The sequence below is a fragment of the Nicotiana tabacum genome, chromosome 14 (assembly GCF_000715075.1).
Source record: "Nicotiana tabacum cultivar K326 chromosome 14, ASM71507v2, whole genome shotgun sequence".
NCBI classification, from domain to species: Eukaryota; Viridiplantae; Streptophyta; class Magnoliopsida; order Solanales; family Solanaceae; genus Nicotiana; species Nicotiana tabacum.
Window position 1 is genome coordinate 25,278,715 of NC_134093.1, and position 72,089 is coordinate 25,350,803.

Consider the following 72,089-nt stretch of genomic DNA (forward strand, 5'->3'; position numbering starts at 1 on the left):
TTGGCCGGATATTTAGTTTGTCGGATTTTCGGAATGAAATTGACATCAATAGGTAGGTCTTGATGAGCTCTATCCGTTGATATAGGTATTGTGGGGTGGTAGTGGCCGGAACTTCAATAATTTGGGAAAAAAAGTGGCGGCTAAAGTTTCCTAGATCTAAATTTTAAGGCGTTTGAGAGGGTTTTGAAGGATTTGGTTTGGAGATATGAAAAAAGGAGGTTGTAGAGATTACATGGTGTGAATTTGGGGGTGTTTGGAGGTTGGACGCCACCGGTGGGTGATTTCCGGCGACGGCGACGACGACGGCGACGGCGGAGAGAAGAGAGAGAAGAGAGAAAGAGTTATGGAGGAAATGAGGGAATTTTTCAGATTTTTGAGGCTTTAAATACCTCTTGAGAGATCAAATATGGACCATTAGATCAAGGGGTGATCAATGGGTGAGATTTGATCTTGGGTCAATTAATGAAACGACGTAGTTTTGAGGCAAAACTACGTCGTTTCGGACCCTTTCAAGGGCAGCCCCCTTATCTTGCACTTTTGGCCACTTTCTCTTTCAAATTTGGCCCAATTTCTTTCTTAATCCTACTTATTAAACTAAATTTACACAAACAAATAAATTAATTAAGTAACTTATTCAAATGATCAATTAACTATATTAATTCACCAATTGAATAGTTAGTTATTTCCTAAAATGCACAAATAAAGAAAGAACTATTTTTTGGTATTTTTATGATAGGAAATATGCAATCAAAGACACAAAAATTGGGAAATATAATTAAAGTAACAAAACACTAATGACTTTAGGAGGTGTTAAAACAGTACAAAAATTAGGTATTCACAGCTGCCTATCTTTGCTCGAGAACATGAAGAGTTTTCGTGCAAAGAAAAGTGAATGCCATGGCTAATATTTGCTCACATATCACTCCAATGAAAGCATTTTTTTTAAAAAAAAAATGGTGACCGAACCCTGCTTCCGAGGTAGCCTACATATCCTTGTTAAGAAAAATCAGGTTAGTGTATTTCTGGGAAAATTTGGTAGCTGGGACTACCAGACACTTAGATTTAAGACTGTTGTTACTGTTATTGTTGCTGTTACTGTTACTTGCTGCTTGCATCAAAAGGAAAAGAGAAAGAACTACATATGTCTGGAAACTCAGAGTTACAAAATTCCTAATCTATGTGTCTTGTGGAGTCAAATCTTGATTCTTGACCTTCTTGCTTGTGTTGACCTTAGATTGGATCTTGATGCTCTTTGAAGAAAAAGATCAGGGCTCATTCTCAATTGCTTGCTTTTCGGATCAGAATTCGAGAAAATGAAACTCGAGAAGCTTGGCTGTTAACACATTATCCAAGCTAACTCCAACTATCTTGTGACCGAAAAACTTCTTTATTCTGATGAGAAAGCTGAAACTGCAAGCTTTAATCATCACTTGTGCTATGCGGCGGGGCCTGCAAAGCCATCAAAGACGAACAAAACAAACAAAATTTTTCTGCCCCAGTTTGGCACTGGAAAAATTTTGTAAGTTAGAGAAAGCTATAAAGTATCAAATTTGTTGAAATGAAGACAACAGGAGTAGTATAAACTATGTGAGGATATGCAACCACGAGGGGAAGTAACTTATGTTACCAAAGGAAATGGAATTAGAGGATGGTACCCTGTATTACCGAAAGGAAATGTAACCAGGGGTTAGTACCCTGTATTACCGAAAGGAAATATGTCCAGGGGTTGGTACCCTATATTACCGAAATGAGTGTAACCAGGGGTTGGTACCTTGTATTACCGAAAAGAATGTATCCAGGGGTTGGTACCCTGTATTACTGAAAGGAATGTAACCAGGGGTTGGCACCCTGTATTACTGGGAAGGAATATAACCAGGGGTTGGTACCCTATATTACTGAAAGAAGTGTAACCAGGGGTTGGCACCCTGTATTACTGAGAAGGAAGGTAACCAGGGGTTGGTACCCTGTATTACCGAAAGGAGTGTAGCCAGAGGTTGGTACCCTGTATTACAAAAAGGAGTGTAACCAGGGGCTGGCACTCTGTATTACTGAAAGGATATTGAATCCCCTGGGCGAAAAGGTTCTACCTAGGTTAAACTACGAAAAGCAAACCTGGGCGAAGAGTACTTCTACTCGAAAATATGAGTTGGAACCCCCTAGGCAAAATGATTCTACCTGGGTTAAGCTACGTATAACAGCCTGAGCGAAGAGTACTTCTACCCAAAACTATGAGCTGAATCCCCCTAGGCAAAAAGGTTCTACCTGGGTTAAGCTACGAAAAATAGCCTGAGCGAAGAGTACTTCTACCCGGAAACTATGAGTTGGATCTCCCTAGGCGAAAATGTTCTACCTGGGTTAAGCTATGAAAAACAAGCATGGGCGAAGAGTACTTCTATCCGAAAATATGAGCTGGATCCCCCTAGGCGAAAAAGGTTCTACCTGGGTTAAGCTATTGTAAAACATCTGAGCGAAGAGTACTTCTACCCGGAACTATGAGCTGGATCCCCCTAGGTGAAAAGGTTCTACCTGGGTTAAGCTACAAAAAACAGTCTGAGCGAAGAGTACTTCTACCTGGAACTATGTGCTGGATCCCCCTAGGTGAAAAAGTTCTACCTGGGTTAAGCGACGAAAAGCAAGCCTCGGCAAAGAGTACTTCTACCCGGAAATATAAGCTGGATCCCCTTAGGCTAAAAGGTTCTACCTAGGTTAAGCTACGAAAAGCAACCTGAGCGAATAGTACTTCTACCCGGAACTATGAGCTGGATCCCCCTAGGCGAAAAGGTTCTACCTGGGTTAAGCTATGAAAAGCAAGCTTAGGCGAAGAGTACTTCTACCCGGAAATATGAGCTGGATCCCCCTAAGTGAAAAGGTTCTACCTGGGTTAAGCTACATAAAACATCCTGAGCGAAAAGTACTTCTACCCGGAACTATGAGCTGGATCCCCCTAGGCGAAAAGGTTCTACCTGGGTTAAGCTACGTAAAACATCCTGAGCAAAGAGTACTTCTACCCGGACCTATGAGCTGGATCCCCCTAGGCGAAAAAGTTCTACTTGTTAAGCTACGTAAAACAACCTGAGCGAAGAGTACTTCTACTCGGAACTATGAGTTGGATCCCCCTAGGCGAAAATGTTCTACCTGGGTTAGGCTACGAAAAACAAGCTTGGGCGAAGAGTACTTCTACCCGGAACTATGATCTGGATCCCCCTAGGCGAAAAAACTCTACCTGGGTTAAGCTATAAAAAATGACCTGGGCGAAGAGTACTTCTACTCGGAAATATGAGCTGGATCCCCCTAAGCGAAAAGGTTCTACCTGGGTTAAGCTACATAAAACATCCTGACCGAAAAGTACTTCTACCCGGAACTATGAGTTGGATCCCCATAGGCAAAAAGGTTCTACCTGGGTTAAGCTACGTAAAACAACCTGAGCGAAGAGTACTTCTACCCGGAACCATGAGCTGGATCCCCCTAGGCGAAAAAGTTCTACCTGGGTTAAGCTACGTAAAACATCCTAAGCGAAGAGTACTTCTACCCGGAACTATGAGCTGGATCCCCCTAGGCGAAAAGGTTCTACCTGGGTTAAGCTACGTAAAATATCCTGAGCGAAGAGTACTTCTACTCGGAACCATGAGCTGGATCCCCCTAGGCAAAAAGGTTCTACCTGGGTTAAGCTACAAAAAAATAACCTGGGCGAAAAGTACTTCTACCCGGAACTGTGAGTTGGATCCCCCTAGGCGAAAAGGTTCTACCTGGATTAAGCTACGTAAAACAACCTGAGCGAAGAGTACTTCTACCCGGAACTATGAGCTGGATCCCCCTAGGTGAAAAGGTTCTACCCGGGTTAAGCTACGAAAATCAACCTGAGCGAAGAGTACTTCTACCCGGAACCATGAGCTGGATCTCCTAGGCAAAAAGGTTCTACCTGGGTTAAGCTACGAAAAAATAACCTGGGCAAAGAGTACTTCTACCCGGAACTGTGAACTGGATCCCCCTAGGCGAAAATATTCTACCTGGGTTAAATTACGAAAAACAAGCCTGAGCGAAGAGTACTTCTACCCGAAACTATGAGCTGGATCCCTCTAGGTAAAAAGGCTCTACCTGGGTTAAGCTACGAAAAATAACTTGGGCGAAGAGTACTTCTACCCGGAACTGTGAGATGGATCCCCCAAGGCGAAAAGGTTCTACCTGGGTTAAGCTACTAAAATGATCTGTATGAACAATAGTGATGCATGCTGAAAATAAAAGAAAATGGAGATTTTGCGAAAACTTACCTTTGGTGACATTCGTCCTTTAGGAATCGACATTATGCACTGCTTTGTTCCTGCTGCAAACAAAGAAAAAATGTGAGTTTTAAAAAGTGGTGGTCGATTTGTGGCCTTGATGTCTTTGGCAGCTTGGCTTTGTGCCCATCTTTTTTATGATGACTTCCTGAATACCACGGTTGGCCGCGTGGGACTTAACCTTCTCAACTTTATTTTCACTTTGTGGCATTTCACTTTTGACTTCTTTCCTCAACACTTTCAATTTCAGAGCATTGGGGGAACCTTTGGCTTTTCAAATTTTGCCTAAACGGTTAGCCACTTGAGACTTAACCTTTTCAACTTCATTTTGCCCTTGTAGGCACTTTCAATTTGATTTCATCCTTACAAGAGTTTTTGATTTCGAAGCATCGGCCGCCATGGCCAGTCGGGGTCAACTTGATGCCCATGCCGAGTCTGGGTGCCTTTTTTGCATATTAGCTTGTATCAAACCGGAGTCCTGTAAATCAGTCTTGTTATCCCTTCTTTGACTTAGTTTCAAAACAGTGTTAGACTAAAAGGGATTCAAGGAAAAACAAATAGTAGAATGTAGAATGAATTTAGACAAGAGGTATCCCTTTCGAGGAAAGGAAAGAAGGACTTATCTGGAGTACATGCAGATTTCAATGAACATGACATACTTTTTGGACTGGATGCATGATCTGTGTAAACTGTCTGACTCTCAGAAATTCATCAAAACTTTTGCCTCGAAACCGAGAAAAAATGCCCAAGACTGTCAATACCAATGGCTGTGAAGATCCTCTTTTCGATCAGTAGTGCCCTTTGCGGGTTTTCACCAGCTAATCTCTCTCATTTCTCTTCTCACCATCGCCTTATAGTGCCCTTTGCGGGTTTTCACTAACAAGACTCTCTTATTTTCATTTTCTCTGCTCTGCAATGCCCTACGATGGCCGTGAGGATTTTCACCAATAAGACTCTCTTATTTTATTTCTCTCATTTGGTTGTATTAGATCCAAGTAATTGTATCCTCCAATTCTTGAACATTCTCGTTGATTGATCGGAAGGACTTGAAAAGGATTTGGATAAAAAAGATTTGGATTGAATTACAACTTTGGAACCTTTAAAGCGAAACCATCTTCGACCATCTGTAACAACTGCCCTAGTTTCATTTTCTTTTCTTTTTTTCTTTTTTCTTTTTTTTTTTGAAAATGTTGATTTTTATTTTGGTGTGACTGAACCCCAGAGAGAGGCTGCCTACATAACTTTTCGGAATCAAGTCGAACGTAGTTCAATTCACTTTATTTTGATTTTCTTTTGTTGTTGTTTTTTTTTCATTTTCTTTTCTCTTTTTTTTTCCATAAAAACTTCTAGGATCCAAAGAGGGTAATCAAAGAAAAGTAACCAGCTCAAGAGGGTTTTCAAAGGGTTGATAGAGTTTGGGTAGCGAGAATAAAAGCATTCGACATCCCAATCAGAGAACATTAAAGATGCGTAAAAAGGGTCAAACATAATACCTTTTGGCAGTGTCTGTATAGACAGTTGTCTTGGAGACATTTCCTTCAATATCTCCCAAATACAATGCTCCCTTTTGGCAGTAATCTTGTTACAATGTATGAACCATTCCAATCTGGAGCCAATTTTTCTTTGACTTCTTCATGATGCTAGAGGATACGTCTTAGGACGAGTTGCCCCACTTCGAACTTTCCGGGCCGCACTTTCTTGTTGTAGGCACGGGTCATTCTTTGTTGGTACAACTGCCTATGGTAAACTGCGGCCATACATTTTTCATCAATCATAGTCAATTGTTCCAAGCCGGTTCTTGACCCAATCTTTATCCTTAATCTCGGTTTCAATAATGATCCGAAGAGAGGGAATTTCAACTTCTTCCGATTTCATTTGGACTTGGCTTAGGCCTAGTGTTCCAATTCTTTGTTTATTTTCTCACAAGCTTTATCTTTAACACATTCTGCTTCTTGATTCATTATTTCGAGGTCTGACGGCGTTTTAAGATCTGGGCATGAAGTCCGCAAGCATGTCATGTTATTAAAATCTGCATTAACAGAACTTCAAAAAGAGAATAAGAAAGGTGACAAGATTAAGAAAAGAGAACATTCCTAGACAATGAAATATTAATTTCATTTAATTGATTTTTTTTTTTTTACTTTGAATTTTTTTTATTTTGAATTTAAAAGATAGAAGGGTTTTCATCGGAAAGTAAGACAATAATGTAAAATATCCGGATTACACCCTGAAATAATCTGGATGCAGAAAGGATAACAAGACTGGCTACCGAGTCTCCCGTCTGATGGGGGACTTTCAGGTTTGGCGACCATTTTTTGCTTTTCTTCTGTCTCGGCAATGGATGCAATGGCTTTCAATGCCGGATCAAATTCCTCATCTTCACAGATCATTCCAACTACTGGCTCATTGGTGTGAACATGCAAAGGATTGTTCATCATATTAAAGGCATCTTCATCCCTAAGCATTATTGCCTTGACCTCGATGAGGTCTTCCACTGCTCTCTTATGATTCCAACAGTCTTCCGTATCATGTCACACTGCTCTAGAGTGGTATTCACATCTAGCATTAGCCCGGTACGAGGGGGACTCTGGGCTTGGCCGGTTCGGGGCCACTGGCTGCAACAGACCTAGCCTGACTAGCTTTTGGAACAAGCTCGAGTATGATTCACCAATAGGGGTGAACTGATTCTTTCTGAAAGGCTCTCTTGGGCAAGGATTATACTGGGGATCATTTGGTTGGGGGATTATATGGAACTTGGTAAGAACGGGCATTTCTGGAAAGTGGATCTCAGTTTTGTGTATAATGCAGTGGTCGTATGTAAGGTTGCGCGTTCATCACTGCATAGGGAGGCGGTGCAACGACCTGTGATGTGGCTTTAAAGGCAGTATAACTCAAGATTTGACCTGTTTTTTTAACCATTTTCGATCATCTCCCCAATTTTGATAGCCTCGGCAAACGGATTACCCATAGCGGACATCGTGTTCTGGAAGTAGTCCGCCTCTTGGGCCTATTGGAAGACCGTAACCATTAATGCTTCGTCCATATGAGTCTTTACGATGGCGGCTTGTTCGCGCCATTTGACAGCATATTCACAAAAACTTTTCGCCGTTTTCTTTGTCAAACTAGACACATAGTTCTCTTTTTTGGATTTTTACTCTTGTTTTCTTTTTTTCTTTTCTTTTCTTTTTTTCATTTTTTTTTTGCCTTTTGTTTTCTTTGTTATTTTTGTCACTCTATTTTTTCTTCCTTTCTTCTCTCTTTTTTTTCAGTTTATTTGATGCAATGATCGAATCTGATGGGGATTGCCTACGTATCATGACGCCGCATGAATCAGATCTTGCGTAGTTCAGGAAGATTGGGAATAGATTGGCCCATTTTTCATTTTTTTTCTTTTTTTTATTTATAAATATTTTTAAATATATATTTTGAGTTTGTTTTTTCTTTTTATGGAATTTTGAAATTTATTTCTTTTTTTAAAAAAAAGAATTCTAAAGAAGGAAGAAAATATTTTGGATTTTGATTTGAAGATTCTTTTTGTTCTTTTTTTTTTTGAATGAAAGGCTTCGGAAAAGAAGGAAAATATTTTTGGATTTTTTTTTTGGATTTTCTAAGGAAAGAATTCTAGAGAGGGAATCAAGTAAAGGGAAACTATTTTTGAATTTTTCTTTTTTTAAAAAAAAACTTGGGGCCGGAACCGATGAGATTTGCCTACGTATCTCACATCCGGTGAGAATTAGACCTGCGTAGTTCGGTCAAAACCGACTTTTTTTATTTTTTTTATTTTTATGAAAATTAATCTTTAAAAACCATATGCACTAGACCACATCATTTTTTCTCTGTTCATTCAACTGATTTATGCTGAAGTCGGTCGAAATGCAAGCCTCCCAAATAATGCAACAAGTAGCACATAACATGACATAATGGTCTCAACAAGGTACATGTCCTAAAACAGAACTCGGCCTCTGCGTCGAGCGATGCTAAGTCAAATGCACATGATGCAAATAAAGTGTAGCTTACTAGGGATATTCATTGCTTGTGGCTTGTTCTTCTAAGTTTGTAAATCCTAAAGGAGATGGTATCTAGAGCTGGCTTACCCAGGCGGACAACCCGAGCCGAGGAGCGTCAAGCGTCACCAGTAGTAGAACAGCACTGGCTAGCTAACGGCTCTCCCGCCTAAAGACGTGTGACTAAATCCTTCACCAGAAGCTGGTAGACTAACTGGCTTTATCTCAAGACAGAAATTTTGTGATGCTCGTAGGCAAACACAACATAACTAATTATCAGAAGACTTAGAGGGATGCAAGAGAAGATACAATTTATATGTACAGTTCAACAATATCAAAACGGTAAAAACTCGACAAGTAACACATTAGGCCCAAATAAATCACAATATATACAAAAATTAATAAAGCCAATCTTTACTTGGATCTGTTTTTATGCTATTAGCTATTCTGTTGATTCTTCTCCAAACAGGAACAACCGATTTACAAATCTCATTAACCACAGAATTTAGTGAGCGGCGCCAAATCTTTCTATGGATTGCTTCTTTCGCCTCTTTCGCCGTCAAAGTGCCTATGGTACCAGTTCATATTTGGTTACCCGAAGCTCATGTATAAAGTCAATGTACAAGCTCGAATTCTTGAAGTCCCCAGTAGAGTCGCCAGAGCTGTCACACCCCTTTTTCTACCCGCAAAATAATAATGTGTGGATTAAAGGATTTTTCCAATTAAAGTGACAAAATTTAGTAGGGATTATTTTATTTACAGAGTCGTCACTTGGAATTGATTTTGTTGGTGTTCCAAGTCACCTTTTATTTGAATCCCTAATCAAAGGAAGATTTGACTTTATTATTATTGGTCTGCGAAAACAAAGTCCGGGCAAGGAATTCTGTTAACTGGGGAGAAGGTGTAAGGATTCCCCAAATCCCGTGGTTCTAGCACGGTCGCTTTTATTGACTAAAATTTGGCTTGAATTATTTTTGGATAAAGTGTGTATTATTTGCCTTAAGTTACTATTGTCTAGTATTGCTTAATAATTAATAATTTTGGCCTAGGAGCGTGCAAGCACACAAAGTCCTTATTTGATTATATGTATTAAAATAAAAAACGTGTCGGTACACATGATTTAAATACAATTAATATTGAAAAGTCAAGGAGCGGGAATGCACACATGACTACTTTATTTAAAAAAATATCGATCAAAGACCGTGTATGAACACATGGTCTACATCTCAAACGTGCCTAAAATTGCCTATCGCTTAAATTAATTAAAAAGCGCTTCTTTTTTATTTATTACTTGTTCGACTGAAAAAAATATTATTATTAAAAATAATTTTCACTAATGCAAGACATTAAACCCGGGTAAGCTTATGTTAAACTTTTATGGTATTGGGCCACTTATTTTATTTAACAAAAGATAATTTATTGGTTTTAAAGAAAATGCCCATCTTACTTTCTATTGTCATTGGGCCTACAAATTTTAGCTTATTTGGCCCATGTTGCTTAAGAGCCTCGATGACCAAGACAACACAAAATAACAAGTATTCTTCTAAGCCCAAATTGCTTCTTACATTGATGTCCAAACTAAAAATTATTTTTTTCATAAAAGAAACTTACATGCTAATTATTATCTTTTATCTTCTTAACCAACTATTTCTTAAGGACTAACATAATATTTCTACTCATCTACACCAATCATGGCACTAATCAAACTACACTCATTAACAACATAAAAATCACGACTAAATATAAAAACTACAAAAAACGGTAATACTTCAATGCTAAAGAGAAGAACTATATTAAGTATAACATTATGTTGACTATAATTCAAAGCATCAAAACATTTCAAGCTAGAAGTCTTTCTTAGATAATTATACATGAAATATGAAAGTAACTCACGGAAAAGAGCCCAAACTAAACAAACATGGTTAATAGTGGGGTCTTTATCTTTTTCTTAAACTAAGTAATCTTAACAGAATGCGATTTCAATCACATATATATAGAAGAAAACGACAATTTAACTAATTTTTAACAGATTTACATGATGATAACACTAATATAACATTCATCTTGAAACAAAATCATATCTAATATGTTCCATCAATCAAACCGGGATCAAATCCTTCTTATTATCATCAAGAATCTGCAATATAAGAATTTGAAAGTTACCTGATTTGTAGAATAATAAAATATAGTAGTGCAGCAATAAAAAACTAGCAAATACAGTAGAAACAGCAGCAACTCAAGTGTTAAGACAACCCAGAAAACTCAACAAAGATGCTTGAAACTGGTAGCTATCAACTTCACAAATTGCCTAAGGGATCTTTCTATTTTTCTCAAGGTTTTTGCACTCAAATAATCCTCACAAAACTCTGAAATTTCAGCTTGTTATTTGTATTAAGCTGCTGATTTTTCTCAAAGATATATGTCTTTAAGCAACTCTCCAAGATGTGTCTCAATATAAGATAGAGTGTGTAATAGAGTGTCTGTTCCTTTTTAGTGAGTAAGGACCCTTTAAATAGGCAAATAAATAGGATTTTTTGGACAGATTTTGGTTCACCAAAAGTCTATCCAAAAGACTGACTTTGTGTGCTAAACACTGTTCAAAAACTGTCAAAAAATATTGTACTTGTCACCACACAATGACTTTTGAGTTTTGCACTCCAAAGTCTTTGCACAGTAAAAACAACCAAACTTGTACAATTCCTTCTTTAATTTCAGCTTTTATCAACACAAAAATTCAAATACTCAAATCCAATAAAAAGAAATTCACTAAGCACTTGAATCTTCTATCATAAACTATCATGACTAAGCAAATAGCTATTTCAAAACTAATGAATAACTAATTATCAGTGATTAATAACTATGAACGACTAAGCTAATATAGATTAAACACAACTAATAATAAAAATATAAATAATAATAATAAAAATAAAAATAAAAAAAACAAAAATTATGCTAGACATAAACTAAATACAATACCATTAGAAAAAATAGACAAAGGAAATGAGAATAGGGGTATACCAAACGAGAGTGTTCGGGGTGGTCGCCAGAATTTGGCCGGATTTTTAGTTTGCCGGATTTTCGGGATGGAATTGACATCAATAGGTAGGTCTTGATGAGCTCTATCCGTTGATGTAGGTATTGTGGGGTGGTAGTGGCCGGAACTTCAATATTTTGGGCAAAAAAGTGGCGGCTAAAGTTTTCTAGATCTAAAAATCAAGGCGTTTGAGGGGGTTTTGAAGGATTTGGTTTGGAGATATGGAAAGAGGAGGTTGTAGAGATTACATGGTGTGAATTTGGGGGTGTTTGGAGGTTGGCCGCCGCCGGTGGGTGATTTCCGGCGACGGCGACGGAGAGAAGAGAGAGAAGAGAGAGAAGAGAGAAAGAGTTATGGAGGAAATGAGGGAATTTTTCAGATTTTTGAGGTTTTAAATGCCTCTTGAGAGATCAAATATGGACCATTAGATCAAGAGGTGATCAATGGGTGAGATTTGATCAATTAATGAAACGACGTAGTTTTGAGGCAAAACTACGTCGTTTCGGACCCTTTCAAGGGCAGCCCCCTTATCTTGCACTTTTGGTCACTTTCTCTTTCAAATTTGGCCCAATTTCTTTCTTAATCCTACTTATTAAACTAAATGTATACAAACAAATAAATTAATTAAGTAACTTATTCAAATGATCAATTAACTATATTAATTCACCAATTGAATAGTTAGTTAATTCATAAAATGCACAAATAAAGAAAGAACTATTTTTTGGTATTTTTATGATAGGAAATATGCAATCAAAGACACAAAAATTGGGAAATATAATTAAAGCAACAAAACACTAATGACTTTAGGAGATGTTAAAACAGTACAAAAATTAGGTATTCACACTTGGAACATAATGCAAAATGGTTTATATCTCTTCTTCAGAAATTCAATCAATCGAGTTTATAATTGGTCTATGGAGAGACTTGTTTAATTCATAAAAGAGATGATATTTTGCTATCAAAGGATATGTTAAGTCAGTTGAATATTTTTTATGTGAAAGCCTAAATGATTTGGGGTTCCCTATACTCTTCATATTCTTCTGTTGTATTACAATTTTTCTTTTAATAATTTGCTTTTGTTATGAGTTTAAGTTTTATACACTAACATAATAAAAAGTATTCATACAATCAGATAATTTACAAAATAGTTACATGTAATCTCTATCATAACTCATAAGGGTTAATTGAAGTCTACTTACCACATGTGAATGCAATGTATGCACAAGCAGTTATGCAGCCTCATCACTTAATATATTTTGTTACACAAACCCAACAAACCAGGAAAGTGGAAGTCAACATTTTACGTTACATGAGACGTGTCACCCATATTGGTCAATCCTGAAAAATAAAATAAAATAGAACATAATAGGAGAAAAAAACAGTCAGTAAATGTCGTATTTGAATTACAGAGACAGAATACAATATACAATTGTTTTAATTCTTCACAAGAATCATCAACACAAGTTCTTCGGATAGGTTCACGGTAAACTACATAAAAACAATTGTGTCTTTTTTGAGGAAAAATTACACAGTATAGCATTAGCCGCTGTCAAAAATAAAGCTTTCAAAATCTATTGTATAATATACAAAAAATATATATACTTAATGTTTTTATTTACCCTCAAAATCGGATAACAAGTAAATTTGTAAGGGATTTTAAGGATATGCAGATTAATTTGATACAAAACGATAGATTGAATTAAAACGGACAAGTAAAGATACAGTAAATTCAAACCACGCGAGGAGAATGATTCCAACCTTAGTGAAGTATTCACCCTCGATCCGGGCTCACAGTAGAAAATTTTGATGAACGAGAGAAAAGCTTACAATAACAGTGAAAATAGTAGTATATTATTTTGAAATGCGTGTTACAATGTATCTAATGAATTATCAAACCCCTATTTATATAGTAGGGGAATCCTACTCTAAGTACAATTCCATAAAAGGTAAAAATATTCTGTTTAACTTATTACGGGTTCTTCATCGATACGTGCCGAGATCCACGCCGTGATATCCCGTCGGTCGCGGATATTACGGCCTTCTGTTGGCCGTGCTTGATTGCCCGACAATGTTCTCCGAAGTCTTTCAGGATTTTGATCGATCTCGAATCATAACCCCGATATTCTCGAGGGCAGGCATCGTGCTCCCGGATTCTGACTCGATGAGACCTTTGCTTCGATTCCGATCCTTCGCAGTCATATCTCGAGCTCATTTTATCCTATTGGAGGCCAGAGTGTATCATGAGCTCGGTTTTTACCCGTATACAGATAGTCCCCTCGTTTCTCGGAGAGCAGGCTGATGAGAAAATACATGAGAACCCCGATTCCTTTTTCAATACACCGTGACAGAAACGACAAAAATTCCAAAACGTCTCGTCAGTCATGTCATAATGGCCTTAAATGCACGTTAGTCGTCGGTTGGCTGTTCTTGGATGCGTCGTGAGGCCCCTATAAATACCTCCTCATTTGTTCATTTTTTTACTTAACGCTCAAACCTCTACCCTCGTGCCTTTAGAAATCCAGTACCCTCTTTTACACTCTAACATTTTTACCTCCGTTACTCAAGTACGTTGCAGAATTTTTACTCGTCTTCTACTCAAGCCAACACATCTGAGCTTTCAACTTTCACAATTTCTCTATCTTTTTCAAGTTTTTCCCATACAACAATGGTCAAAACCTCCAAATTTCTTCCTCAACAGGTCGTTTTTACCTCCCAAACGACTTCCGAAACCAACGAAACCACTTCCGATGTGGTCGACCTCTGGAGATCCGCTGCTAACGTAGTTATCGATGAACCGTCTCTTGAACCTCCCTTGAAGATGTTCATTCCCGGGGGTTGTTCGATCGCTGACGACTTCAAGGTCGAGAAGCCCTCTTCAGTGCAGGGTCGGCGTGAGGAGGCATCGAGATATATTTGCTCGATCACCGAAGATGATCTCCCCTTAGTCCGAAAGGACTGCAACTGGGCCGAAAAGGACATAGTGGTCCGGACTCTGAGGAGGCCATTACCACCCACGTTAAGGGATACCTAAGTGTCTACACTTATCCCTTTACATTGGTCCTGGTAGATCCGGTCATTATAGACTTCTGTAAGAGGTACGAGGTATGTCTCGGCTAGATCCACCCATCGTTTTGGAGGATCGTAATCCTCCTTCGATTTTTTGTGAACCAGATCGACTCCTGTCGGTTCACCATTGATCATATGCTCTGTCTGTACAGTCCCTGAATCTTCCGAGGGGGACTGATAAAGCTCATGCGTCGGGCTAGTAAGGCCCCCTTTTCAAGTATCGATGAAGACTGGGATTGAGGTTGGCAGGGACATTTTGTCCCGGTGAGGACCTTGGACTTGATTCCAACCGAATCTAGGCCATTCTCCGAGAAATGGAATGCATCACGTAAGTATAACTTCTCTTTGAATTTTGATTCCATGCGCATCTCTCTTTTTCCTCATTGGTGTTTGTGGTGGCGCAGTTGCTCAAGTCCCTAATATTGTTCTCTGATTAAAGGAATGGATCGAAGGCATTGTCTCGCAGTTCCCTATTCCGAGCGCTCGTGGCGCAAACTTTTGAAGGGCCGTTGGGAGTCCCGTTCTCATGGTAAGATCTTTTTCCCGAATAGGTTGCGCTAGGCTTCTTCTTCTAGCACCACATTCTTATTATATTTTCTTTACTTCTCTTTTGCAGGTTTGCCTAAGACCGTTGAGCTTAGGCACCCGGTTGGGGACGAGGACTTACCTACTGATTCTTCTGCTTCGTTACAGCCTGGAGCCACGGCATGGGAGAAGAAAAGGAAAAGGGCCACGAGTTCCCCGAGCTCGGAGAAAAAGAAAATGAGAAAGAGTCTAGTTCGTAAGCCAAAGGAAACTTCTAGCTCCCGAGTGCTTGACTCGAAATCACTCCTCCGGCTCAGAGATGAGCCCGAATAGGATGAAATATTTATGGCCCACGAGCCGTCTATTCCCGAGGAATGGGTGGCAGCCGAAGGGGAAACGATGGAAGCTAACCCCCCTCAGGTTCGCGAGGTTGATGCCGAAGTGAGGGCCGAGAACTCTCGAGACTCCGGCTCTACCCCGCCTAGCATTATAGATATTTCGGGATCGCCTTTGTTCACAGAATCAATGTTCGATGAAGCCCGAACGACGAAGGAGCGATCCCACGAGGGGGTCCGTGGAGCGGATGATCCCCTGTGAGGCTTTTTTGATGGTGTAGACTCATTCGCCCCGAAGGATTTCACCGGATTGGGTGACTTAGAGGTGCCAAGGAAAATTCCACCCTCGGAGGTCGGCGAGTTGAGCTTGAGCCCGAGATTGATCAATCGGTTCCCCGCTCCGAGCATGGATCCTGGTCAGAAGTGGTCTGCCGTTATCACCATTCTGGAGGATGCCCGGATTCTTTCCTCCATCGTAAGGATAGCTAGTTACCTCCGGTGCCTGGTAACCGAAGAAGACCATGAAAAAATGAACGAGGTAGATGCGCCATGCCTGTTCAACGAAGTACGACAGGCGCTAAACTGGGCAAGGTGTTACCAAACTTTTTAATTTTTCAACTTTAGTTCTTGATAATTCTAATATCTCTTCTCATATTTGTAGGCCTCGGTGCTCCATCATGAAACCTTCCTCCGAGAACTAGGATGAGCTGAGCCAACTCGAGGCCGAAGTCAAAGAACTTGCTGAGAAGAGAGGCATGTATGAGCTTCTCATCGAGCAGCATGAAAGAGAAGTGAACAGCCTTCGATTCGAGTTGGATGTGGCTCAGAAACAACACGCCGACCTGGTGGAACAGGTAAAAATCTTTGAAGTTAGTGATGATAAGCTAGACACGGCGTCTAACGGTCAGAATCCGCAAGTCCAACAGAAGGTTGATCGGGTCGACCAATTCCGAGCTGAGATGAACAAGTTCAAGGCCATGGCCGAATAGTGGAAGGGCAAGATGGACCGATTGGCTTTGAAAAAGAAGACTGCCCGGGAGCAACTGGCCTCGGCGGAGGCCCAACTTCGATCGGTGAAGGAAAAAGCTGAACCCCGATCCCAAAAAATCGAAGACCTCCAGTATCAGCTAGGCTCGTCTGTTGCCGCACGGAATACCCTTGCCAAGGAGCTTGAAGCAGCCAAGTCAGCAACGCAAATAACCAGGGCTGACACTGAAGAGATGGTGGCCCAATACAAATTAAAGGTGATGCTGAGGCAGCCCAGGAACGCTTGAAGGCCATTGTCGAATATGTGAGGTGGCTGTCCTGGAGGGAGGCTCTCGAGGAAGTTCATACTCGGGGATTCGATTTATCGACCGAGATCAAAAATGTTAAGAGGCTCGAGGCCAAGGCCAAGAAGTTGGCGTACCCCGAGGATGAGGAAAATTTCGAGGGTTCGGGCGGATTCGAGGACGGGAAAGACTCTGATGGCCTTGGTGATGAGGCGGCCTCCGGCGAAGATCAAGCTTCTTAGGTGCCTTGTAGATTTTTCTTCGCTTTTGTATTTTTTGTTGAGGCCGCTTGGCCTTTGTAAATATTTGTGTATATATACAAGGCTCTTTTTTCCCTTCGACAATTTCCAAGTTTGTTCTTTTTTGCTTTTCTCTTTACGATTGCAAAGATGTTAAATGCCTTAGCACGTAATAATTAGGTCTTGTTCGGAGGTTCAAACAATGATCGTTCTCGATATTATTTTGTTTAAGACTCGTGGTGTCTTGGTATGACTGGAAGCTTTCCCCGAAGTGTTTACTTAGAATTTTTTGGATTATAATTTTGCGAAGGGTAGCCTTTGAACCGGTTTAGAAATTTTGAAGGCCTTATGTTTTGGTTATGGATCTCGGATGTCTCCGAGCCGTTCTAGGACGGCCGTAGCCTATTAAGTTCGGGTGTTGCCCAAAGGACAACACTCCCCGAATGGGGGTGGTCGTAGCCTTTGAAGTTCGGGCACTGCCTAATAGGTTTTGTGCCCCCGTGCTTCATAGACCGAGTTATCCGGGCTTGCCCATGACGACATTCCCCGAGCGGGGGTGATCTCTTGGATTCGGACAGAGGTGGCACATGGGCCCGATGTCCTTAAGGAAGAAAATACATTAGTTTTTAAGAGACAAAATATGTATCTGCAAGGTAGAAACTTTCTTTTATTTCTGTGCAACATACAAGATTGCAAATGTGTACAAGTTTCATGTTATGGCTTAAGTGGTCTATGTGGGCACGGTTCATTTGACCGTTTGGCCCTTACAACAAATCCTATCCACCAAGTTCAGACTTGTTTGAGCACGAAGTTTTCTTCCTTGGTAAAATCATTACCCCAGGGTGATGGCCCCCAATATTCGAGGTCGATCTTAGAGAGGGATCGGATACTGTTGATGCAAACCTTGACTTTGGTTCATAGTAGGTCTTCAATTCTAAGTTAGCACGATCCACTGTTGCCTCGTTAAAAATATTGCCGGAAAACCCATTTGGGACAAAACCGGTTCAAGGAAAAAAGAGTGCAATGCGTGCTTTCACGCCTAATAGTTGCATCATTCCTTAGCCGTTACCTGCAAGCGTTAGTCCAATTCGTAATATATTTAAAGAAGTGTAATGAATGGGGTCGTACCTTAGCAGTAGTTTCATTTTAAGTTGGTTATGTTCCATTTGTTCGGTAGCCGCTCACCGTTCACCATTTCGAGTTTGTACGATCCTTTGACGGTGATCTCAATAATTCGATATGGACCTTCCCAATTCGGTCCCAACTTATCTTCGTTCAGGTTCCGGGTGCTCAGTGTCACCTTTCTTAACACCAAGTCCCTGAAATTGAAGTGTCGAAGGTTGGCTCTCTTATTGTAATATCTATCGATCGGTTGCTTTTGGGCGACCAACCGGATGAGGGCGGCCTCGCGCCTTTCGTCTAACAGTTCCAGGTTCATTCTCATGGCCTCATCATTTAACTTTACGGCCGCATATCGGAACCTGAGACTCGGTTCTCCTACTTCGACCGATATAAGAGCTTTGGCACCATAGACCAACGAGAATGGGGTGGCCCCGGTACTGGATTTTGAGGTCGTACGATATGCCCATAGGACTTCGGGCAAGATTTCCTTCCATTTCCCTTTGGCGTCGGTCAACCTTTTTTTAAGGTTTTGGAGTACGGTTTTGTTCGTGGACTCTGCTTGCCCGTTTCCACTAGGGTGATAGGAAATTTATAGGATCCTTTTGAACTATGGTCCTCGAAAAACTTTCTCACTTTGTTGCCGATGAAATACTTCCCATTGTCACACACGATCTCAGCCGGCATTCTAAATCGGCATATTATGTGGTCCCATATGAAATCAATAACTTCTGTCTCCCTGACTTTCTCAAATGCCTAGGCTTCCACCCACATAGAAAAATAATCACTCATAAATAAGATAAATTGAGCCTTACCATGCGCCCAGGCCAGGGGACCAACGATGTTCATTCCCCATTTCATGAACGGCCAGGGTGACAAGACCGAATGCAGCAGTTCCCTAGGCTGATGGATCATCGGAGCATGCCTCTGACATTCATCGCATTTTCGCACAAACACCTTTGCGTCTTTTTCCATGTCAATCCAGTAGTAGCCGACTCTGATTATCTTCCGAACCAACGACTCGGCGCCCGAATGATTCCCGCAGGTGCCCTTGTGGACTTCCCTCAAAACATACTCGGTGTCTCTTGGTCCTAGACATATGGCGAGTGGGCCATCGAATGTTCTTCTGAATAAGCTACCATCTTCGGACAAGTAGAACCGGGCCGCCTTCGTACGCAGAGCTCTCGATTCTTTAGGATCTGAGGGAAGTTTTTCGGTTTTCAGGTAATCTACATATTTGTTTCTCCAGTCCCAAGTTAAGCTTGTCGAGTTTATCTCGGCATGGCCTTCCTCCACTACCGATTTCATGAGTTGTACGACCGTTCCCGAGTTGAATTCATCGTCGTCGACCGACGATCCCATGTTAGCAAGAGCATCGGCCTCGCTATTTTGATCCCGAGGTACATGTTGTAAAGTCCATTCCCTGAACCGATGTAACGTCATATGTAGCTTATCTAGGTATCTTCGCATTCGTTCCTCTTTGACTTCGAATATTCCATTGCCTTGTTTCACCACGAGGAGGGAATCGTACTTAGCTTCGATCACCTCGGCCCCCAGGCTTTTAGCCAGTTCAAGACCTGCAATCATGGCCTCATACTCGGCCTCGTTGTTAGTCAATTTTACATTTTTAATACATTGCCTAACTACATTACCTATCGGTGGCTTCAACACGATGCCAAGCCCGGACCCCTTTGAGTTTGAGGCACCATCCGTAAAGAGGGTCCAGATTCTGGAAGAGGTCCCCGAATTCAACAACAACTCCTTCTCGGCCTCAGGAATTAGGGCCGGCGTGAAGTCAGGCACGAAGTCCGCGAAAATTTGAGATTTGATAGCGGTTCGGAGTCGATATTCGATATCGTGCCCGCTGATCTCCACGGCCCATTTGGCCAATTGTCCCGAGAGCTCGGGTTTATGCATTATGTTTTTTAATGGGTAAGTAGTCACAACACATATGGGATGGCACTGAAAGTACGATTTTAGCTTCCTAGAGACGCTTAGTAAAGCAAGCGCCAATTATTCTAGGTAAGGATACCTAGTTTTGGCCTCGCCTAGAGTTCTACTAACATAATAGATAGGAAATTGCATACCTTCCTCTTCCTGTACCAGGACTCCACTTACCGCTACCTTGGATACCGCTAAGTACATATACAATTGTTCGTCTGCCTTCAGAGTATGAAGCAAATGTGGGCTCGAGAGGTACTGCTTGAGTTCCTCCAAGGCTTGTTGGCACTCCGGAGTCCATGAGAAGTTATTCTTCTTCTTCAACAGTGAGAAGAACCGGTGGCTCTTGTCGGAGGGCCTCGAGATGAATCGACCCAAAGCGGCTATGCGCGCGATTAACCTTTGAACAGCCTTGACATTGTCCACAACAGCGATGTCCTCGATGGCCTTGATCTTATCGTGATTAATCTCGATTCCCCGGTTGGACACCATGAATCCGAGGAATTTCCCGGACCCGACTCCGTATGCGCATTTCTCTAGGTTCAGCTTCATATTATATTTCTTCAATATGTTGAAGGTTTCCTGTAAATGTTTCAAATGGTCCTCTGCTCGCAGGGACTTAACTAACATATCATCAATGTAAACCTCCATTGATTTTCCTATTTGTTCTTCGAACATCCGATCTACTAAGCGTTGGTAAGTGGCACCGGCGTTTTTTAGTTCGAATAGCATTATGTTATAGCGGTAGGTACCATATTTAGTGATGAAAGACATTTTTTCATGGTCGTCTGGGTCCATCTGAATTTGGTTGTACCCGGAGTAGGCGTCGAGAAAACTGAGGATCTCGTAGTCGGCCGTTGCATCGATCATTAGGGGTGTACAAAGAAAACCGATAAACCGCACCAAACCGATAGTCTGAGTCAAACCAAAAAAAATGATGTGGTTTGGTTTGATTTGGTTTGATGTTGGAAAATAAAATCCGACCATAATTGGTTTGGTTTGGTTTTAACTAAAAAAAGTCAAACCGAAACCAAACCAACCCGATAGTACATTTATATAATTTTTAAAAATATTTTATACATATAAATATTTATTGTAATGTAATTTATAAATATTTCTTAAACTTTTTCACAGTTTTATCTTTTAACGTATTATTTCAAGTTTAGACTTAACATTCTTGAATGGTAAATAAATTTTATAGCCCATAAATGTAGTAACTAAAACAAAGTTCAAATCAATACTAATGCTAACAAAAGAAAATCAATTCAATACTAGAAATGCAGATAGTGTTGGATAATTATTTTAGTTTTACATTGGTTTATAATGAAAATGCATAACTCAGTTTATCTTTTTCTTTAGTGCTTAGTTATGTAATTAATATTAGTACTTATTATCTATACTTATTTTAACATGACTTATATAGTATTTTTAGATTATGTTAATTTTTATTATGGCTTATTAATTAGCAATATTTGTCTTATGTAATTTTATTATTTTATCTTTGTTATTGAATATTTTAGTATAATGCTATGACGTATCTCATATTATTGTGTTAGTTTCTTAGAAAACACATTATATAGTTGTATTTTACTAGGACTTAAGAAATATTTGGAGCACAAGTTACATATTTTATGCTATGAAAACTTTACCGAAAAAAAACCGAAAACCTGAAAAAACCCGAAAAAACCGAGAAAAACCGAGATTGAAAAACCCGACTTTGTCGATTTGGTTTGGTTTATAAATTTAAAACCCCGACACCATTGGTTTTGTTTGATAATTGAAAATCTGAACCAACCCGACTTATGTACACCCCTATCGATCATGCGATCGATGTTTGGCAGAGGGAAAGAGTCCTTGGGGCATGCCTTGTTTAAGTCTTTAAACTCTACACACATTCTTAATTTATTCCCCTTTTTAGGGACTACTACTACGTTTGCTAACCAATCTGGGTACTTAACCTCCCGAATGGACCCTATTTTAAGGAGTTTAGATACCTTGTCCTTGATGAATGCATGCTTGACTTCGGACTGAGGCCTCCTTTTCTGCTTGACCGGATGGAACTTCGGATCTAGGCTCAGCTTGTGATTAGTTATCTCCGGTGGAATCCCTTTCATATCGAGGTGGGACCAAGCGAAACAATCTATGTTAGCTATAAGGAATTGAATGAGTTTTTCCATGAGCTCGGGACTTAATCTCGTGCCCAGGTATACCTTACAATCGGGCAGGTGCTTGATCAATATGACGTGTTCCAGTTCTTCGACCGTTTATTTGGTGGCGTCAGAATCATCGGGGACTATGAAAGACCTGGGAACTCCGTAGTCGTCGTCCTCACCCATCCCCTACTTCTCCGGTTCGATCGAGGTCGGTGTCGGTAATTGCTATTTGGTTTCCTCTCTGGCAACCGGACTTATACCCTTTGATGTCGAAAGTGCGGATACTGGGATCACCTCATCGACCGCAAACATCTCCTTAGCGGCCGGTTGTTCTCCATAAATTTTTTTAATCCCTCCTGGCATCGGGAATTTTAGCACTTGGTGCAGCGTCGAGGGTACTGACCTCCTGTTTTGAGTCCACGGTCTCCCGAGCAGAGCATTGTACCTCATGTCTCCTTCGATCACGTAGAACTTTGTTTCCCGAATGGTTCCGGCGGTGTTCACCGGTAATATTATCTCCCCTCTAGTGGTCTCACATGCCATGTTGAATCCGTTTAGAACTCTGACTGCAAGCACGATTTGGTCTTGTAGACCTAGTTGTTCCACGATCCTCGATCTAATGATATTGGCCGAGCTACCTGAATCAATTAACATACGCTTAACTCGAGATTTATTTGTGAGTACAGATATTACCAGTGCATCGTTGTGGGGCTGAACGATGCCTTCAGCGTCCTCGTCGTTGAAAGACAAGGTTCCTTCCGGTACGTAATCTCAAGTCTATTTTCCCTCGTGATGGATACTTCGGTGCGCTTTAACATTGGCCCTTGGGGAACGTCGAACTCACCGATGATTAAGTTAATGACATACTGAGGCTCTTCCTGCTCGATCTGCTTACTAGAATCTATATTCCATAAATAATTTTTGGCTCGATCGCTCAGGAATTCCCGGAGATGTCTGTTGTTGATTAACCAGGCTACTTCTTCTCTCAATTGTCGGCAATCTTCTGTTCTGTGGCCGTGAGTGCCATGAAATTTACACAATAAGTTGGGATCCCTTTGGGCTGAATTGGACTGTATAGGTCGAGGCCACTTGGTGTCTTTGATGCGTCCGATGGCAGATACGATGGCAGCGGCATCGACGTTGAAGTTGTACTCTGATAACCTCGGCGCTTCCTTAGGCCCGATGGGCCTGTCGAAACCGTTTTTGCTTATGAGTCATCGGTTATTTTGACCTCGATCGCTTCTCCTTTCACTCCTCATAGGGTTTCGTCCAGACCCATTACCCCTACGATCACCGGTGTACGGTTGATACTGATCTCTACTTGACCTTGGTTCACGGTCAATGTCTCTTTTGGATCTGTCACTAGCTCGGACGGGATAAACAGACCTGGAAGGGGCCCCAAGCTGATCATCTTCGACCCTAATTTTTGATTGATACCGGTTATGCACATAGGCCTAAGTTACAACCGGATATTCTACCAGATTTTGCTTCAATTGCTGCGAAGCCAATGAGCTTCGAGTATTGAATCCTTGGGTGAAGGCCTGAACGGACCAATCGTTCGCCACCGGTGGCAAGTCCATCCGTTCCATTTGAAACCTTGACACGAACTCCCTGAGCATCTCGTTATCTCTTTTTGCTTTACCTTGAAAAGATCCGACTTCCTGGTCTCGACCTTGATGGCTCCGGCGTGCGCTTTTACAAAAGTATGTGCAAGCATAGCAAATGAGTTAATAAAATTGGGGGGTAAGTTGTGATACCATATCATAACTCCTTTTGGCAAGGTCTCTTCGAACTTTATCAGCAGGACAGGTTCGATCTCATCATCTTCCAAGTCGTTCCCCTTGATGGCGCACGTATGAGGTCACATGTTCATTGGATCAGTTGTTCTGTTGTACTTAGGAATTTCAGGCATGTGGAACTTTTTTGGTATTGGCTTCGGAGCTGCGCTCGGAGAAAAAGGTTTTTGAACAAACTTTTTGGAATCTAGGCCTTTCAGTATCGGTGGTGCTTCGGGGATTTGGTCGACCCTGGAGTTGTAGGTCGACCTTCTTGTCGTTGGCTTCGATTTTCTTTTCTCCCATTTCTACCCGTTTTGTCAATTCCTCGAGCATCTTTATTATCTCAGGATTGGTCCAGGGTTCAGCTTCATTTGGCCTATTTGTGGCTGGTTCATGATTGTTTTCTCGGGATAGTTCGGGCTCAACTCTACTGGGAGCGCGACTTTGGTTTTGCAGTTGGACTATCGCTACCTGCTGAGCCTGCAGCATTTCTAAGATCACCAACAAGTTGATCCCATCTCCTTCACTGTTACGTGTATTTTGGGCTACCAATCGAACTCCCCCGTGGACGTTGTTCTCAGGATCGGTAGGCAAATTCGCGTTAATGGCCACATGTGAGTTGGCGTCGATCGGGTCCGCGGCCGGAATTCCGTTGGGATCGGCAGTGGGCACCTCATTACCGGGCACCATATTGTTGCTCTCGCCATGGTGGCCAGACTCAGCATCCATGTTTAGAGGGGCAGATTGGGAGTTCGATATTTTAAACTTAGACCAGAAATCAAAGACACTCCAAAGAACAAGTGTGAAGTAGGGTGTGTTATGAAAATTTGTATCAAATTACCACTATTATCCTTAGCCCCACGGTGGGCGCCAAACTGTTTACCCTCAAAATCGGATAACAATTAAATCTGTAAGTGGTTTTAAGGATATGCGGATTAATTTGATACAAAATAATAGATTGAGTTAGAATAGACAAGTAAAGATACAGTAAATTCAAACCACGCGAGGAGGATGATTCCAGCCTTAGTGAAGCATTCACCCTCGATCCGGGCTCACAATGGACAATTTTGATGAACGAGAGAAAAGCTTACAGTAATAGTGAAAATAGTAGTATATTGCTTTGGAATGCATGTTACAATGTGTCTAATGAATTATCAGACCCCCTTTATATAGTAGAGGAATCCTACTCTAAGTACAATTCCATAAAAGATAAAAAATCTTCTGTGATTAACTAAATGCCGGTTCTTCATCGATGCGTGCCGAGATCCACGCCGTGATATCCGCTCGGTAACGGATATTACGGCCTTCTGTTGGTCGTGCTTGATTGCCCGATAATGTTCTCCGAAGTCTTTCAGGACTTGGATCGATCTCGAATCATAACCCCGATATTCTCGAGGGCAGACATCGTGCCCCCGGATTCTGACTCGATGAGACCCTCGCTTCGATTCTTATCCTTTGCAATCATATCTCGAGCTCGTTTTATCCTATTGGAGGCCAGAGTGTATCATGAGCTCGGTTTTTACCCGTATATAATTTTATACATAATCAGTATATAATTTTCATATATTGACTAATAAATATAATTATTTGTGGCCGACCGACCAAACGTGTGACTTGCCCTTTTTTTAATTGTTTCTCTCTCTCGGTCTGGACGTCGACGTGTCCATATGAGTGAACCAAGTTATTCAAAATTGAAATTTCGAAGCAAAAAAATAAAAAGTTTTAAAAATTTTGCACTAAATTGAATATCATCATATTTAGAATTCTAAATTTTTGAATATTAATTACATTTCACGTCATCCATAAAGTAGGCTTAAGTTAAAATTTGATTAAAATTCTAATTATATTGAATAATGAAGTACAAAACTTACATATCTATTACTAACTAATAAATAATTATCATTTATTAAATTAACATATGAAATTTTAAATTAATTACTAGTTTTAGTTAACAATTGAACATAATAGAGAAATCTATTTTTAAAGTAATAATTACATCAATCAACCAATTCAATCCAGCCCGTCGAACTAACTCAGTCAAGTCCAAGCCTAGTTAAATCCTACCAAAGGCACTATTCTCTTGTTTTTGTTTAGGATCCCTTCAAAACAATTTTCGGGATCAACAAAAGAATAACAGAAACTTTGTGACTTAAAAATCAGAGAACATACTCCATAGTGTAATCTAACAAAAAAGGAAATCAAATAAATAACTAGCTAAAATAAAAGCAACTTTAAATGAGAATCTTGAACCTTGATATTCCACGCTCGTTTAAAGCAATAATATAAAATATTCATAATTAAAACTTTCCCTAATTGGAAGAGAACAATCCTTTCTAAATGTGACGCTGTAAATTCATAGAAACTAATTCATTACAAGGATTGCCTCCTAAAATAGTGGGAACCATATCATTATTTCTCCCCATATTTCAGTTTCATGAAACTCAAAACCATGTGCTATATAAAGGACATAAAACTCAAAAGAATGAACAATAATAACAAATAACAACATATGGCTTCTTCTATACTACTACACGTTCCAACCCTTGTTCTATTTTTGTTCATAACTTGTTCATTAGTAGCTCCAGCACCAGACACATACTATATCGACATCATTGATTCAATACCTAATTATAATTTGCACGTCGAGTGTGACTTAAATGGATTGCAATATCCAGAAGTAAAACTTACAGAGGGTACGATTCAAACTTACAATGTCGACGTTGACCTACCAAGACCAGGTGGTAATTATGTGTTGTCATGTGATGTGGATTATGGATCTGCTAGAATTATGTCGGGGTTGAATTTTATTCTGTTTGATTATCAGAGAGATAAAAATAGATGTGCTAATAAAAGGTGCAGTTGGGAGATTAATGAGGATGGAGCTTTCCTTAAGGTTAGGTTATACGAGTTTGAGGAACAATAAGGACTAATGTCAAATTAGTTCTTTATTCTATTAGTGGATAATATTTGGTAGTTTTTACCTAGATGTACACATATAAAGAGACGACAGATCCATACAACTATATATTCTCTTTGATTTATTAATTAGAACAATCAACTTTTATTATATTTGTAAGAGTAAATCTCTTATTATAACGACTTGGTTCTAGCCACTACAGAACCTTATAGAATGTAAGCTTGTTTGTGAGAGTCAATTGGTTGAAATTCTGCCGCAATTGCTTAACAATTTGTTTTGATGGTTGTTATCGTATTGTTACGCCTTGTTTGGATGATTGTTACCTTTTGTTTTGTATTGTATTGTTACTTAAAATATAATATTTGTTTTGATTGTTATTTAAATCTTGTTGTATCGTATCCTTAAATCTTTCGTTACGTAACTGACAAAATGTGTCACTTTATGGAATGACTAATTTGGTATGGTCACGTCTTTGCCTTATTTTTTTTCTCATCTAGCCCTTTCTTATTATTAAATAATCCTATTTTATCTTTTACTATACTTTTTTATATACTAATTCTACTTTGTACCTTACTTTTTCTTTATAATATTAGAAGTTTATTATTCATATTATTGGTGCATGACATCATGAAACAACGGCAAATAATACAATCTATTTAGACATTGTATACATCAAAACGATATAGTACCATATAATACAATGATATATGATACATTATAAAACGATTCATAACAACCATCCAAACAAGTTGTTATTATAAATACGTGTTTATTTTGAGTGTTACTTTAATTAATTTTATTGTATCGTATCGTTAAATATATTGTTACATAGCGATGAAACACCCCTTTTACATAACAACTAATTTGGTGTGGTTGTATTGTTGACTTATTGCCCTTACTGTAATTCTATTTTACTTTTCACCCTACCCTTTTTAATCATCACTCTAACTCATACTCTACTTTTTTTGTAACATTGTATGCCTATTTTTCAACTTGCTGATGTGTGACATTAAACGATATAATCTATCTAAACATTATATACACTAAAATAATACAATATATTAAGAAATGGTATGCAACAATCGTCCAAACAAATTATAAACAAATTTCTAATGAACTTGCCGAGTATCGTGACAAAAGACACTAAAGCATGTATTCCTTTTTAACATAGTACTATGCAATTAAAGCATGTATTATGATTCTTTTCTTAATGAAAATTGAACTGGGGCTAAACCAACTTACCCAATCAGATCTCAATTTAAATGTCTAACTGTATTCCCTTCATACGATGTGGAACAAAGACTTGGGAATAAGAATAACAATGGTCTTATTGAATTTAAAATGTGCATTTTTGTTATGCGAAAAGCTTTACCACGATATCAATAGCTCAAAATAAAGTTTGAAATAAATCATTCAACCCCCATCTCTCACCCAACCTGCCGCCGCAAAGAAAGCCAGCTCTATTTCTTAATTATTAGGTGCTTAAGGCTTCATAATAAATCTGGCATATACAGTAGTAAAGAAATTTCACAACGTTTACTAAAATAACATTCCTTCTCCAACAGTACAGCTATTGTGTATAGCGCTTCTGTTCTGTCATATCCACATGTTAGAAGTGTCTAACTGCATCAATTCTGCACTTGCTTCACTTATGTAAATACGAGTACTAAGAACATCTTATGGTGCTATCCCGAAATCGCCGAAACAAAACTTAGAGTTTTGTGGACAATCCTAGTGATGCACCTTTATCTAGAACAGATTAAGTCCAATGCAAACAATACCTGATTATGATTTGCATGTCACTGCAGAAGTGAACCACTCCAGTATAAGTTAGCCACTGTCAGCTAGGCTCACCAAGTGAGTAACCACATCTTCCAGGTGAGAGAAGTGAGTCAAGAACTTGTCTCGAATATCAGTGGAGTCGTACTGGTTATGCTGCCACTCAGAAAGAGCATCACCCATAACCTTCAATCCATCCCTCAGTAATTCCACTCCTTTGGTAACTCTGTCAGGAAATTTTCTTTTTCTATTGGTTTGCTTTTCATTGTCAACTTCCATGGGCTCGCAGACCACAAGCTTTGGATCAACATCTCTTATCTTTTTAAAGGTTTCTTTTAGCATTTGCCCATCTATAGCAAGCATGTTAATCGTGTCAGGACAAGGTTTTATCTTTGGACATGCTGTTTCCTTCTCAAGAAATTCTTTTAGCTCAGACATAAATCTCTCCTCATCAGCTTCTTTTCCTGTTTCCAGATCAAAAGAAAGAGCTGCATCCTGAGGCACAAATCTCCAAAGCTCACTACAAGTAGTGCGGCCAGCAAAATATCCAAAGGCTGTGATAGCAAGATGAACAAGTGCCCAATGACGCTCTTCAAGCAACATGTGATACAGCTCCCACATAGCTGAACTAACTGCACTGTCCTCTCGGTCTTCCAATTCAATGTGACCAAGGCCAGCCATAAAAGATGACAAGTTTGGTTTACATTGAAATGATTTTCCGTCTGATAAAGCTGGTCCAGAGATGAAGAGGTTCTGAAGCGCCAATATGACTTGTTCCATGTCATTGGAAGTATACAAATGCTTCATGTTAGAAATGATTCCTAGTGTCTCACTAAGAAGCCTGCGGTATTTATCCTTTATTTTGATTTCTGAAGAATCTCTGTATTTGTGAATAATAGCAACAAGGAACTTTATAGTCTTCATCTCAGCATCGGATATGCTGATTAGGCTGCAAAAAGAGAAAAGAAGAAAAGAAACATAGGGAATCTAAGTTGGGTACTTGAAATTTATCAATAGTAAAAGCCTACTATCATTAAAAAGCAGAGGCCAACAAAAAACACTAACCTTGTTAGTCACTTGCTTTATCATTAAAACACCAACTTTTCTTACTCTTTTGTTTTATGAAAACGTTTAAATAGTTAAGTGCTTTCCACGATAAGCTTAAAACTGTAAATTTCAACATTCTATACTAGTTTGACAAGAATAGACATTTGTGGCTTAGCCAATTAAGTTTGAGAAATTAGCCAATTCATGCAAAAGGAGCTGATTACATACTGAAACTGCAGAGCGGCAGAGAGAGCAAAGACTGGAGCACCATAAATAGCAGAGCCGCCTTCTCTCGGTAGTTTACCACCAAAACTCTCAAGGAAGTCAAAGTATTGAGTTACAATTCGTTGCTTTGCCTCACTTCTGAATTTTTCTGAAAGTGAATTTAGTGGGAATCCCTCCATAAGCAGGGCTAAGTATGTAGTTGGTGAATACTGTGATGTGTTATATCCAACAACTGTATTATAAACTTTATCTACCATACACTTTGGACCACATGTAACCAGTACACAGAGAAATCTCGCCAGTTTTCGCACCAGACTATTAGGGTTTAGTGCAAAGTTAGAAGCTTCTGTGTGCTTCATTAATGAGCAAAACTTTTCAATAATGCCATCTACCACAACTTTGTCAGCGTGACGAGAGATAAAGCACCAAAGTTCAGTAACAATCTCACAACATAGAAAGTGAGGATGAAAAAGGTTTTCAAGCAGGAAAGACTCTACGTCACACCAAGCTTGACTTGAAGAGGTAACTATCATGAAGGTTTTCAAGGCATTAATTATGAAATGGAACAGGGGCTCATCAGATTCATGTTTCTGACTAGTACGAGACATTGTAGGAAGTTCCAAGACAAGAATGGAAGAATACACATCTTCATCAGTAAATATGCACAATAACCATCCAAGTTTTCTAGCCATCCCTAGTCTCGCATCATCTTCAATATCAGGTGCGTTTTTCAGAAGATTAACAAATAAGGCTACTCGGCCAATAAACAGCACCTTTGCTCCCTGCATAGTGCCAGAACTTACAGAGAAAATTGCACTCATTCCGCCAGCTTCAGTAATACTGCACCCAGGAACATTTTCTAAATCAGTTTCCTCACCAAACAACCAGTCCAAAATTTGAAACTTCTGCTTTGATTTCACTTGAGCTGAATTAAGGAAAGAGTTAAGCATATGAAAGGATGTCGGCTCCAAAATTTCTGCAATTGCATCACCAGCAAATTTGAGCAGCTCATTTTTAATGAGGAAAATTCTAAAGGTTGAGATCATTATGACAGATAATATTATATCTTTGAACACATAAAATGCCTCGGATGTGTACTGAGAGATAATTCGTACAGCATTAATCAGGTAAAATTTGACTGGAAGAAATACGCGTCTAGCTTCCACTGCAGAAACTGTTTCTTTCAATGTGGATGACCACGTCTCAGCCGCACATCTCAAAGATCCATTAGCCAGATAAATAAGAGTCAGAATAATATCTCCTACATTCAACTTTACAGCCAAAGCACCCTTGCCAAGCTGAAGTAAGTTAACTACACCTTTCCATGACAAATTAATTAAGCTCACAAGATTTCCTCCATCATTAGCTGCAAGGACGCCCAATTCACACAATTTCTCAACCGTAAATTTCATTATCCTGTTAACATGATCTGCACTTTCAGCCTCTTCATAGTCCACAACTTTTCTTTCCTCCTCCATCATCTTAAGGTAAGAATCCCAGTTTATGCCATGGGAATATACCTTACATAGACGTACCAGAGCATCAAGAACTTCTAATGCAATTTTCTGCACTTCGGAACCAAATGAGGAAATTGCCTGGAGACAATCACGAAAATTTAGAGCAGTAAAGAAAATAATAGCAAACAGTTCTGAACAGTTCAAACAATTTTTCTCCATTTGCATATACCTATGTATATTCAGAATGGTTTGACTACATTACACCTACATATTTGGGGGGTGGGGGGGGGGGGAGCAATTTCTGTATCAGATTTGCTCGAGGTTGGTAAGAAGGAAAAGATGGGAATAGAATATGGGTGAAACAGGACGCATATACATGAAAAGATGGTTCAACTGCTTTATTTTTTTCATTTTTGACAAGCGGTAGTATGACTGCTATTAAAGCCCTGTAGTTTGTTCAATTTATGGTTAAATGCAATAATATACAGTTTTATTTTGTCTGCTGGAATTTAGTCAACAATTTATTACTCAAGAGTATGCTGATCATTGTGGTTTTCAACCATTGGTTGGTTTGGACAAGATCTCTCAATTTATATTTCTATGCTGAGTCTAATGAATTCTAGCAATTTCTTGAGAGTAACCATTACTTGTAATAATTGCCAAGCAATATGCAACCTACTGCTGTATTATGAAAAATGGCAACCATTTGACCCTATTTTTAGATCAAAATGGCTAACATGAAAAAAGTTTTAACTCGAGTACCAAACTGCTACAAGGGACATGGTAGAAGGTACTTGGCAAATAAGAGGGTCCGCAGCAAGTGTCAGCATTGTAATCGCAGAAATTAGAGTGTCAAAAATAACAATTTTAGCACCATGATAGGAGAGTATATATATTGACATTTTTGGGTAAGACAGACATGTGTAACAGAGAGGGAAAACGCAAAAATAAAAGTATTCACTTGAAACACGACAAAAGGGCCAGTATAAATCAGAAGTTTCTACCTTCTGAGCTAAAATACAGTCCTTTGTGAGATTTAATTCCTCCAATATGAAATTTTCAACAATAGACATTAACCCCTTATCAACCGCAATGGGGTATCTGGTCAAAGCTGCGAAAATAGAGGCAGAGTAGCCAAGCAAATCCAATAGCAACTGAGAAAAATCGAGATCTGTCAGAAGCTAAAACTTGATAGCATTGTTAGAGACACTACATGCATTTCAAAATTAAGGAAACTTACATTATAAGGAAATGCAACACATAAAACAGTCACCAGCTGAACTCTGTACAGCTAAAACATGACTACGGAATCCAAAAGGGGCTTCCACTTTGCACAGTTCAGTTTGGGTTTTTTACCAGTTACTTAAATCAACTAGCTTCATGACACAACAAACAACAATAATGTTATCAACAGGTAAACTCATGTGATCCAGTTCAGTTTAAAGTGTAATAGACAGTTTGGTTGGTTTTGTTATGTTGACTGCATTTGCTTGTTTATCCATGTGGTGCTAGGATTTAACATTAAGACACCAGACAGTGTAACTAAAGAAGTGCAGTGGATTTTTCAAAGTCAGAATGAAAAGAAAAATTCGTAACCAAAAAGACAAAAAGATTACATGCTAGGGAAATAATGAAAGAGGCTTTCACAAGAGAAGGAATTATGGTCTTCTGATTGTTATGCAGGTGGACGACTATGATGCAACATTCAAACTCAAATAAAGAAAATTGCAACCATATTGATCTCAAGAACTCAAAAGGAAGATGAGAACCTCACATTGAAATGCCAACCAATTTACCAGGGACATTGTCCGTATGCTAAAAGTAATAATTTGACCTGATAAAAGAGGCTACTATGTTCTTCTTCAGGTGACTCCTGAGTCGACATGAGTGTCATCTGTAGATGCTTTTTACACCATGCGGCAGCCTAATGATTAAGAACTTAATATAAGCAATCTGTATCATCAAGATCACGGGTCACTTAATTAAGGAGAAAAGGGATGAAACAGAACTTACTTTGGCTCCTAGGCCTACAAACTGCCCTAGGCATGCAGATATGTCTGACGGCAGATATTTTGCAGCCACATGCAAAATGGTTTTGTTCAATTTGCATTGAGAAATGTCGAGACATGTGAAGTCTTCCCAGAGTGTCCAGTAAAATGTCAAGGTAGATAACAAAGAGTTGCTACTAAAATGAGATCAAGCTAGCTGTTTTACCAAACCAGAAGAATTTGAGCCAGATCTTCCATAAATACATTTATTAAATTGCAACATCATTCATAACACACAACCTTTATATAGCTCTCGCATAAATACATTTACTTGTTTTGCTGTAGCTCTGGCATGGTATTTCATTCTAACAAAACCTCTATATAGCATCAGAGCTCTGTTTGCTTACAAGAAAATAAACAAGATACAACAGCAATGACGAAGAAAGCATTTACCAATTGTTTACCACCGAAAAGACAAACCATTTTGGAAAGACCAATTCAGACACTGTCAGCAGTACCAAATTCAAAAGTATGCTGAAGAACACAGGTAAAGCGTCGTCGATGAATGAGTGAATTATTGTAACTCTTACCTAAACATATGCTCAAAGGTCAAACTCATAGAGAAGATAGAACTTATGAATAGTGACTCTTCAGTTGTCATTTCTGTGGTTAACTGCAAATTTAAGAATTGAAACTAATAGCATGTTTGGCCAAGCTTCTAAAATCAGCTTATTTTGAGAAGTGTTTTTACTCAAAAGTACTTTTGGTGAGAAGCAGTTTGTGTTTGGCTAATTAATTTGAAAAGCACTTCTAAGCAGCAATTAGTGTTTGGCCAAGCTATAAAAAAGTGATTCTAAATGTATTTTTCTCAAAAGTGTTTTTCAAAAAAGTGCTTCCGGAGAGAAGCTACTTTTTTCTGCTTCCACTCAAAAGTACTTTTTTTTCTTCTAAAAGCTTGGCCGAACACTTCAACTTTGAAAAAGAAAAGCACTTCTTTTTAAAAAAGAAGTGCTTTTAGCCTTGGAGAAGCTTGGCCAAACAGGCTATAAAAATGGTGTTCCCAATTTCTCAAGCCTTGGCACATTAGTTCTCTCAACCAAATTTGTCGTAGTCTCCATTTGATTATAGAAAATCATTTCTTGTAACTGGAATGTGTACATACATCACCTATGGCAATGATAAACCCACAACCTAGTTCCCAGCTTTTGAGTCTTTACAGACAGTAAACCGAATTCTCCTTTTCTCAATCCAATTAATCCATGGCATTATACTGTGAGATCAAGAAAAGTATGTCTAATAGTCATCAGGATACTTGTAAGGATTCTATAAGAGAAGCCACTTCTGATTTCTCTGACAGATCTAACTCACCAAGTTCATCAAGCAAGTCAACACGATTCTCAACAACCTGCGGGATAGAAAGGACGCTATTGAACCAATAATAGGATACAAATAACTAGCAAATAATATCAAGGAATAGCTTAACATTTAAACAAAGCTAAGAAGTTATTAGGTATGATTTAAGATAGTGAAAGCCATCAAGAAGAAAAGAAAAGACGAGTATAGAAAGTATCCGAAAAGAACAAAAGATTTAGAATATATTAGTGACAAGTGGAACAATGTTTGTGGAAAATGCCTTATCTTGGGCAGAATACTTTCGGTGGCAACTTACAAACCAAGTTATAGCAAGCTTCTATAAGAGCACAAAACACAAACATCTACCCTACCGGCTTGAATAAAAATGTTGAGCTTTTTTCATTGATTTTAATATTACATATGACTTGGACACAACTCAGCTAAACTTGCACAAACAAGGAAAAAGACAGAAATAACTTTCCTATAAAACCCTCATTCTTTCTAATCAGCGTATACACCTTTTAAGCTCCAATCAGAAGTCCTTACTTTGCATCCTTATATGAACTATATTAAGGTCATTGCATTCAGCCATTCACTTAGTTCCTATTGATATTTTTTTTATCAGTAAGTTAAATTTTATTGACAAAAGAAGCCAAGCACTAAGCTAGCGCCGGAAGTCACAGAATGAGAAGGCCCTGTATACAGAAACAAACTAGATATCTTTACGTATATAATACATACATGAATAGGTGTGCTCTTTCCTTTGAACATTTTCCTTCACACGAAAAACAAAACCTTAAAACAATCTACACTAGTTCCAAAGGTGTTTATCCAGTGGCGGAGCTACAAGTCTAGCTATGAGTTCGGCAGAACCCAAGCTTCAACTCAGACTCTGTATTTGTGTTAAAATATCTATTGAATATGTGTAAATAATCTATCCCGAACCCACTAACTTATCTTGTCCTAGAATACGGAATCCATATACTTAAAATTCTGACTCCGCCTCTAGTTTCAGCAAACTACACCTCATAATAATGAAATTATCAAAAATACAATGCAACTTCTAAAAACTAAAGGAAACGTGATGAGGAAAAAATACAACACTAGAATCGAATAACTAAAACTGATATTAGTCATTTTGACCTCTAAAGTCAACTTAGGGCACTAAAAAGTGGAACAACTGAGCAGAATCTAATAAAAAAAAAATTACAGAAACTAAACCCTAATAAACAATCTAAACTACTTCCAATAGCAATTAATTCAAAACGAGACTCATAATAACAAAATTACAGTGAATTAAATTCTGAAATAAAAAGAAATTTATACAAATTAATTGTGAAATGATACAAACAGTTGAATCAAATGAATGAAATTGAAATTAGTCAATTTGACCTCTAAAGTCAACTTAGGGCACCAAAAAGTGGGACAAAATGAGTAGAATCTAATCAAAAATCACTGAAACTAAACCCTAAAAAACAATCTACACTATTTCAAATAGAAATTTCATAAAATTATAGTGAATTAACTATTGCAATACGGAGAAAATTTATACAAAATAACTGAAACACCGACAGAGGAAATACAAACAGTTGAATCAAATGACTGAGATTGAAATTAGTCAGTTTGGCTTCTACAGTCAAGTTAGAGCACCTAGATTGAAATTAAACCCTAAAAATGTAACACTATTTCTAATATCAAGCTGACACTCATAATAACGAAATTTATAATGAAATAACTTATGAAAAATACTAGGAATTTATGAAAATGAAATAACAGATGAATAAAAATAAGTGCAATTGGATTTTTGAATTATGAGCTAAGAATAAAAGCTTACATCGGAAGATTTGATAGCTTCGACCAAGCTTCGTATATCTCTGCCGGACTTTGGTTTTGAGTAGTTCATTTTCTCTCTCTGTGAATTTTCTCTTGGAATTTTTCCCGCCTTTGCCTATATTTATAGTGAGAGTGGAGGAACTTATTGATAAATTTATAAATTTTGTTAGTACCCTTGAATTTAAAGTCTATTTACATACTGATACCCTGTTCGATGTAGTATTAGCTCAGGTGCCCCGTTTTGGTTTTTTTTTTTTTTTTTTTTTATGTGTCACTTTACTATTTTGAGGAGCTCATAAATAGCAGAAAATGATTTACTATGCCCATTTATGATTTGAATAGCAGAAAATGACCATACAAAGATCTTTAATTTTTTTAATTGACAAATCTCCTATTTAACTTTATTCGTTCCAATTTATGTGACACATTTTTCTTATTAGTTCGTTAAAAAAATAATGACGCACTATATTTAAAAATAATTTAACATTAAACTTTTATTTTATTCATTTTATTCGTATTGAAAAGTTTTTATAGTCACACAAATATTATAAAATGTTTAAGATCATAAGTTTCAAATGTCTTTTTGTCACACAAATATTATGGCATTTTAAGACCACATGGTTCAAAAGCCTTCTTTTTTCAACAAAAGGAGTATTATTATTAATCTCCTATGAAAATAATTATATAACTGAAATAACATTTGCTATAAACTACAAAATTAAATCTTTCAACCATAGATAAATAGGTCCAACTTTAAATTTTATTTCGAGGCTGAAGGATTAAGTTTTCCTACGTGTGTGCCCAATAAGTTTAAGGCCCATAATTAATATTTAATTAATGAACAAATCTCATCCGTCCGATCGGTTACTTGATGGACGTACCGGATTAAGTAAAAATATCTATAAATTGGTCTCTCCCCACTCATTAGGGTTACCGTATTTTATTTCTCTCTTATATCACTAAAGGCGACAATAACGAAAGTTAGGGTAAGAAACCAATTCCAATTAACGCTTCCGCTTCGTGATAATGGTTTACGATTCAGGTATGTTTTCTTCAATAGTTTTATGTAAGATTATCATGTTCAAGATCCTGATATGAATCAAGTTTATGCTTACACGTGGTATCATGAGCCTGGGATTTGAATTGATAATTTTCGATAAAGTATGTAATGTTAAACACATATATGTAATACGTGTGCCACCTTATGGATTACAGTAGCCATGGAAGAAAATTAATATGCACAATTATTTTTTGTTTGCGTTTTATGTCCGTTTTCGGACTCCACATTCTTTGTGCAATTAATAATACAACACTATACTAAGAATTAAAATACTAGTCTTTGTTGGTTTGGTGTTGAAGTGCCGAGATATATTTATTTATATCTTCACCCTTTTCAAATGTGATTCAGCATTGAATGAAGTTATATTGATTAAGATTACGAAAAATTCTGATGATTGTTACTACTTTTAAGCAATTTGGGGCCATGATATTTATAAATTAAATAAAAGGAGATTTGATGTTGAATCCCTAACATGCCTATTTGCCTAATGTTACTGCCGATGGCGTTGTCTGTTTGATCTCCTTTAGAGTTTCAGTGCTATCTAAGGATTAAGTATTAAGTGTTTGATCTCCATTAGAGTTTCAGTGCCATCTAAGGATTAAATATTAGGTATTTAACGTTATTAGCAGTGCTTAATTAATGTATACTTTGAAGTTACGTAGTTGGTTAGTCACCAAAGTGATCAAACTACATTGTTTAAAATATTCACATGCATAAAATTTTCTGATATTTATTTTATGTGTGCATTTATGTTTATATAGTTTGTTAGTCACCAAAGAGGTCAAACTAGTATATTCATGAAAAATATGTATACATAAAATTATAATTTATCCATAAAATTAATGAAATGCCAATAATTAAAAATTAGTGGATAAATTAATTTTTACTATTGCTAGAACTTAAGAATTTACCCAAAGGTGAATCAATTATTCTATGAATAGTGAATATGATGAGGTAAAATTAATATTCTTTAGTCAAATATATATTGTATGTCCAAAGATGGCATATATATTTGGTTAAAATATTTAATTACCTATTGAAGACTAAATGGCATTTAAATTATGATAGTGTGTCATAGTATCTACCCAAAGGAGAATTGCGATATACTTTTATTGTTTTACTGAATCCATATTGATTTGTGAGCATGTATTATCTATTTTGCAGCTATTCCTCTTCATTCGCATGCTTCGTTTGTTACTATGTTCAACGGATTGAACTTCTCTGAATGGCATGAACAAATCCAGTTCCACTTAGGTGTAATGGATCTTGACTTGGCTCTGCTGAATGATAAGCCCGTTGCCATTACTGATACGAGCAGTGCGGATGAGAAGTCTTTCCATAAAGTATGGGAACGCTCTAACAGGCTGAGCCTTATGTTTATGCGAATGAGTATTGCCAACAACATTAAGAGTACTATTCCACAAACAGAAAGTGCCAGGGAATACCTGAAGTTTGTGGAAGAACGTTTTCGTTTTACAGATAAGTCTCTCGCTGGTACACTAATGGCTGAACTCACGACCATGAAGTTTGATGGGTCGCGTAGTATGCAAAACCATATCATCGAGATGACTAACATTGCAACAAGACTTCGGACCTTGGGGATGAAAGTGGATGACTCCTTCTTGGTTCAGTTTATTCTGAACTCGTTGCCTCCTGAGTATGGACCTTTTCAAATTAACTATAACACTATTAAGGATAAATGGAATGTTAGTGACTTATCCAGTATGATTACTTATGAGGAGTCAAGACTTAAGAAACAAGGGAGTCATTCAATTAACCTCATGGGTCAAGGAGCTGGTAAAGGACTTAATTTGAAGGCCAACAAGTTCAAGAAGAAGAAAGCACCTGCTAAAACTCCACAGGATGCTAACAAGTAACATAAGGCAGATACTTGTCCTTTATGTAACAAGGAAGGACACTATCAGAAGTGCTTTTGTATGTTTCGAATCAAAGTTAGTAGAAGTTCCTAATAATACTTGGTGGCTTGATTCTTATGCAACTGCTCATGTATCTACTACGTTGCAGGGATTCCTTATGATCCAAACTACAAATCCAAATAAGGATTTCTTGTTCATGAAAAATCGTATGAAGGCTCCAATTAAAGGCATAGGGACTTATCGTTTGATCATGGAGACTGGACGTCACCTTGATCTATTACAGACTCTTTATGTACCTTCATTTTCTAGGAATTTGATTTCTCTTTCAAGATTTGATGTTTCTGGATTTGATATAAAGTTTGGAAATTGATGTTTTAATTTATATAAGAATGCTATTTTTTTTTATAATTATGGTATTCTTAATGATGATTTATATAAATTGAAACTCGATATTGACTTTTTTGAATCCCTTCTTACTGTTCAATATAATGTTGGAATTAAACGTAGTTCACTAGATGAAAGTTCTGCTTACTTGTGGCATAGACGTTTGGGTCATATATCCAAAGAAAAGTTAGAAAGATTAGTAAAGAATGAGATTCTTTCGAATCTAAATTTTACTAATCTTACTATATGTTTGGATTGCATTAAGGGAAAGCAAACCAAGTATAGTAAGAAAGGTGCCACAAGAAGCATCCAACTTCTTGAAATTATACACACCGATATTTGTGGGACCCTTTGATGTTTCATCTTTTGGTGGAGAGAAATATTTTATCACTTTTATCGATGATTTTTCATGTTATGGATACATCTATTTGCTGAAAGAAAATTCTCAACCAGCAGATACTCTCAAAATATTTGTTGATGAGGTTGAAAGGCAATTAAATAAAAAGGTGAAAATTATTAGGTCAGATGGAGATGGTGAATATTATGGAAAATATAATGAATCAGGACAATATCCAGGTCCATTTGCAAAGTTCCTCGAGGAACGTGGCATATGTGCCCAGTATACTATGCCAGAAACACCTCAACAAAATAGTGTTGCAGAAAGGCATAATCGAACACTTATGGATATGGTTAGGAGCATGATGAGTAATTCCTCATTACCCAAACCATTGTGGATGTATGCTCTTAAAACCGTTGTATATTTATTAAACAGGATTCCTAGTAAGGCAGTTCTAAAAACTCCTTTTGAACTATGGGCATGTAGGAAACCTAGTTTAATGCACATGCATATTTGGGGTTGCCCAGCGGAAACTAGAGTTATAATCCACAAGAAAAGAAATAAATTCTCGAACAGTATGTGGTTACTTTATTGGTTACCTAGAGAAATCTAAAGGGTATGTGTTTTACTGTCCAAACCATAGTTCGAGAATTGTTGAAACCGGTAATGCAAGATTCATTGAAAATAGTGAAGTTAATGGGAGTGTTAAAAAATAAAGTGTATAAATAAAAGAGGTGAGGGTCAATATTCCATTACCCATGAATGTGCCTACTTCCACACAAATATCAAATATTATTCCAGTTGTTGAAGAATACTTTGACAACACCGAGCAACATTTGGATGAAACACTTTATGAATAAACTAACTCACAAATATCTGACACAAATGAACCACAAGAAATGCCATTAAGAAAATCTCAAAAAGTTAGAAAATCGGTTATTTCGGATGATTACATGGTTTATTTGCAAGAGTCAAATTTTGACATTGGTCTTAATAAAGATTCGGTTTCATTTTCACAAGCCATAGAAAGTAATGAGTTTGACAAATGGATTGACGCCATGAAGGAAGAGTTAAAATCCATGGAATATAATAAAGTCTGGGATCTCGTTGAATTGCCATAAAGTTCTAAAAAATCGGGTGTAGATGGGTCTTTAAGACCAAACATGATTTAAATGGCAATATTGAACGATACAAAGCCAGACTTATTGCCAAGGGTTATACTCAAAAAGGAGGCATTGATTATAAAGAGACCTTTTCACCGGTCTCAAAGAAAGACTCGGTAAGAATTATTATGGCTTTGGTGGCTCATTATGATTTAGAGTTACACCAAATGGATGTGAAAACTACCTTTCTTAATGGAGATCTCGAGAAAGAAGTCTATATGGACCAATTAGAGGGTTTCAAAACTAAAGAAAAGGGTCAAATGGTGTGTAAACTGAAGAAGTCAATATATGGACTTAAACAAGTCTCACGACAATGGTATATAAAGTTTAATAATACCATAACATATTTTGGATTTTTGGAAAATACTATTGATCGGTGTATATACCAAAAGATCAGTGGGAGCAAGTTTATATTTTTAGTCATATATGTTGATGATATTCTACTTATTGCTAATGATTTAGGCATATTGCGTGAGACTAAAGATTTTCTCTCTAAGAATTTTGAAATGAAAGATATGGGTGAGGCATCCTATGTGATAGGCATAGAAATATTTTGTGATAGATCACAAAGATTATTAGGATTGTCTCAGAAAGGCTATATCGAAAGAGTTCTAGAGAGATTTAACATGAATAACTGTTCAGCATAAATTGTTCCAATTCAAAAAGGGGACAAATTTAATCTCATGCAATGCCCTAAGAATGATGTAGAACGAAAAGAAATGGAATCAATTCCCTACTCTTCTATTGTTGGTAGCCTGATGTATGCTCAGACTTGCACAATACCGGATATTAGTTTTGCTGTCGGAATGCTGGGAAGATATCAGAGTAACCCAGGAATTGATCACTGGAAAGCTGCAAAGAAAGTTTTGAGGTACCTAAAAGGAACGAAGGATTACATGCTCATGTATAGGAGATACAAGTATTTGGAAGTTGTTGGAAATTCGGATTCAGATTTCACTGGATGTATTGACACTAGAAAGTCCACGTTTGGTTATTTGTTCCAATTGGCTGAAGGAGCAATATCATGGAAGAGTGCCAAACAGTCTGCCATTGCTACATCCACGATGGAAGCAGAATTTGTGACGTGTTTTGAAGCCACAATTCATGCATTATGGTTGCGAAACTTTATTTCAGGATTTGGGGTTGTCGACACCATTACCAAGCCGCTGAAAATTTACTGTGATAATTCTGCAGTCTCCAGGAACAATAAGTACTCCAAAGGTGCCAAGTATATGGAATTAAAGTACTTTACCGTCAAGGAGGAAGTTCAGAAATAAAGAGTGTCACTTGAGCATATTAGAACTGATCTCATGATTGCAGATCTGTTAACGAATGGTTTACAGTCAAAGATATTTAAAGAACATGTACATAGTATGGGTCTCGGTTGTATTTATGATTCATATATTTATGATGTTTCGACACTCTGAGCTTATTTATGTGTTTCTGATATACATTAGTGATTTCCTGTTTCTCATAATGGTGTACACATTATTGTTTTGAGATATTACAGGATAAGTCTCAATGAGACATTATTGTGGACTATAATATTTTATATCTTATGGACCTGGTACGATGAGTTACTAATATTGTAGTATATGGAAGGGAGTTTGTAGACAAATTATATATAACTGCCAGAACTCACATTTAGTAGTTTATCGTATTATGGTATTTATGATGGACATTATAGAAGAGATTTGTTTATGCGCAACTAATGTTTATATTATTAAATATTAATATTATGTGATTATTGGGCCAAATGGGAGAATATAAGTTTTTCTACGTGTGTGGCCCAATAAGTTTAAGGCTCATAATTAATATTTAATTAATGAACAAATCTCATCAGTCCGATTGGTTACTTGATGGACGTACCCGATTAAGTGAGAACCTCTATAAATTGGTCCTCTCCCCACCCATTGGGGTTATCATATTTTATTTCTCTCTCCCATCACTAAAGGCGACAGTAACGAAAGCTAGGGCAAGAAACCAATTCTAATTAACGCTTCTGCTTTGTGATAATGGCTTACGATTCAGGTATGTTTTCTTTAACAGTTTTATGTAAGATTATCATGTTCAAGATCCTGGTATGAATTAAGTTTATTCTTACAAAGGATTCCAAGGTAGGGGTGTTCCTGGGTCCACTTGGTTCGGACCAAAACCAAAACCAATAATATATGACATAATTCTAATAGAATTATCATTTTCAAAATTAACAAAATGTAACAACCCGGCCGATCGTTTTGAGTATCACAACCCCGTTTCTTCCATTTACTGCTCAATTTATACCTTACAATTAATTTATAACTTATTGGGTTAGTTGGTTCGGTCCGGAAGGATTTCGGAGTGAAATGAGACACTTAATCTCATAATTGAAAACTTAAGTTGGAAAAGTTGACTGGATATTCACTTATGTGTAAACGACCTCGGAATTGAATTCTGATAATTTCAATAGCTCTGTATGGTAATTTTGGACTTAGGAGCGTGTCCGAAAAATTATTTGGAGGTACGTAGTGGAATTAGGTTTGAAATGGCGAAAGTTTATTTTTTGGAAAGTTTGACCGAGGGGTTGACTTTTTGATATCGGGGTCGGAATCCGATTCTGAAAATTGAAATAGGTCCGTAATGTGAAATGTGACTTGTGTGCAAAATTTGAAGTCATTCCGGATTGATTTGATGTGTTTCAGCACAAGATATAAAATTTAAAAATTTTAAAGTTCATTAGGCTTGAATCTATGTGTTATTCGTATTTTTAGTGTTGTTTGATGTGATTTGAGGCCTCGAATAGGTCTGTGGTATATTATAGGACTTGTTGGTATATTTGATTGAGGTCTCGGGGGCCTCGGGTGAGTTTCAGATGGTTAACAGATCAAATTCGAACTTAAAACCACTGCTAAAAATTTTGCTTATGGTATTTTCGCACCTGCGGAAGTATGATCACAGGTGCGAAGTCGCATGTGCGCGCAATCAGTCGCAGAAGCGGCCAAGAGTGGAACTGGGCAGTGCTTGCAGGTGCAAGAAATTTTCCCGCATCTGCGAGGCCGCAGGTGCGAAGGGTAACGCGTATCTGCGAGCCCGCAGATGCGAGAAGGGCGCCGCAGATGCGAGGTTTTGGAAGGCTGGCTGTGTCCGTAGGCGCGCAATTTTTCCGTAAAAGCGGATGCGCAGGTGCGAGCCCAGGCACCGCAAGTGCGGAAATTCCCGGGCAGTGTTAAAAATGAGTCTCCAAGATTTTTCTCATTTTGGACATTTTGGAGCTCGGTTTGGGCGATTTTGGAGAGAAATTTTTCCACACAACTTGGGGTAAGTGTTCTTGACTCCCTTGTGGTTATATTTTTTTAATTAATCTTCATTTTTGGTATAGGATTATCGAATCTTCAAGAGAAATAGACGGAAATTTCTTTAATGTCACAAAACAATTTTTTTTTGAGTTTTGAATACCAATTCGGAGTCGGATTTGAGTGAAATTAGTATGGTTGAACTTGTAACTGGATGGGTTATCGTATTTTGTAAGTTTCGTCGGATTCTAAGATATGGCCCCCACGGATGATTTTTGGGGCGTAATTTCAGTTTTTATGGAAAATATTGGTATTTTGATATGGAATTAATTCCTATAAATTGTGTGGACTGAATCAAATTAATTGTGACTAGATTCGAGCCGTTCGAAATTTGTAACGCGCAGAATGAAATTTCTGGAGCATTGTTTAGCTTGCTCGACATTGGATTCGGCTTGTTCGAGGTAAGTAACTCTTCTAATCTTGGAGGTAAGGGTATGGACGCTGAATATATGTAATATGTGAATTTTGGGAGGTGACGTACATGCTAGGTGACGGGCGTGTGGGTGTGCACTATAGAAATTGTGACATAATTGTTTTCGTAAAATTTTGTAGTCAAAATAATATTGGCATTTTCTATGTAGTTTTTATGTGTTAAAGAAATTGAGCTGAGAATAGGGGTGGCAAGTGGGCCGGGCCCGGTCCTAAGTGGGCTTCGCGGGCCCGGTTCTAAGTGGCCCGGTCCTATGCGGTCCGGTCCTAAACGGTCCTGGGCTTCGCGGGCTTATTGCTGGAACCGGCTCGGGACCGGGACCACGAACTAACGGGCCCGGGTTTAGTGGGCCGGTCCCGGGCCTAAACGGGCCCAACAGACTCAACAGATACTTTCTATTTTTAATTTTTTTTTATAGAAGTTAGAGAAAAAAATAGTAATAAAGATATATAAGCTATATTCGATTTATATACTATATATACATCTTAAAATATATATATACTATATTATATATACATAGTATACATCTTAAAATATACTATATATACATCTTAAGATATACTATATATATATATAGTATAGTATAGTAGATCTTAAGATATATATACATCTTAAGATATATATGCATCTTAATATATATATATATATATAGTAGATCTTAATATATATATACATCTTAAGATATATAAGCTATATATATATATATAGTAAGATGTATATATAGTATATCTTAAGATGTATACTATCGAATATGACTTATAAACTATGTATATATATTATAGTATATATAGTATATTATAGTGTATATATACATTTTAACTATATATATATAGTTATATACACACTATACTATATATACATAGTATATTCGATATACTATACTATATATACATATATATAAGCTTATATATAAGCTTATATATATATACTATACTATACTATATATACATCTTAAGATATATAAGCTATATTCAATTTATATACTATATATACATCTTAAGATATATAAGCTATATTCGATTTATATACTATATATACATATATATAGTAAGATGTATATATATTTTAGTATAGTATAGTATATACTATATATACAACTTAAGATATATAAGCTATATTCGATATATTCGATATACATATATATATATATATAAGCTTATATATATATATATACTATACTATACTATGTATACATCTTAAGATATATAAGCTATATTCGATTTATATACTATATATACATCTTAAGATATATATATATATATATATATATATATATATACACACACACACACACACACACACACACACACACACACACACACACTACTATATATACATAGTATATAAATCATATTCGATAGTATACATCTTAAGATATATATAATATATATAGTAAGATGTATATATATATTATAGTATAGTATAGTATATACTATATATACAGCTTAAGATATATAAGCTATATTCGATATATTTATATATATATATTATATATATATATATAGAGATGTATATATAGTATAGACTATAGTATAGTATATATAAAAGCTTATATGTATACTAAACTATACTATAATATATATACATCTTACTATATATAAGCTATATTCGATTTATATACTATAAATACATCTTAAGATATACTATATATACATGTATATCTACTATATATCTAGTATATCTAGTATACTATGTATATATAGTATATCTTAAGATGTATATATAGTATATCGAATATAGTTTATATATCTTATGAGATGTATATATAGTATAGACTATAGTATAGTATAAATATAAGCTTATATGTATACTATACTATAACTATAATATATATACATCTTACTATATATAAGCTATATTCGATTTATATACTATATATACATCTTAAGATATACTATATATACATGTATATCTACTATATATATCTAGTATATCTAGTATACTATGTATATATAGTATATCTTAAGATGTATATATAGTATAGTATATATAGTATATCTTAAGATGTATATATAGTATATCGAATATAGTTTATATATCTTATGAGATGTATATATAGTATAGACTATAGTATAGTATATATATAAGCTTATATGTATACTAAACTATACTATAATATATATACATCTTACTATATATAAGCTATATTCGATTTATATACTATATATACATCTTAAGATATACTATATATACATGTATATCTACTATATATATCTAGTATACTATGTATATATAGTATATCTTAAGATGTATATGTAGTATATCTTAAGATTATATATCTTATGAGATGTATATATAGTATAGTATATATATATAAGCTTATATGTATACTAAACTGTATGTATACTATACTATATTATACTATATGTATAGCTTAAGATATACAAGAACAAAAATATTGTAAAGAGATATTCAAATCAATGCGTTATATTTTTATTATAGCATTAAAAATCATGGCAATATCTTTCTTAGTCTTCCTCCCCCCTATGGAATAAGCACAACAAGGTGCTAATACCACCATTGAAAAGAAAAAGAAACTAATCAAGATGTGCCAAAATACAAGTTACATATTAATTTACATGGTATCTTTTACAAATTTCATAAATCCTTCAAGGTTCGGAGGAATTTCCGTTGGTGGTGGCGGAAATGAAGCTTGCTCATCACCGCTTCCAGGCGAAGCATCATCCTCCGCAAGTTCAACTAGCATTTCTTCATAAGCTTCGTCTACCTCTGGTTGTGATTCAGCAAGTCCAAAATTTCTTCTTTTCGAACGGATCCAATCTCTGAAAAGTACTGATTTTTCCAAGCTCTCCCTCATAAACGCTCTATAATCACCGAGTTGAAGTCTTGCTTGACTGAAAGCGCTCTCTGATGCCACTGTTGAAGCTTGAATAGTTAAAATATCTAGGGCCATCCTTGAAAGAATCGGAAAGTATTTTTCTTTGTCCTTCCACCATTCCAAAATATTAAAGGAGCCGTCAGGATTCACCATTCCACCATTCCGTTCGGAAGTTTAGACAACTCCTCATCTTCAAGTGCTAAACTATTATAAACAGTTTCATACCAAAATTGAGGACCTCCTAATTTCATAGTAGGATTTAACAATGCAGCAATACCATAAATAGGGGGAATAGGGAAAAAATATTTTTTAAACTTTTTTCTCATGGAATCAATAGCAAGTTGATAAATTTCCCCACCATCTGAAAAATGATCAAACAAATTTGCAAGTTCTGCAATATAAACTAAACAGTTAGAAATAGTAGGATAATATTGCCCAGAAAATTCATTTGTAGCAATATAAATTTTTTCTAAAAAATCTACAAGCATTTTAACATTAGCCCAATCCGCATTTGTAAAGTGCTCATCATCATCACTTACATGAGCATTAAACGTTGAGTTTATGGGGTTTCTATATTCATATGCAATAACTAAACTTTTATACATGTAATTCCATCTAGTTGGACAAGGTTTAGGAACCTTTCTTTCTCTTAGGCCAAATTCATCGCATCTTTTAAAATATTCTCTAAGTCTACTTCTACGATTTGAATAAAAAAGCCAATTAAGAGCTATTTTAACTTTTTCGACATTTAAAATTCGCATGCCATCACCCACAATTAAATGGTAAATATGACAAATACATCTAACATGAAAAATATTACTAAATACAGGACTTAGTATCGTGGTAAGCAAGGCTACAACATTTGTGTTACTAGTAGCATTATCCATTGAAACTGATATTATTTTATCACTAATGCAAAAATATCTACAAATATCCGCAATCGTGCTAGAAATAAACTGCCCTGTGTGACGTGAATTAATTATTCTATAAGCAATAATGTGCTTTTGCATTATCCAATGCTCATCAATCCAATGACTGGTAACAGTAAGGTAATCACAGTCATTACCACTTCTACCAATATCAGTTGTAATAGCAAGACGATAATTTATATGAGTAAATAAATAGCGCAAATATTGTTCATATTCATGTTTATATTTATAAATATCACTCTTTACGGTTGTGCGAGGAAAACCTTTATAAGTAGGATTAAAAAAATTTCTAATATAATGCACAAAGTGGGGGTTAGAAGGAAAACTATAGGGTAAGCACATAACAGTGACCATTTTTGCCAATTCTTCCCGATCTTTTTTTGGATCATAATATAAAATACCACCGGTAACAGTGTTAATTCCCGGTTGAAATTGATTTGACCCGGTACTAAGGTCAGCCTGACTAGGTGCACTTGTCCCCTCAGCCAAAGCTTTCATACGAAAATATCTAGCTTTATCTTGAGGGTGTAGCAATATGTGTCTAGTCAAACTTTCCCCCCCCTCCCGACTTCCAACATATTGAAAAACTAACTCTTTGCCACAAGTTTTACACTTAGCCCTATTTTTTCTCTTAGTTGAGTAAAAAATTGCCAAACAAGAGATGTTTCTGCCCGTTTAGGAGGTTGTCTAGAAAAAGTAGGGGCACTAATAGGAGGGTCAGATGGGGGATCATCTAGATTATTATTAGTTGGGTTAACTTCAGGAGCAGGACTAGTGGGTGTATCATCATCCGGTTGCGTTTCATCAAAATCTATTTCTTCATCATCATTTTCATCAATAGTTGGATTACCATAAAGAGCATTCATATATTCATGGTTTAATTGTTCACCGGGTGCTATATTATGAAAAAATTGACTCTCGGTAAATTGTAATAAACTATTATCGCTATCAAGAATAGGAGGTGTAGGACGGGTAACATATTTGGGTCGTGGAGCCGGGGGAAGTGGAGGAGGAACATATTGGCCACTAGATTTACCACTCTTCGATTTTTTCTTATTTTTACTAAACATATTTTTTAAGGAATAAGCCATCTTAATTAATCAAGCAAAGTAAATAAAACAAACAAAATTATAATATCAAAACTTAAGAGTTGGAACGAGTTTACCGAATTGACGAACAACTTGTTGGAAATTGATTATCGTTGAAGACTTCAATTCACCAACTTCACAATTGTTTCACAAATTGTAACAATAAAGCAAGCAATAGTAGAAGTAAATTAGAGAGAGATTGTGATAGATTGATGATTTTGTAAGAAAAAATGAAGGGGTATTTATAGTTGAAAATAGGGAAAAAGTGTAATTATAAAAAGTTTGGGATTAAAACAAAGTTGAGGGGTTAAATGGCTATTTTATAAATAGCCAACGGTTATTTTTGACAGCCCAACGACTATTTTTTACAGTCCAACGTAAAAAAAAAAAAAAAAAATTTTAAAAAAATAGCCGTTGGGCCCGCTAAGGGGACCGGACCGGTCCCGGGCCCTGGCGGGCCAAACGGTCCCGTGCCTGGCGGGCCCAATCATAGGACCGGCCTACGAGACCGGACCAGGCCCGCTAAAACCGGACCAAACGGTCCTGGCCCATTTGGCCCGTCTGGCCCGCGGTCCTGGGCTGGTCCCGGGCCTGGACCGGCCCACTTGCCAGGCCTAGCTGAGAATCATATTAAAAATCATGTTGAGGCTATGTGTCAGTATTATTGGGACCCATAGAGGTCATATTGCTGTGAATTAATTGTTTTAAATTAAAAATTTATACTCAATCATATTCATGTCATTATATATCATATCTCGGTCTGTGTTATTTATTTATTGATACATCATATCATCATTTTTGAGCTTTTTTCATGACATTGTGAGCCCATGAGAAAGAGAGACCGGAGAGATTGATAACTGAGTGAGGCCGAGGGCCTGATTGTGAGGATTATTATGTGGATCGGGGATGCCCGCCTGCAGCAGGTCTTATAGGCTTTATTATAGCACGTGAGTTGTCCGTGCGGATCCAGATATTATTATTTCACGTGAGTTGTCCGTGCAGCACGTGAGTTGTCTGTGCGGATCCAGATATTATTAAGGCACGTGAGTTATCCGTGCAGATCCAGATATTATTATAGCACGTGAGTTGTCTGTGCAGCACGTGAGTTGTCCGTGCAGATTATAGAACTTGAGCTGAAGGAGCCCCTCCGGAGTCTGTACACACCCCAGTGAGCGCAGGTACCTACTGAGTGTGAGTGCCGAGTGCCGAGCGATTGTGAGGACCGAGTAACTGGGAAGACTGAGTGAAATGATACTCTAAGAGTATGCATATGATTTTATCACTGAGTTGCATCGCATTGACATGCACACATGACATACAGGCATAAAGATGTATTTTACTCATGTTGTACAGTATCACATCATTCATGATTTCTCACACATGTTGACAGATGGGCATAGTGATGCATTTGTTTTACACTGGTTATCTGAAAAGAAAACGAACCATATTATTTATTATTCAAAGGATTTTTGGGAAAATTATTATTTTCAAACTTATTCATATTTTTGGTGACTTCGGTAAAAGATTTGGGTTTTCACTCTTGTACTTGAAAGGAAGAACTATTTTTAAAATCATGATTTAGCTGAGCATTTTATCTCTGAGTTAATTCTTGTTTTATTTGCTTTACGTTGTTATGGACTGTTGTGGACTATTGGTTTTGGACCCGACCTTGGTACAAACGCATCGTCATTGCTTTCAACCTAAGGTTAGGTTTGTTACTTACTCAGTACATGAGATCAGTTGTACTGATACGACACTTTTGCACATTGCGTGCAAATGTTGGCTGCTGTTATTGCTGTGCTCGATGGTTACCGGATTTGAAGATGTACCTGCGTTCTTATGGTAACTGCTTCTTGTTTATGGTAGCCTTAGATTATAAAAACTCTGTTTATATACTTTTCAAACAGAAAATGTATTTACTTCATATCAGCTTTGTAAATTCTATTCTTAAAAGCTCATGATTTGTACTACTAGTTCTTGGGGAATGTATAAGATTAAGATCTTTATTTACTTAAATTGCTTTAATAATTGTTATTGGAATTGGATAGTTGAAAGTTGGCTTACCTAGCGGATTGGATTAGGTGCCATCACGACTAGTTGAATTTTGGATCGTGACACTCCAAACAACCAAAATTTTAAATGGTAAGCGCGCATGATTAATCTTATATATTTTGCAATCTTACACTACTGAAATTTCTCTTTATCCCAAACATCAAGCAGTACTTACACATATTACAAGATCACATTATGTATTCACGTAGAGAAAAGAAAAACATGCATGGCTCCATGCACATGCAATAAACATGTAAGTAGTTCCATATGCTATAGCTCTCTCTTTTCTTTGTTGCTACAAAAGGTAATAGTATTAAATATATTACTGTATCATATTACGAATAAGGAAATGGCTAGGCACTAGGACTAGGAGTTGAAACAATACTACCACTAGAACCATAGCCTGCACCACTGCCACTACCTTGGCCTGATCCTCCACTGCCTGGTCCTGGAGCACTACCACCACCTCCGCCACCTCCACCACCGCCACCACCTCCACCAATTCTTCCCCATCCAAAACCGCTACCACTTCCAGAGCCATAACCGCTTCCTGTGCCACTTCGTCCTCCACCACCTCCTCCTCCACCGCCACCACCACCGATAAAAGGTGACGGCGCAGGAGTAGTTGGGAAAGGAAGAGGTACTAGAGGAGGAGGAGCACCTGAAATTTGATAAATACTGATGTTCATCATGAGGAAAAAAGCTAATGTTAACAACAACGATATTCTAGCCATGTCTCCGAACTCTGAAGACCACTTTGACGGCTTAAGAATATGGCTTAGTAATTGTTAAGCAGACAGTGTACGTATATATGTAAAACTACCTCACGGGAGTAGACAAGTATGAGCATATTTTAAGCCCCAACAAAGGCCATTTCTTCTGGTAAAGTGACATAATCTTCCCCGTCTTAGCTGCTATAGTTGACACCAGTACTATCTTGATAACCTCTTGCACATGAACTTGCTTTATTTTATCTATTGAATGTGTACGAAGTAACTTTTAGAGTTAAATTAGGCATAATTTTTTTTTAACATGCATTATATTATATTATCGGACCCCTATCTTGGTTTATTCAATTTTAGACATCCATGTCATATTGTCTACGTTCTAAATGTCTAAATCTACTCGTGCGAGGATTGTTAGAATGTCTTAGATTGGTTTAGCTTATGAGTTCTTTTCTCATATTATATGTTCTCAGACAATTATCACATAACGAGCTAGCTTCACTTAGGTCCAGTCTAAGGTACATATATATAGCTAAAAAAGTTACTGTCATCGACTCTAATTTCTACCTTGAAACAAGCAACATTTTCTTTAGTCTCCGCCTTAATAATTAAAGTGATTTGAGCAAAACCTAACGTCAAATTTAAAATAAACATAAAGTCAACTCGAAAAATCAAAGAATTAAATCCAACAATTAGAAACTATCATTTCACACTCAAAAAATGAAGATGATAACGCAGGGTCTAAACTAATTCGGTCGACTAAAATTACATTCTCTCAATTCATTGTCTTAAGTTAAATTAGCACAAAATCAAGACTGAATTTCTAGATGTTTGTTATAACGTGTAAAGCTTTCTCTCCCCGCAACGATAAAGGAAAGCAAAAGAAGAAAGAAAGAAAAAAGTTAAGGAAAAAAGGATTGTTGGTGTGTTCACTAATGCGTTACAAAAGAGAAAGTGATGCACAAGAATCAAGTAAAACTGTGGTTCTGGAATTGCATATTCCATTGTTTTCAAACTGTGAAAAAAGAAATTAATCCGGAGGGAGTTTAGCAATTAAAATTTATACAAGTCCCAGGAAGGGGAATTCCCTAGTTGATTTGGTATAATATTAATTAGTCGGCTAGTAATGTGGAAGAGGTCCTTTTTTAACTGATCATTATGTTAATCTTCTGTATATTATTTCAACTTCATAGGATGTACTCCAAAGGCGTGATTTCGTCAAAGTTTCATCTCCTTCTGCTATGGAGTAATTATAGTTAAAGCAATTTCATTTTACAAGATACTTAGAAATTAAATGTATTACATTTTAAAGGAATATTCTTTAATTAAGATCTATGCAACTAATTAAGCGCACCAATCAAATAAGCTGAATCATCAAAATAGCATGTATGAGGGTTAAATTACCTAAGTACTTTTTAATTACTGCATTATATCAGTCACTTAGAGTCAACTCCAGATTATTCTGCTAGATTTTTTCTTATTTCTTTATTTTGAACATGTCATATCGCACCTTAACTAAAAGATTTTCGGGGGAATTAATGAATGAGCCAGCAAATAGAAAATGGGTTTCGATGGGATTTATATCCTAAAGTTTGGCGAAATTGTAATTAATACGAAGTATGATATTACTTGACTGCAACTTAATTTATATGACACTCGATAGGCATGCATCATTAGTTCATTTTAATTTATGGACCGTAGAGAAAAAATTTAAGTGCATGGTTTGAAATGTCATTTCATATACTCTTTTTGTCCCAATTTATGTGATATTTTTCGCTTCTCGCGAGGTTCAAACTATGTAAACTTTGGATAATATTTTATAATGTATTTTTTTATTATATTGACATGAGAATAATTACAACTTATAATACTTATTATATAGTTTTAGAATATCCAAATTTTAATTTTAAAATATTGAGTTACCCTATTCTGTCTTTAGAAGATTTTTCAAGTCAATCTCCTAGTGCAAATGTTTGTATAGCCTTTGACTTGTTCAATGGAGAAATTGAGATTTCCTTCATTTCGACCAAAGCTTATCATTTATGATTTATCCGTGAGACTGTGATGCATCGTATCTAGAATAATCTTGCTCTTTGTTTTCTTTTCGTTTCTTTTTTATATTTCTATTCCTCCCAACATTTCCATAATTGTAATTTCGAACATGCATATTTTCAAGTAGAAAAGACTATGACCGCATCCACGTACTTTGAGTAGAAATAGAGAAAGCAATATTTTTCAGCCAGAAACAAACATGATAAATTAGAAAAACAAGACAAACCAACAATTAGAGTGACTTGGAAATTGAACCTAATACAACCAAATCCTAACTTAGGAACAACACTAGATAACACAGTGAACTAGGAAATTAAAATACTACTAATACTCGGAAACTTCAAAACACTAAACGTACACTTGACACAAACATAGGAAAATTGGACATGCATGCAACAAAAAGTTTCTAGGGTTTGATACCACCAATGCCACCAAGACCACCAACTCCACCACCAATGCCACCAAGACCACCAACTCCACCACCAATGCCACCAAGACCACCAACTCCACCACCAACACCTAAACCACCAACACCACCAAGTCCTCCGGCACCGCCAGCTGCTCCGCCAATGCCACCAAGCCCGCCGAGCCCTCCAATTCCACTGACACCGCCTATTCCACCTCCGACGCCCATGCCGCCGCCAATTCCACCAAGAGTTGGCAATACACCAGCATAGCCACCAACTCCTGCCCAGCCACCAACGCCACCAAATGTCATGAAATTCTTTTGGTCATCAAGTCCTTCACTAGGTGTTGGAGCTGTACTTATAACCTCAGTGTTTACAGTTAAACCATGAGTTTGAACCTCATGAGCCTGAGGTAGACAAATTAGGAACGACTTCTTTTAGAAACAATAATATATGAAATGATGATACAATATAATATTTTATATATAGTTTAACTTTTATACATTAATAGTTATAAAAAAAGTTATAATATCATGTCACACTATCCATAAAAAGTGTGACTTAAAAGATACACTATCTATCATGCCACTGATAAGGTGAAAAAATAACTATAGTGTCCCGTCCATAATTAATGTTACACGAAGTGTATATAAGTTAAATCTTTATATGTACTGAAGTAACATTATCCTTGTTCACAAAATAAAATAAAATGGAAACCTGCGTCTGAGGCTCGTTTGGTTTGGACACTTCGGGAATATTTCTTGCTGTTGCATGGACAAGTACAAGTGCAAACACAAACATTACATACCAACTTGCCATTTTTTCTACTCTTACCCCTTTCTCTCTCTCACGCTCACACACACACACACAATGGGATAAATTTTACTTCTGCTGCTGTGTGGTAAGGAAACAAATGGTGATGAGCAGGGGTTTTTAAAGGAGGGAAAGAAGGCAGAGGACAGTTGTGAGAAGTGAAGAAAGGGGCAAATATAGTAAATGAAGGGTATTAAACGCAGCCCTAACAATCTCGAGAGTGGCATTCTTTCTGTATTGCACAGTGTTAGGTAGATAAAAAGAAGGGATCATTTAACGTTTTAATGTCAACTCAATAACAACAAATTTCAAACAGTATATGTTTTTATGTCTCTCACGTTATTCAAGCCAATCAGGGGCCATGCATGCAATTTTTACGTGCTCTTTGCGCAACACTTGTTGTATCATAAGTAGGTCACATGACCAACAATATATTTTTAATTAATGTGCTAAAATTACGTGAGATAATATAATAAGTCAAGGTTATGATGATTAATTTTATAAATTCAAGGCAAAAGATTGTACTATGAAGTAATCAATTCAAAAATCGTGTGACACTATCCTCAATTGTCTCAACTATTTCTGCCATCTCTTTGGTCACAAAATTAACTATGAGATATCTAAAATTATCTTGTCCAAAAACTGTTAGTGAAGATACTATGCACAATATTTTCTTCCATTTGGAAAGGGACGGATTTAGGTTATTTTTATGGTGCACGTGAACCCATGATCTTTCCGCCTAACTAGGTATTTATGTATATATTTCGTAAATTTGATCTAATATTATTTGTTGGCATTCATGCTTCAAAAAAATTAAATTGTACACTTGATTGGATACTGAGTTATTTATCCAAAGTAACATGGATCGATTCTCGTTTAGAACTTTTTTTTCTCACTTTTTTAGAGGTGTACTTATGTTCTAAAATTAAAAATTTTAGATCTGTCTGATATGTCATAGGTTTAGAAAGTACTTAGGTTTTCCTATTCTTACTAACTCTCCTTAGCTATCTGATTATTGTTATATCCTTGACAAGATGTACGTTAGGCTCTCAAACATTGAAGGACTAACTTATGAATATAGCTGGTAGGACTACACTTGCATTCTCTACTCTTGGGGGTATTCCTTCTCATGCAATGTAATACACTTTATTACCCTTCTCTATTTTAGGACAACTATTCAGATATTATCAAAATAAATCATATCAAGCACTTGCAAATGTAAGTTCCTTGGCCATGTGGTTAGCTACCTCAAAATGGCGGTGATGAGACTAATTAATAAAGTAGCTACAGGTTCAATTTCCATAACTTTTATATTGATCGCCACTGATTGAAACTCTGTAAATAACGTATTTTCTACCAATTAATATTGTCTAAATACCTCCTATTTTGTGGATCAGAAAATCATACTAATGAAAACACTAGTAAGTGCGGTCTCCGGTCCACTTTAATTGATTTTTTTTTTGTGATTCACAATATTTTTAGATAACAAGTAGGAATTAACTTTATTTTTCCAAAATTGTCTTGGAGTAAAGAGCCTAAGAGTATTTGTTATATTTTTAATGAACAAATTAGGATTAATATGATCAATTGCATTATTAATTAATACTAAAAGTTGAATTCCTTAATATATACTCCATCCGGTCCACTTTAAGTGATTTTTTTTGGCTCTTTTCACACATATTAAGGAATTCATCTTTCAGCATTAATTAATAATAAAATCGATCATATTAACCTTAATTTGCTCATTGAAAATATAACAAACTAGTCTTAGGCTCTTTACTCCAAGGGCAACTTTGGAAAGAAGAAGTTAATTCCTTCTTGATATTTCAAAAAATTAAATATTATAGATCACAAAAAAGGCCAAAAAATTACTTAAAGTAGACCAGAGTTAGTATGTAAAAACAATCAAAAAAATCAATTAAAGTGAACCGGAATAAATTATTCTTGAGATGTTGTAAAAAGAAACTAGAAATTCAGAACGAAAATTGGAACGAATCTATTGGGTTTAGGGAATCGCAGAAGAAGCTACCACATTTGTCAGGCCCATTAAAGGGAAACAAACGAAACAGAAAGCTAAACTTTTTCTCTGACTTCGAATGTGTAGGTGACCAGCTAGATGATGCAAAATATTGCAGTGAACTTACAAAACTTTACACAATTTAATATTTTTGTTGACTGATCATCGAACCATCAATTAATGAACTTCTAACTGTATCCTAATATAATAAGTGTATTTCGCTTTATTATCATAGCTGTGATGAGATAAATAAAATTCATTCACCCTTGATCAAAGATTAAATAGTAATAAATTTAGGATTTAAATTCTACGGATTCAACCTTTAAGTTTCTTAGCGTTAAATTCATTGTATTGTTTATAAGTTCAAATCTATTACATGATTTTTATACATAAATTTAAGTTTGCATCGAAACTACTTAGTTCAGATGAACCAGGTGCCCCAGCACTATATTTGCCTCTTAGCCTATGGTCTCAGGTTCGAGGCCCAGAATATAATAAATCTTGGGGATTTTTACCTTCCTATACTACATATGAAACTTTATTACCCTCCCTAATCAAGTTTTAACTTAATTACATGGTATATACAATTTACCAATTATATACAAATTAGTATTAATGAGTATTCCTTTATATTAGAAATTTATTAGAAAATCGGTTATTTCTCATCCCTGCTCTCTCTCTCTCTCTCTCTCTCTCTCTCTCTCTCTCTCTCTCTCTCTCTCTCTCTCTCTCTCTCTCTCTCTCTCTTTCCCCTGCGCTCTCTCTCTCTCCCTCCTCCTCCTCCTCCTCCTTCTCTGTTCTTGTAACGATCCGGCCAGTCATTTTGAGAGTATTAGCCCCGAACCCCTAATTATTGCTCCCTTTATTTCATTTTGTGGTTACATAACTTACGGGAGGATTTATTTTTGATTTCGGAGTGGAATGAGACACATAATCCCTAAATTGAGAGTTTAAGTTTTAGGAATTGACCGTAGTTTGAATTGGGTGAAGACGACTCCGGAAGGTTCCAATAGCTCCGTATGGTGATTTTGATACTAGGAGCATGTTCGGATGTTGAATTGGAGGTCCGTAGGTCATTTTAGCGTCAATTGGCGGAAGTTAGAAAATTGGATAATTTTTGGAAAGATTGACCGAGAGTGGACTTTTTGATATCAGGGTCGGATTCCGATTTCAGAAGTTGGAGTAGGTCCGTAATATCAATTATGTCTTGTGTGCAAAATTTGAAGTCAATCAGACTTGATTTGATAGGCTTTGGCATCAGATGTAGAAGTTTGAAGTTTCAAAGTCCATTAGGCTTGAATCAATGTGCAATTCACGTTTTTACCATTGTTTGATGTGATTTAAAGGCTCGACTAAGTTCGTATGATATTTTACGGCTGGCTGGTATATTTAGTCGAGGTCCCGGGGGCTTCGGGTGGATTTCGGATGGCTAACGGATTAAATTTAGACTTGTGAGAATGGCAGAAGTGCACCAGTTCTGGTGCAATCGCACCTGCGCAAGATTAACTGCAGGTGCGAGCTCACAGAAGCGAGCATTTAGGCGCAGATGTAGGGCTGGAGGAAATGGCATGTGGTCGCAGGTGCGACGTAAAGGCCGCATAAGCGAACGAGTGCTTGGGAGGCCTGTCCGTAGAAGCGGACGTGTTTGCGCAGATGCGCACCCGCATGAGCGAGCTTTGAACCGCAGTAGCGGAATTGGGCAAGGAAGTTGGGACCGCAAAAGCGGCTTGGAGGCTCGCAGAAGCGAATCCACAGAAGTAGAGTGAGGGGACGCAGGAGCGGAAGAAGCCGCAGATGAGGGTGAGCGGTCGTTTCTGCGACGCCGCATAAGCGGTTAAGTTTTCGCAGAGGCGGAAGTGCTGGCAGAACACTAAAATACTAGGGTTCGCGATATTTGCTTCATTTTAAACATTTTGAGCTCGGGTTTTGGCGATTCTTGAGAGAATTTTTGGAGGGATTTCTTGAGGTAAGTCACTTGTGATCATTCTTATCCAATAACATCATTTCTCCATTGAATTTCCCACCTAGTTTGTGTGTATTTAAGGTAAAATTTGGGGGGTTGAGGCTAGGGATTTGGAGAGTTTAATTTGGGGATTTGAGTGGCGATTTGGTATTGAATTTTGGTAAATTTGGTATAGTTGGACTCATGGTCGAATGGGTATTCGTATTTTGTGATTTTTACCCGATTCCGAGATGTGGGCCCGGGTTGACTTTTTGGGACGATTTTTCAATTCTGTGCAAAAATTATAGTTTCATTATTTAAATTAGTTTCTTATAGTTATATTTATAGTATGAAATTGTTTTGGCTAGATTCAAACGGATCGGAGTTTAAAAATCGAGGGAAAGGCATTCTTAGTGACTGATTGAACTTATTTGAGGTAAGTGACTTGTCTAACCTTGTGTGGGGGAATTTCCCTTAGAATTTGGTACTGCTGTAACAATTTGTGATGTGTGAGTGTCGTGTACGCGAGGTGATGAGTGCGTACACGGGATAAATATGGAAATTCTAGTTCTTGATGAGTAGTCTTCTTTTAATTCCTTAACTTAGTTGCCTTAGCATGTGTAGTTATCATGTTTAGCCTAGTATCACATGCTTACGTGTCTTAACTATTACTTGCAATTTGTACAGTATGCTTAGTTGAATTACCTGCTTCCTTGATTTTGTATTCAGTCTTTAACTATAGGATTCCTTGCTGTAAATTCGTTGTTCCATAAGTTATGAATTGTGTATTTACCTTTGGGACTACAAGGCGGTACCTCGCGAGTTTCCTTATCATATATTTACTTTTGGGACTACGAGGTGGTACCTCAGGAGTTTCTCCTGTTGTGTGTTTACTTTTAGGACTACGAGGCGGTACCTCCGGAGCTCCCCCTGTCGTTTATTTACATTTGGGACTACGAGGCGGTACCTCGGGAGCGCCCCCTGTTGTTTACCTCTATTTGTTGTGTTGTTACCTTCCTGAAATTTCTCATTATTAAATTCTCAGTCGTTTTATTATATTATTATATCTTCTGCTTTGTTTCCTTTTTATTCCAGTAGAGCCCTGACCTGGCCTCGTTACTACTCTACCGAGGTTAGGCTTGGCACTTATTGGGTACTGTTGTGGAATACTCATGCTACTCTTCTGCACATCTTTTTGTGCAGATCCAGTTTCTTCTTATCAGGCTAGATACCAATGCGATAGCCGTTCGTGGAGACTCCAAGGTACATCTGCCAGCGTCCGCAGATCTCGGAGTCCTCCTCTACCCTTATTATGTTGTTTTTCCTTATTCTTCTTAGACTTTGATATATAGAGACACTTAGTATTTCTCTTAGAAGCTTGTGACTTATTTCTACCGGGTTTTGGGAGTTGTAATTATTTGAATCGCAGTTTCTATTTATATTTCATGTGTTGAGGTTTGAGTTTAGTTTATATTCTATTATTCCACACAAATGTTAGGCTTAACTAGACATAAAGACTAAGTATCGTCATGACATCCTACGGAAGAAAATTTGGGTTTTGACAAGTTGGTATCAGAGCACTAGGTTCATAGGTGTTATGAGTCACAAACAGGTTTAGTAGAGTCTCGCGGATCTGTATGGAGACGTATGTACTTATCTTCGGGAGGCTATGGAATAGTTTGAAAATTTTCACTTCTTTGATTCCTTGTCGTGCGAACTTGTTGACTTCGGGATTCTAAACTTCTGTCTTTCTATTCTCTCACAGATGGTGAGTACACATATAGCTGGATCAGATGACCAAACACCCGCTCCCCCTGCTAGAGCCGCGAGAGGCCGGGGACTTGGTAAAGGCCAATGGCGTCCACGTGGTGCATCCAGAGCACCCGCACAAGCTGCTACAAAGGAGCCACCAGTAGCTCCAGTTGGAGGTCAAGCACCTGAGATGCCTATTACTGCACCAGACCTCGATGAGACTCTAGCCCAGTTTCTAAGCATGTTCAGTACTTTGGCTCAGGCAAGATTGATGCCACTTGCTCCTGCCACATCTCAGGACGAGAGAGGAGCACAGACTCCCGTTGCTGGTACCCAGAGCAGCGGGTCTAGGTCGACCAGGTTCCAAAGGTCGTACCAATGCAGCCGGTAGCTCCAGTTCAGTCCGAGGTTAGGGTAGCAGTTTCTGAGGCAGAGCAGCTCAGGCTCGAGAGATACAAGAAGTACCACCCTCCTACTTTCAGTGGCTTGGCGTCAGAGGATTCCCAGGGTTTTCTCGAGGAGTGCCACCATATCCTCCGTACTATGGGTGTTGCGGAGACTAGTGAGGTTTCTTTCACTACGTTCCAGCTTAGAGGAGCGACTTATAAGTGGTGGCGAGCTTATGAGTTAGGTAGTCCGGTTGAGGCATCTTCACTCACTTGGACTCAGTTCTCGGATATGTTCTTGAGGGACTATGTCCCTCATAGTCTCAGAGATGCATGACGCGCAGAGTTTGAGCAGTTGCACCAGGGTTCTATGACCTTGTCAGAGTATTCAGTCCTATTCAGTGATTTGGCTAGGCATGCACTAGCTTTGGTTGCTACTCTTCAAGAGTGGGTTCGTCGATTTATTGAGAGGCTCAACCCCAGTATCAGATTTAGCATGGCCCAAAAGTTGGAGATAGATATTGCGTACCAGTAGGTAGTGGGAATTGCTAGGGGGTTGGAGGGTATGCTGACCCGAGAGAGAGAGAGGAGATAGATGCCAAGAGATCTCGAGAGGCTGGCACTTATAGTGGTAATCGTGCCCCAACGACAGCTCGTCAGGGTAGGGGTTATATGGGTCACTCTGTTCATTCAGCACTTCCAGCTGTCAGCGGTGCTCCGGCCACTCCTAGGCCCTAATATCCCTATTATGCACTGCCAGTATCTAGTGTACCTCCTGTTCGGGGTACTTTCACCGGTCAGTCCAGCCGATCAGACCTGAGCCAGTCGCAGAAGCCACGTCCCCCGAGAGCGTGTTTTGAGTATGGTGACACTCGCCATATGGTGAGGGATTGCCCCAGACTTAGGAGGGGTACACCTCCACAGATTTCTCAGGCACTGTGTCCTCCACTCGGTCCTTAGGCTATGGTTACAGCACTAGCTACCACCCCACCTGCACAGCTAACTAGAGGTGGAGGTCGGACAGGTAGAGGTCGCCCTAGAGGGGGAGGCCAGGCCAGAGAATCCAGGCTCCATTTATTCCTATGTGTCATCTTATTTTGCTTCGTATTTGGGTGTATCCTATGATTCTTTGAGTTCTCCTATCTATGTGTCTACACCCACAGGTGATTCTATTATTGTTGACCGTGTGTATCAGTCGTGTTTGATTGTTCTTGGTGGTTTGGAGACCAGAGTCGATTTATTATTGCTCAGTATGGTGGATTTCGATGTTATTTGGACATGGACTGGTTGTCTCCCTATCACGCTATCCTTGATTATCACTCCAAGACGATGGCATTGGCTATGCCAGGTCTATCGCGTCTAGAGTGGAGAGGTACCTTAGATCATGTTCCTAGTAGGGTTGTCTCATTTCTAAAGGCTCAGCGGATGGTTGAGAAGGGTTTGATGCATATCTGTCATATATGAGAGATGTTAATGCCGATACACCTACCGTCGAGTCAGTTTCGGTAGTGAGGGATTATCTAGACATATTTCTGGCGGATCTTCCGGGCATGCCATCCGATAGAGATATCGACTTTGGCATTGATTTGTTACCGGGCACTCAGCCCATTTTTATTTCACCCTATCATATGGCCCCAGCAGAGTTGAAAGAATTAAAGGAACAGTTACAAGAGTTGCTCGATAAGGTTTTATTCGGCCCAGTGTGTCGCCTTGGGGTGCTCCTGTCTTATTTGTAAAGAAGAATGATTGTTCTATGTGAATGTGTATTGATTATCGCCAGTTGAACAAGGTTACAATGAAGAACAGGTATCCGTTGCCAAATATAGATGGCCTATTTGATCAGCTTCAGGGTGCCAGAGTGTTCTCTAAGATCGACTTGCTTTCAGGATATCATCAGTTAAAGATTCGGGAGCCAGATATCCCGAAGACTGCTTTCAGGACTCGGTATGGTCACTACGAGTTCCTTGTGATGTCTTTTGGGCTGACCAACACCCCAACAATATTCATGCACTTGATGAACAATATATTTCAGCCATATCTTGACTCTTTTGTCATTGTGTTTATTGATGACATTTGGGTGTACTCCCGGAGTCGGGAGGATCATGAGCAGCACCTGAGGACTGTGCTTCAGACCTTGAGGGAAAAAAAGTTATATGCAAAATTTTCGAAGTATGAACTATGGCTAGATTCAGTGGCATTTTTGGATCATGTAGTATCGAGTGAAGGGATCAAGGTAGATCCGAAGAAGATTGAAGCAGTGCAAAGTTGGCCCAGACCATCCTCAGCTACGGAGATCCATAGGTTTCTTGGCTTGGCGGGGTATTGCCATCGATTTGTAGAGGGTTTCTCGTATGTTGCAGCACCTATGACTAGATTGACCCAGAAGGGTGCTCCATTCAGGTGGACTGAAGAGTGTGAGGAGAGCTTTCAAAAGCTCAAGAGCGCTTTGACTACAACCCAGTGTTAGTGTTGCCTACTAGATCGGGGTCTTATACGGTGTATTGTGATCCATCACGCATTGGTCTCGGCGCGGTGTTGATGCAGGACGGTAGGGTGATTGCCTACACATATAGACAACTGAAGGTGCATAAGAAGAATTATCCGATCCACGACCTCGAGTTAGCAGCTATTGTTCATGCCTTGAAGATCTTGCGGCACTATTTGTATGGTGTCCCTTGTGAGGTCTTCACTGATCACCGGAGTCTACATTATCTGTTTAAACAGAAGGATCTTAACTTGTGGAAACATCGGAGATGGTTGGAGATGTTTAAGGATTATGACATCACCATTCTCTATCATCCCGGGAAGGCCAATATGGTGGCCGATGCATTGGGTCGCAATGAGGAGAGTTTGGGCAATTTAGCATATCTACCAGTAGCAGAGAGGCCTTTAGCCTTGGATGTTCAGGCCTTTGCTGACCAGTTTGTCATATTGGATGTTTCCGAGCCGAGCAGAGTTTTGGCTTGTGTGGTTTCTCAGTCTTCTCTTTATGATCGTATCAGAGAACGTCAACATGATACTCTTAGAAACTTGTGACTTATTTCTACCAGGTTTTGGGAGTTGTAATTATTTGAATCACAGTTTTTATTTATATTTCATGTGTCGAGGTTTGAGTTCAGTTTATATAATTTTATTCCGCACAAATGTTAGGCTTACCTAGACATAGAGACTAAGTGCCGTCACGACATCCTACTGAGGAAAATTTGGGTCATGACAGTTCTTTCCCCAATATTTCTTCCTTAATTTTTCTATGCTTTTTATCCTCTCTTTTTCCCCCAGGAAATCCATCAATGAATTTTAATTGTTTTAATATAGAGTTTTAACTTAGCAATTTCCTTTCATGTTTTATAATTGGTGTTCGAATTAAAATTTTCAATCAATAAATTTTGATGGTGTTTTGATTCTTCACTATTGACATCCATTAAAAAGCTTCAAATCTTTGAATTCGAATTCGGATTTTTAAAAACTATTGTTTGTTTGGATTGGTTGTTGTTGCAAATAATTGAGAATATTTTTAGAATTTGTATCTTAATTTTGAGGGTATTTGATGAAGATTAGACTTTATTTTAGCTGAATTGCATATTGAAACTCGAATAAATACTTACGAAATTGTATTAAAATTGTATGTAAATTGTATTTTAAGTTGTATTCTATTGTTATTATATATTTTTATTTGAATGTTGTATGAAAGTTGATAAATAGTTGTATAATGTATGAATCATTGTATGAAATTTGTATTTAAGTTATATATACTATATTTTTACATAAAGTTGTTGATATATATCAAAATTATTGTAAGAGAGAAAGTTCTAGTTGAAATTTCAAAGAGGAAGAAGAACACACCACTTACAAAATATATACAAAATACATACAAAAGACATATTTTACAAAATTTGTATGAAAATTGTATTTAAGTTGTACGATGTTGTAGTTGTATTTAACTGGGCAAAAATAATGTATAAAAGTTGTGGATAAGTTATAAATAAGTTTTATACTATATAATTAGTTACATAAAATTTATTTTTAGTTTATATGTTGCTGTAGATGGATCAAATTTGTACGATTTTTTATTTTTAATTTGTATGTTGTTATACCATTCAAATTTGTATGCTGCTATTGTCACTTAAAATATCATTTGTCGCGTGAAGTTTTTTTTATTTCACAAGTGGGTGGTAGAATAAAATGAAAATAACATTCTCGCGCGATGATATTTTTGAATAACTAAATAATATGTAATTAATGGATAAAAAAAAAACCAAAAACCAAGAAAGAATTATATTCAATACAATTAATTATCTTTATCATTCTTTTGAATTTTACATGCATTATTCAAACATAATACAATTAATTCCTTTTGTAGGAAAAAATAATATAATTGAGAAAGCAAGAATGAAATGCAAGGACAGAGTGCTAACGATGTATTGCACAAGAACAAGCTTCCTGTTGGGAGAAAACAAATGAAAAAGCAGAAAAGAAAAGAACAAAATAACGAGGAGGAAAAATAAGTGAATATACTTATTAAAAAGAGGGGAATCTATAATGGAGAAAACGATGAGAATCAAAAAGTTTTGAACGGTTTTTGAGTATATCACAAACACTCGAGTAAGAGTAATTCAACTCCCCAGAATTGAGGCAGAAAAATAAGAAAATTGGAGAGTTAAAAAAAGAGAGAAAATGGCGTAATTGAATCCCCTAATTTAAGCCACTAATTATGAATTGTATATAATTTATAAGTAATTATTGTTTAGTTCGGGTAATATACAAAACTAGGATAATTTTGATAAATAAATTTTAAATATTGTATAGGAAGGAAAAAATCCTTAAATCTTGGTAGGGGAGGCTTGGGTCTTGTGCGAAGCCAATCCTAATTAATCGGGTCCCCAAAATGAATATCAGATACGGAAAATAGTTAAAAATACCCTTAACCTATTAGAAATGACTCAACAATGCCATTCATTCACCTTTTGGCCAAAAAATGCCATTAACATTTTTTTTAGTATCAAAATTGTCCCTTGAACTAACATTTGACTTACGTGGGGCTTTATTGCAAATCCACGTGGCACTCTCTGATTAGTCAATCTTAAGAAATAAAATAATTAGACCAAACCCACATATTCTAATAGGGTTCTTCCAGTTCGTTACTTAAATTTTTCTTTTCTTCTTCTTTTAAAGTTTATTATCACAATTTCATTTTTTGCTGCGTAAAAAAATTGATTCTTCTGGTGTAAGTATTAATTTGTCGAAGAATTTTGCCGAATTAACTTTTCATTGAGATCTCCGAGAAAATTGGTATGGATGAATGGAACTAACGGGTAGTGCCCGTCTGTAGATATTGTTGTGTTAGTTGAATGAGACATATCTTTTGTGGCATAATGCATTTTAAAGCTGCTGTTTTTTGGTTGAAAAAATCTGCATTTTAGCAACTGAAAAACTATAGTTTTTGGTGTTGAAATGCTGATTTGACGGTCATTTTTAACACCATGGAAATTTGCTTGTTGCTTGTTTAGTGTTAAAATCTACATTAAAACACTATGAAAAACGGCTATTTATTGGGCTACAATTCTAATATATTTTAGCATTTCTAAAGCTGCTATTTTAAAGTTAACTACCTGCATTTTAGGCAACTGAAAAGCTACAGTTTTTGGTGTTAAAATATAGATCTTGACACTCACTTTAACATCATGAAAGAACCAAACATTAACTCAAAACAGTAACATTGCAAACTATCACATAACCTGTAGATTGCTCTTAAAACAAAGGCTTGCAACTGCCTTACACCAGAAGAACCAACCCTTTTACAAAGCAAAAAATGAAATTTTGATGAAAAACTTGAAAAAAAAAATGAGAAAAAAAAACTGAAGTAACGAATTGAAAGAAAAAAGAGGGAGGTCAAGAACCATAGTTTCTTGAAATGTGTCGTGAAGATGAAGATGAAGAAAGGATATTGGGTTTAATAGAAATATGGGTATCATATTGGTTGGGTCTAATTAATTATATTCATTAATTTGATCAATCGAAAAGTGACACGTAGATTTTGAAAAATCCCCACAAAGCCAATAAGTTAAACATTAGTTCAAGGGGCAACTTTGATACTAAAAGAAATGTCAATGGCATTTTGGTCCAAAAGGTGGATGATGGGCATATTTGAGTCATTTCTAATAGGTTAAGGGTATTTTGACCCTTTTCCGTATCAGATATTGTCACGACCCAAAATCACGCCTGTCGTGATTGCACCTATCTCAATATTAGGCAAGTCGACAACCTCAATAAATCACAATTTCTTTTAAGTTTGAAAACATAATATTTAAATTCAATACCAAAAATCTCACCAATACCGACATAAAATACTCCCAAAACCCGGTGTCACTGAGTACATGAGCATCTATTTGATAAGAAAGTCTGATTGAAAAAAAACACTGTCTGAAAATATAGAACAGTATAAAAACTGAAAGGAATAAGAGTCAAGGTCTGCGGACGTCAAGCAACTACCTTGATAATCTCCAATAGATAAAGCTCCGAAAAACTAGCAACCGCTATGTCCGGAAGTACCTGAATATGCATACGAGATGCAGGGTATAATATCAGTAGAATCAACTCAGCAAGTAACAATACTAAATAAAGAACTCAAAGTAGTGACGAACTTCACAACTAAGTCCAATTACAGTAATTTCCAACATAAGATGGTAGGCATGCTTTCGAGTTTGACAATTACGGCCAAAACAGTAATTTCATGTCAAATTCAACTGAAATAGAAGATAATATCTCTCAGAAATTTTCAAAATAGTGATATATGACAACTGAAGTGCAATAATAATGAAATCAATGCATTCTCTCAGATCAACAGTCACTCAGTCCTCCCATTCACTCAGTACTGGGCACTCGACACTCGCACTCAGTAGGTACCTACGCTCACTGGGGTTGTGTACAAACTCCGAATGGGCTCCTTCAGCCCAAGCACTATAATCAGCACGGACAACTCACGTGCTATAGTATAATATCTGGATCCGCACGGACAACTCACGTGCTGCACAGACAACTCACGTGCCATAGTATAAATATCTGGATTCGCACGGATAAATCAAGTGCTGCACGGATAACTCACGTGCCATAGTATAAATATCTCACAATCAGGCCCTCGGCCTTACTCAATCATCAATCTCTCCAGTCTCTCGGGCTCTCAGTAATCATAAAAACCAGCCCAAACAGAAATGATGCAATATATCAACAAGGAACAATAGAGACTCGGATATGATATGCAAATAAACTGTGACTGAATACAAAATAATAATTTATCAGATAATTCAACATGTACAAGACCTCTGTGGGTCCCTACAGTGCCAACACATAGCCTAAATATGCTTTCTAACATGATTTGTGGTTCAACTTCTCTAATACTTGGAAAATGTACAGATTATTCAACTACACAGTTTCATGGAATTTGACTTAGTCAAAATTCCTACGGTGTACACCCACACGCCCGTCACCTAGCATGTGCATCACCTCAAAACCAATCACATATCACAAAAATTCCGGGGTTTCATACCCTCATGACCAAATTTAGAACTATTACTTACCTCAAACCGTGTAATTCTCTATTCTGCTATGCCTTTACCTCGCGAATAGGTCTCCAAACGCCTCGAATCTAGTCACAAATAATTCGATTAAGTCAATACCACTTATTGGAATTAATTTCATATGAAAATACTAATTTTCCAAAAAAATTTAAAATTGCACTCAAAAATCGCCCGCGGGGCCCACATCTCAAGACCTGACAAAAGTTACAAAATATGAACGCTCATTCGACCACGAGTCCAACCATACTAAATTTACCAAATTCTGACAACAACTCGAGTTTCAAATTCTCAAATCTATTTTTGGAATCCCCAAGCCTAACTCCTCAAATTACACCTCAAAAACACGTAATCTAATCGGAATACTCAATAATAATTCAATATTATTGACTAACAATGATCACAAGTGACTTACCTCAAGATTTTCCGTGAATTCTCTCTCAAAAAATGCCTCAACACGTGTTTGAAAGGTCCAAAATGACAAAAATATCGGACCCTTCTGTTTTTGTAGCCTGCCCAGCGTTTCCCCTTCTGCGGAGCACTTAACCGCATCTGCGGTCTCGCAGGTGCAAGGTCCACCCCGATTCTGCGGCTTCTTTCGCTTCTGCGGACAAGAGGTCCGCTTCTGCGGCCTCACATTTGTGGTTGCCCAAGCCACTTCTACGAAAACGCCCCCCCCTCTTACTTCTACTTCTGCGATCAACTCGTCGCAGATGCGAGTCCGCTTCTGCAGTCGTGCGTTCGCACCTGCGACCCCTGCCCTTGCGAAGCCAATTTCGCTTCTGCGAGCTCGCACTTGCGAGCTAAATTCCGCATGTGCGATTGCACCAGAATGCCAAAATTTCCAACAGCTGTTTAAATCCAAATTTCGATCCGTTAGCCATCGGAAACTCACTCGAGGCCCCCGGGACCTCAACCAAATATATCAACAAGTCCTAAAACATCATACGAACTTAGTCGAAACCTCAAATCACATAAAACAACACTAAAACACGAATTATACTCCAATTCAAGCTTAAATGAAGCCGAAACCTATCAAATCAAGTCCGATTGACCTCAAAATTTTGCACAAAGTCATAAATGACACAACAGACCTATTCCAATTTTCAGAATTGGATTCTAACCCCAATATCAAAAAGTCAACTCCCCGGTTAAACTTTCAAACTTAAATTTCTATTTTAGCCATTTCAAGCCTAATTTAACTACGAACTTCCAAATAATTTTCCGGACACGCTCTTAAGTCCAAGATCACCATACAGAGCTATTGGAATCATCAAAACTCTATTTCGGGGTCGTTTACACATAAGTCAACATCCTGTCAACTATTTCAACTTAAGCTTTAAACCTTGGAACTAAGTGTTCCAATTCATTCCAAAAACTTACCGGGCCCGAACCAATTGCCCCGGCAAGTCACATAACAACTATAAAGCATAGATTGAACAGTAAATGAGGGAACATGGTTGAAATACTCAAAACGACCAACCGAGTCATTACAGATATTGAGTGGGAAGCCCAAAAAAATTGTACTCCACTTTGCATTATCTGTTTTTTTAAAGTTTTTGCACACTTCAATCTAAAAGAGTAAAGGTAAAATTATATATCTCACTAAATTAATATTTCACTAATTAAAATAGTAAATATAAAAATAAAAATAAAAACAGTACTCCTATTATAGAAGTGTTTTATTTTTTTAGAACGACGAATATTCTAAAACAAATTCAAGTTGCCAAAAAATGACTAATATTTGGAATCGAAACACTTGTTATTGTGGACTGATTTCATTTTTTTTTTCGATTTAGTGAAAGAAAAAACCCTCATCGAATGATCGAATTGTAGTTGTTGAGTTTCGAAATTCGAAGTTGTCCTGTCGTTATTAATTTATTGAACATTAGACATTTGAGTTAGTAGACTTATCGCCCGTTTAACCATAGATTTTGGCTTTATTTTTTTTAAAAAAATTAAAAATATTATTTGTTTATAAAATATGATCATGTTTTGGGATTTTTTTAAAAAATTTCTAAGTTTCCAAAAACTGATTTAGGGCATTTTTTGGGTGAAATTTTTTCTCCCACTCACAAAATTTTATTTTTTTTTCAAATAAAATACATATTCAAACACAGCTTCAACTTTCAAAAATTATTTTTAAATACAATTTCAAAAACTCTTTTTTCAAATTCTATTCAAATTTATATTCAAACGCTAGCTTGATTTTTAATTTGTTTGGTAGTTGCTCGCTTTATTTACTGTACATGAGACAATAAACTAATAACACCGAGAATTCTCGTTTTTCTTACCTTAATTGCGTGTACTAAAGTCATTTTATGTTTTGGAATTTGGAGTATCAGACTTGATCATACTTTATAGAGTTTTTTAAAGAGAGAATGTAATGTTTTAAGCAACTATAAATTTGTCTTTGCGTAAATTATATATTACGGATTCTAGCCATAGAATCAGCCACTAATACTTGCATTAGAGCAGACTGTCTGCGTCACACCCCTTATGGTGCCCCCTTCCCCGACTGACTTACTTTTTATAAAAAAAGGAATGAAAACATTTTAGTCCTTCATAGCTTAGGAACGTATAGCCATGTGA

General features: G+C 37.3%; 3 protein-coding genes across 5 annotated transcripts; 1 reads left to right on the forward strand and 2 right to left on the reverse strand.

Annotated features, from left to right (window-relative positions):
* Positions 1 to 27,969: 27,969 nt before the first annotated feature.
* On the reverse strand, positions 27,970 to 34,558 carry LOC107767095 (uncharacterized). Of its 3 annotated transcripts, XM_016586009.2 has the most exons (6): positions 34,468 to 34,558; positions 33,181 to 33,315; positions 33,002 to 33,091; positions 32,172 to 32,321; positions 29,714 to 31,305; positions 27,970 to 29,387 (listed from the first exon to the last, which is right to left on the reverse strand). In XM_016586009.2, the coding sequence occupies exons 3-6, from the start codon at positions 33,059 to 33,061 to the stop codon at positions 28,490 to 28,492; spliced, it is 2,700 nt and encodes an 899-aa protein (XP_016441495.2). In that variant the 5' UTR covers positions 33,062 to 33,091; positions 33,181 to 33,315; positions 34,468 to 34,558; the 3' UTR covers positions 27,970 to 28,489. The 3 variants fall into 3 exon arrangements, with proteins under 3 accessions (XP_016441495.2, XP_075085519.1, XP_075085520.1); XM_075229418.1 differs by lacking the exon at positions 34,468 to 34,558 and having other exon boundaries at positions 32,942 to 33,091; positions 33,181 to 33,239; XM_075229419.1 differs by lacking the exons at positions 33,002 to 33,091; positions 33,181 to 33,315; positions 34,468 to 34,558 and adding an exon at positions 32,408 to 32,935.
* A 7,323-nt stretch (positions 34,559 to 41,881) lies between these two features.
* LOC142168856 (secreted RxLR effector protein 161-like) lies at positions 41,882 to 42,439 on the forward strand. Its single transcript, XM_075230023.1, has one exon. The coding sequence runs from the start codon at positions 41,882 to 41,884 to the stop codon at positions 42,437 to 42,439; it is 558 nt and encodes a 185-aa protein (XP_075086124.1).
* A 12,323-nt stretch (positions 42,440 to 54,762) lies between these two features.
* LOC107793809 (uncharacterized) lies at positions 54,763 to 55,935 on the reverse strand. Its single transcript, XM_016616250.2, has 2 exons — positions 55,734 to 55,935; positions 54,763 to 55,423 (listed from the first exon to the last, which is right to left on the reverse strand). Exons 1-2 carry the CDS (start codon positions 55,833 to 55,835, stop codon positions 55,016 to 55,018), a joined length of 510 nt encoding a protein of 169 aa, XP_016471736.1. The 5' UTR covers positions 55,836 to 55,935; the 3' UTR covers positions 54,763 to 55,015.
* Between the last annotated feature and the right edge of the window lie 16,154 nt (positions 55,936 to 72,089).

Coding starts and splice junctions, on each gene's coding strand:
- LOC107793809 (XM_016616250.2), bottom strand. CDS start 55,835: ATGGCAAGTTGGTATGTAATGTTTGTGTTTGCACTTGTACTTGTCCAT. Junction 55,424..55,733: donor CAAACGAGCCTCAGACGCAG/GTTTCCATTTTA, acceptor TGTCTACCTCAG/GCTCATGAGGTTCAAACTCA.
- LOC107767095 (XM_016586009.2), bottom strand. CDS start 33,061: ATGACACTCATGTCGACTCAGGAGTCACCTGAAGAAGAACATAGTAGC. Junction 31,306..32,171: donor ACTGTATTTTAGCTCAGAAG/GTAGAAACTTCT, acceptor GATTGTCTCCAG/GCAATTTCCTCATTTGGTTC. Junction 29,388..29,713: donor TCTGCCGCTCTGCAGTTTCA/GTATGTAATCAG, acceptor CTCTTTTTGCAG/CCTAATCAGCATATCCGATG.
- LOC142168856 (XM_075230023.1), top strand. CDS start 41,882: ATGGAATCAATTCCCTACTCTTCTATTGTTGGTAGCCTGATGTATGCT.